The 72089-nt window shown below is 38.0% G+C and overlaps 3 protein-coding genes across 10 annotated transcripts; 1 reads left to right on the top strand and 2 right to left on the bottom strand.

Annotated features, from left to right (window-relative positions):
• Positions 1-16940: 16940 nt before the first annotated feature.
• On the top strand, positions 16941-27542 carry LOC128020899 (mothers against decapentaplegic homolog 4). 4 transcript variants are annotated; one of them, XM_052607703.1, is made up of 12 exons: positions 16941-17249; positions 18225-18562; positions 18641-18815; positions 18898-18927; positions 19055-19264; positions 19792-19917; positions 20044-20151; positions 22316-22366; positions 22446-22623; positions 22699-22867; positions 23879-24017; positions 25330-27542. In XM_052607703.1, the coding sequence occupies exons 2-12, from the start codon at positions 18323-18325 to the stop codon at positions 25539-25541; spliced, it is 1638 nt and encodes a 545-aa protein (XP_052463663.1). In that variant the 5' UTR covers positions 16941-17249; positions 18225-18322; the 3' UTR covers positions 25542-27542. The 4 variants fall into 4 exon arrangements, with proteins under 4 accessions (XP_052463663.1, XP_052463660.1, XP_052463662.1 ...); XM_052607700.1 differs by having other exon boundaries at positions 22440-22623; XM_052607702.1 differs by having other exon boundaries at positions 16941-17253; positions 22440-22623.
• Positions 27543-29852: 2310 nt separating this feature from the next.
• rfx3 (regulatory factor X, 3 (influences HLA class II expression)) lies at positions 29853-47310 on the bottom strand. 5 transcript variants are annotated; one of them, XM_052607695.1, is made up of 18 exons: positions 47134-47310; positions 45917-45988; positions 42948-43063; positions 41003-41094; positions 40216-40465; positions 38661-38735; positions 37662-37843; positions 37458-37577; positions 37169-37293; positions 36979-37091; positions 36775-36890; positions 36540-36694; positions 35801-35898; positions 35544-35693; positions 34397-34605; positions 34085-34238; positions 33945-33987; positions 29853-33256 (listed from the first exon to the last, which is right to left on the bottom strand). In XM_052607695.1, the coding sequence occupies exons 2-18, from the start codon at positions 45945-45947 to the stop codon at positions 32994-32996; spliced, it is 2292 nt and encodes a 763-aa protein (XP_052463655.1). In that variant the 5' UTR covers positions 45948-45988; positions 47134-47310; the 3' UTR covers positions 29853-32993. The 5 variants fall into 5 exon arrangements, with proteins under 5 accessions (XP_052463655.1, XP_052463656.1, XP_052463657.1 ...); XM_052607696.1 differs by lacking the exon at positions 47134-47310 and adding an exon at positions 46133-47034; XM_052607697.1 differs by lacking the exon at positions 45917-45988 and having other exon boundaries at positions 42948-43180.
• Positions 47311-48867: 1557 nt separating this feature from the next.
• glis3 (GLIS family zinc finger 3) lies at positions 48868-70961 on the bottom strand. Its single transcript, XM_052607220.1, has 12 exons — positions 70402-70961; positions 69139-69458; positions 66687-66855; positions 64846-65767; positions 59022-59183; positions 58833-58943; positions 56735-56867; positions 56358-56457; positions 54238-54326; positions 52583-52762; positions 50381-50554; positions 48868-50296 (listed from the first exon to the last, which is right to left on the bottom strand). The coding sequence occupies exons 2-12, from the start codon at positions 69419-69421 to the stop codon at positions 50160-50162; spliced, it is 2460 nt and encodes an 819-aa protein (XP_052463180.1). The 5' UTR covers positions 69422-69458; positions 70402-70961; the 3' UTR covers positions 48868-50159.
• Between the last annotated feature and the right edge of the window lie 1128 nt (positions 70962-72089).

The following is a 72089-nucleotide window of genomic DNA, read 5'->3' as shown; positions in this document are numbered from 1 at the left end:
CAGAGACGCACCGCGGAGCGTCAGACGCGCGTGAGGACCAAACGCAGCAGAACAGTAGAAAACTTCACTCCTTTTATTATTTCTCTTTTACTATAGCGATTTATTTTTAGATACGTGATCTGAGTCTTTCATAGAGTTGTTTTTTAAACGCAGTAACTTTGAAATCAGCTCTGAAAGTTCCTGTAAGTGTTTAAAAAACGAATTATGATTTAATAACCTGTTGAATGAATTTGGTAAGAACTGTATTCTATTTTTTTTTACATAGAGGTTATTAATATAGACCGAAATATAGTGTTTTTTTTACAGTGTAAAGGTGATCTTATGGTGAATTGCTCGTTAAAAGGATGTTAATATAATATAGAGGAAGATCAATCTTAATTATTCTTACTATATTAAAATGCATTCATTTTTTACATTCCTTGGTCGAAGTTTTCAGATACTTCGGAGCCTGTTTGCAACTCGGTTAATTCAGATCGGCACTTCGGAGCCTGTTCGCGATTCGGTTGATTCAGATCGGCACTTCGGAGCATAATCGCGACTCGGTTGATTCAGATCGGCACTTCGGAGCATGTTCGCGACTCGGTTGATTCAGATCGGCACTTGGAGCATGTTCGCGACTCGGTTGATTTAGATCGGCACTTCGGAGCCTGTTCGCGACTCGGTTGATTCAGATCGCCATTTCGGAGCGTGTTCGCGACTCGGTTGATTTAGATCGGCACTTCGGAGCCTGTTCGCGACTCGGTTGATTCAGATCGGCACTTCGGAGCCTGTTCGCGACTCGGTTGATTTAGATCGGCACTTCGGAGCCTGTTCGCGACTCGTTTGATTTAGATCGGCACTTCGGAGCCTGTTCGCGACTCGTTTGATTTATATCGGCACTTCGGAGCCTGTTTGCGACTCGGTTGATTCAGATCGCCATTTCGGAGCGTGTTCGCGACTCAGTTGATTCTGATCGGGACTTCGGAGCCTGTTTGTGATTTTTTTTAAATTAAGATCTGGACATCAGAGCATGAAGTGTTTGTCAAACAGTTAATTTGTGATAAATGAATATTTGACCTGAGGCTTTTTTTTAACCTGACGATGTGATTTTTAATTGATTTCAATGACTTTTGGAAGTTAATACTTCTTGTACCTCAGTTGCATGTGTTGTGTTTTATGAATTGTGGATGGATTAATCAACTGAGAAGTAAAGTTGAACATAAATTATGATGAACTCTTAAAGATGATGATGAAAGAAAAGGTAATATTGCATATAAAATTATATCTAAATATGAACTAACTTGCGCAATACAGTAAATATTCTTACTCTACCCTAAATCAGTGAAAAAATGTTTGGCTCAGTTTACAGAAAAGTGTACGTCACAAATCCTTTTATTATGATGCAACATTATTTCCTCTTCAGATGAGTATTTAACATGTTGATTATTGTGGGGATTAGTGTGTAAGTGCCACTCACACACACACACACACACACACACACACACACACACACACACACTGGTCAGAGTTTGGGATCAGAATGATTTATTATGTTTTTTTTTTTAAATCACAGAAATAAATGATATTTTAAAGGAAAATTAAAACAGAAACCATTATTTTATACATTTTATTTTGATAAGTTTGAATTATTAATGATTTTTGACTGTAGCATCACTATCAATAGCCGCGTGTCAATAGCATGTGGCGCTGTTGATCTATAATCACCTGCAGAGACACTGAAATACAACCTTTTTTTCTTTCAAACAGTTCATTGAACAGTAATAAATGAAGTACCTGAAGCTGACAATGAAGTAAATGTATAATAATTAGCACAGATGATTAATTTAGTGCTGTAAACACGCGTGTGAGGGGCGGAGACGCGCCGCGGAGCGTCAGACGCGCGTGAGGACCAAACACAGCAGAACAGTAGAAAACTTCACTCCTTTTATTATTTCTCTTTTACTATAGCGATTTATTTTTAGATACGTGATCTGAGTCTTTCATAGAGTTGTTTTATAAAAGCATTAACTTTGAAATCAGCTCTGAAAGATCCTGTAAGTGTTTAAAAAACGAATTATGATTTAATAACCTGTTGAATGAATTTGGTAAGAACGGTATTCTATTTTTTTTTACATAGAGGTTATTAATATAGACTGAAATATAGTGTTTTTTTTACAGTGTAAAGGTGATCTTATGGTGAATTGCTCGTTAAAAGGATGTTAATATAATATAGAGGAAGATCAATCTTAATTATTCTTACTATATTAAAATGCATTCATTTTTTACATTCCTTGGTCGAAGTTTTCAGATACTTCGGAGCCTGTTTGCAACTCGGTTAATTCAGATCGGCACTTCGGAGCATGTTCGCGACTCTGTTGATTCAGATCGGCACTTCGGAGCCTATTCGCGACTAGGTTGATTCAGATCGGCACTTCGGAGCATGTTCGCGACTCGGTTGATTTAGATCGGCACTTCGGAGCCTGTTCGCGACTCGGTTGATTAAGATCGGCACTTCGGAGCCTGTTCGCGACTCGGTTGATTCAGATCGCCATTTCGGAGCGTGTTCGCGACTCGGTTGATTCTGATCGGGACTTCGGAGCCTGTTTGTGATTTTTTTAAAATTAAGATCTTGACATCAGAGCATGAAGTGTTTGTCAAACAGTTAATTTGTGATAAATGAATATTTGACCTGAGGCTTTTTTTTTACCTGACGATGTGATTTTTAATTGATTTCAATGACTTTTGGAAGTTAATACTTCTTGTACCTCAGTTGCATGTGTTGTGTTTTATGAATTGTGGATGGATTAATCAACTGAGAAGTAAAGTTGAACATAAATTATGATGAACTCTTAAAGATGATGATGAAAGAAAAGGTAATATTGCATATAAAATTATATCTAAATATGAACTAACTTGCGCAATACAGTAAATATTCTTACTCTACCCTAAATCAGTGAAAAAATGTTTGGCTCAGTTTACAGAAAAGTGTACGTCACAAATCCTTTTATTATGATGCAACATTATTTCCTCTTCAGATGAGTATTTAACATGTTGATTATTGTGGGGATTAGTGTGTAAGTGCCACTCACACACACACACACACACACACACTGGTCAGAGTTTGGGATCAGAATGATTTATTATGTTGTTTTTTTTTAAATCACAGAAATAAATGATATTTTAAAGGAAAATTAAAACAGAAACCATTATTTTATACATTTTATTTTGATAAGTTTGAATTATTAATGATTTTTGACTGTAGCATCACTATCAATAGCCGCGTGTCAATAGCATGTGGCGCTGTTGATCTATAATCACCTGCAGAGACACTGAAGTACAACCTTTTTTTCTTTCAAACAGTTCATTGAACAGTAATAAATGAAGTACCTGAAGCTGACAATGAAGTAAATGTATAATAATTAGCACAGATGATTAATTTAGTGCTGTAAACACGCGTGTGAGGGGCGGAGACGCGCCGCGGAGCGTCAGACGCGCGTGAGGACCAAACACAGCAGAACAGTAGAAAACTTCACTCCTTTTATTATTTCTCTTTTACTATAGCGATTTATTTTTAGATACGTGATCTGAGTCTTTCATAGAGTTGTTTTATAAAAGCATTAACTTTGAAATCAGCTCTGAAAGATCCTGTAAGTGTTTAAAAAACGAATTATGATTTAATAACCTGTTGAATGAATTTGGTAAGAACGGTATTCTATTTTTTTTTACATAGAGGTTATTAATATAGACTGAAATATAGTGTTTTTTTTACAGTGTAAAGGTGATCTTATGGTGAATTGCTCGTTAAAAGGATGTTAATATAATATAGAGGAAGATCAATCTTAATTATTCTTACTATATTAAAATGCATTCATTTTTTACATTCCTTGGTCGAAGTTTTCAGATACTTCGGAGCCTGTTTGCATCTCGGTTAATTCAGATCGGCACTTCGGAGCCTGTTCGCGACTCTGTTGATTCAGATCGGCACTTCGGAGCCTGTTTGCATCTCGGTTAATTCAGATCGGCACTTCGGAGCCTGTTCGCGACTCGGTTGATTCAGATCGGCACTTCGGAGCATGTTCGCGACTCGGTTGATTCAGATCGGCACTTCGGAGCATGTTCGCGACTCTGTTGATTCAGATCGGCACTTCGGAGCCTATTCGCGACTCGGTTGATTCAGATCGGCACTTCGGAGCCTGTTCGCGACTCGGTTGATTCAGATCGCCATTTCGGAGCGTGTTCGCGGCTCGGTTGATTCTGATCGGGACTTCGGAGCCTGTTTGTGATTTTTTAAAATTAAGATCTGGACATCAGAGCATGAAGTGTTTGTCAAACAGTTAATTTGTGATAAATGAATATTTGACCTGAGGCTTTTTTTTAACCTGACGATGTGATTTTTAATTGTTTTGAATGACTTTTGGAAGTTAATACTTCTTGTACCTCAGTTGCATGTGTTGTGTTTTATGAATTGTGGATGGATTAATCAACTGAGAAGTAAAGTTGAACATAAATTATCATGAACTCTTAAAGATGATGATGAAAGAAAAGGTAATATTACATATAAAATTAAATCTAAATAGAAACTAACTTGCGCAATACAGTAAATATTCTTACTCTACCCTAAATCAGTGAAAAAATGTTTGGCTCAGTTTACAGAAAAGTGTACGTCACACATCCTTTTATAACGATGCAACATTGTTTCCTCTTCTGATGAGTATTTAACATGTTGATTATTGTGGGGATCAGTGTGTAAGTGCCACTCACACACACACACAGACACACACTGGTCAGAGTTTGGGATCAGAATGATTTATTATGTTTTTTTTTTAAATCACAGAAATAAATGATATTTTAAAGGAAAATTAAAACAGAAACCATTATTTTATACATTTTATTTTGATAAGTTTGAATTATTAATGATTTTTGACTGTAGCATCACTATCAATAGCCGCGTGTCAATAGCATGTGGCGCTGTTGATCTATAATCACCTGCAGAGACACTGAATTACAACGTTTTTTTCTTTCAAACAGTTCATTGAACAATAATAAATGAAGTACCTGAAGCTGACAATGAAGTAAATGTATAATAATTAGCACAGATGATTAATTTAGTGCTGTAAACACGCGTGTGAGGGGCGGAGACGCGCCGCGGAGCGTCAGACGCGCGTGAGGACCAAACACAGCAGAACAGTAGAAAACTTCACTCCTTTTATTATTTCTCTTTTACTATAGCGATTTATTTTTAGATACGTGATCTGAGTCTTTCATAGAGTTGATTTATAAACGCAGTAACTTTGAAATCAGCTCTGAAAGTTCCTGCAAGTGTTTAAAAAACGAATTATGGTTTAATAACGTGTTGAATGAATTTGGTAAGAACGGTATTCTATGTTTTTTTACATAGAGGTTATTAATATAGACTGAAATATAGTGTTTTTTTTACAGTGTAAAGGTGATCTTATGGTGAATTGCTCGTTAAAAGGATGTTAATATAATATAGAGGAAGATCAATTTCTTAATTATTCTTACTATATTAAAATGCATTCATTTTTTACATTCCTTGGTCGAAGTTTTCAGATACTTCGGAGCCTGTTTGCAACTCGGTTAATTCAGATCGGCACTTCGGAGCCTCTTCGCGACTCGGTTGATTTAGATCGGCACTTCGGAGCCTGTTCGCGACTCGGTTGATTTAGATCGGCACTTCGGAGTCTGTTCGCGACTCGGTTGATTCAGATCGGCACTTCGGAGCATGTTCGCGACTCGGTTGATTTAGATCGGCACTTCGGAGCCTGTTCGCGACTCGGTTGATTTAGATCGGCACTTCGGAGCCTGTTCGCGACTCGGTTGATTCAGATCGGCACTTCGGAGCATGTTCGCGACTCGGTTGATTCAGATCGGCACTTCGGAGCATGTTCGCGACTCTGTTGATTCAGATCGGCACTTCGGAGCCTATTCGCGACTCGGTTGATTCAGATCGGCACTTCGGAGCATGTTCGCGACTCGGTTGATTTAGATCGGCACTTCGGAGCCTGTTCGCGACTCGGTTGATTTAGATCGGCACTTCGGAGCCTGTTCGCGACTCGGTTGATTCAGATCGGCACTTCGGAGCATGTTCGCGACTCGGTTGATTCAGATCGGCACTTCGGAGCATGTTCGCGACTCTGTTGATTCAGATCGGCACTTCGGAGCCTGTTCGCGACTTGGTTGATTCAGATCGGGACTTCGGAGCCTGTTTGTGATTTTTTAAAATTAAGATCTGGACATCAGAGCATGAAGTGTTTGTCAAACAGTTAATTTGTGATAAATGAATATTTGACCTGAGGCTTTTTTTTAACCTGACGATGTGATTTTTAATTGATTTCAATGACTTTTGGAAGTTAATACTTCTTGTACCTCAGTTGCATGTGTTGTGTTTTATGAATTGTGGATGGATTAATCAACTGAGAAATAAAGTTGAACATAAATTATCATGAACTCTTAAAGATGATGATGAAAGAAAAGGTAATATTGCATATAAAATTATATCTAAATATGAACTAACTTGCGCAATACAGTAAATATTTTTACTCTACCCTAAATCAGTGAAAAAATGTTTGGCTCAGTTTACAGAAAAGTGTACGTCACACATCCTTTTATTATGATGCAACATTGTTTCCTCTTCAGATGAGTATTTAACATGTTGATTATTGTGGGGATTAGTGTGTAAGTGCCACTCACACACACACACACACACACACAGACACACACTGGTCAGAGTTTGGGATCAGAATGATTTATCATGTGTTTTTTTTAAATCACAGAAATAAATGATATTTTAAAGGAAAATTAAAACAGAAACCATTATTTTATACATTTTATTTTGATAAGTTTGAATTATTAATGATTTTTGACTGTAGCATAACTATCAATAGCCGCGTGTCAATAGCAGGTGGCGCTGTTGATCTGTAATCACCTGCAGAGACACTGAAGTACTACCTTTTTTTCTTTCAAACAGTTCATTGAACAATAATAAATGAAGTACCTGAAGCTGACAATGAAGTAAATGTATAATAATTAGCACAGATGATTAATTTAGTGCTGTAAACACGCGTGTGAGGGGCGGAGACGCGCCGCGGAGCGTCAGACGCGCGTGAGGACCAAACACAGCAGAACAGTAGAAAACTTCACTCCTTTTATTAATTCTCTTTTACTATAGCGATTTATTTTTAGATACGTGATCTGAGTCTTTCATAGAGTTGTTTTATAAACGCAGTAACTTTGAAATCAGCTCTGAAAGTTCCTGTAAGTGTTTAAAAAACGAATTATGATTTAATAACGTGTTGAATGAATTTTGTAAGAACGGTATTCTATGTTTTTTTACATAGAGGTTATTAATATAGACTGAAATATAGTGTTTTTTTTACAGTGTAAAGGTGATCTTATGGTGAATTGCTCGTTAAAAGGATGTTAATATAATATAGAGGAAGATCAATCTTAATTATTCTTACTATATTAAAATGCATTCATTTTTTACATTCCTTGGTCGAAGTTTTCAGATACTTCGGAGCCTGTTCGCAACTCGGTTAATTCAGATCGGCACTTCGGAGCCTGTTCGCGACTCGGTTGATTCAGATCGGCACTTCGGAGCATGTTCGCGACTCGGTTGATTCAGATCGGCACTTCGGAGCATGTTCGCGACTCGGTTGATTTAGATCGGCACTTCGGAGCCTGTTCGCGACTCGGTTGATTTAGATCGGCACTTCGGAGCCTGTTCGCGACTCGGTTGATTCAGATCGCCATTTCGGAGCGTGTTCGCGACTCGGTTGATTCAGATCGCCATTTCGGAGCGTGTTCGCGACTCGGTTGATTCTGATCGGGACTTCGGAGCCTGTTTGTGATTTTTTTAAAATTAAGATCTGGACATCAGAGCATGAAGTGTTTGTCAAACAGTTAATTTGTGATAAATGAATATTTGACCTGAGGCTTTTTTTTAACCTGACGATGTGATTTTTAATTGATTTCAATGACTTTTGGAAGTTAATACTTCTTGTACCTCAGTTGCATGTGTTGTGTTTTATGAATTGTGGATGGATTAATCAACTGAGAAATAAAGTTGAACATAAATTATCATGAACTCTTAAAGATGATGATGAAAGAAAAGGTAATATTGCATATAAAATTATATCTAAATATGAACTAACTTGCTTAATACAGTAAATATTCTTACTCTACCCTAAATCAGTGAAAAAATGTTTGGCTCAGTTTACAGAAAAGTGTACGTCACACATCCTTTTATTATGATGCAACATTGTTTCCTCTTCAGATGAGTATTTAACATGTTGATTATTGTGGGGATTAGTGTGTAAGTGCCTCTCACACACACACACACACACACACACACACACACACACACTGGTCAGAGTTTGGGATCAGAATGATTTATTATGTGTTTTTTTTAAATCACAGAAATAAATGATATTTTAAAGGAAAATTAAAACAGAAACCATTATTTTATACATTTTATTTGGATAAGTTTGAATTATTAATGATTTTTGACTGTAGCATCACTATCAATAGCCGCGTGTCAATAGCATGTGGCGCTGTTGATCTATAATCACCTGCAGAGACACTGAAGTACAACCTTTTTTTCTTTCAAACAGTTCATTGAACAATAATAAATGAAGTACCTGAAGCTGACAATGAAGTAAATGTATAATAATTAGCACAGATGATTAATTTAGTGCTGTAAACAAGCGTGTGAGGGGCGGAGACGCGCCGCGGAGCGTCAGACGCGCGTGAGGACCAAACACAGCAGAACAGTAGAAAACTTCACTCCTTTTATTATTTCTCTTTTACTATAGCGATTTATTTTTAGATACGATCTGAGTCTTTCATAGAGTTGTTTTATAAACGCAGTAACTTTGAAATCAGCTCTGAAAGTTCCTGTAAGTGTTTAAAAAACGAATTATGATTTAATACCGTGTTGAATGAATTTGGTAAGAACGGTATTCTATGTTTTTTTACATAGAGGTTATTAATATAGACTGAAATATAGTGTTTTTTTTTACAGTGTAAAGGTGATCTTATGGTGAATTGCTCGTTAAAAGGATGTTAATATAATATAGAGGAAGATCAATCTTAATTATTCTTACTATATTAAAATGCATTCATTTTTTACATTCCTTTTTCGAAGTTTTCAGATACTTCGGAGCCTGTTTGCAACTCGGTTAATTCAGATCGGCACTTCGGAGCCTGTTCGCGACTCGGTTGATTCAGATCGGCACTTCGGAGCATGTTCGCGACTCGGTTGATTCAGATCGCCACTTCGGAGCATGTTCGCGACTCTGTTGATTCAGATCGGCACTTCGGAGCCTATTCGGGACTCGGTTGATTCAGATCAGCACTTCGGAGCCTGTTCGCGACTCGGTTGATTCAGATCGGGACTTCGGAGCCTGTTTGTGATTTTTTAAAATTAAGATCTGGACATCAGAGCATGAAGTGTTTGTCAAACAGTTAATTTGTGATAAATGAATATTTGACCTGAGGCTTTTTTTTAACCTGACGATGTGATTTTTAATTGATTTCAATGACTTTTGGAAGTTAATACTTCTTGTACCTCAGTTGCATGTGTTGTGTTTTATGAATTGTGGATGGATTAATCAACTGAGAAATAAAGTTGAACATAAATTATCATGAACTCTTAAAGATGATGATGAAAGAAAAGGTAATATTGCATATAAAATTATATCTAAATATGAACTAACTTGCGCAATACAGTAAATATTCTTACTCTACCCTAAATCAGTGAAAAAATGTTTGGCTCAGTTTACAGAAAAGTGTACGTCACACATCCTTTTATTATGATGCAACATTGTTTCCTCTTCAGATGAGTATTTAACATGTTGATTATTGTGGGGATTAGTGTGTAAGTGCCACTCACACACACACACACACACACACACAGACACACACTGGTCAGAGTTTGGGATCAGAATGATTTATTATGTTTTTTTTTAAATCACAGAAATAAATGATATTTTAAAGGAAAATTAAAACAGAAACCATTATTTTATACATTTTATTTTGATAAGTTTGAATTATTAATGATTTTTGACTGTAGCATCACTATCAATAGCCGCGTGTCAATAGCATGTGGCGCTGTTGATCTATAATCACCTGCAGAGACACTGAATTACAACCTTTTTTTCTTTCAAACAGTTCATTGAACAATAATAAGTGAAGTAACTGAAGCTGACAATGAAGTAAATGTATAATAATTAGCACAGATGATTAATTTAGTGCTGTAAACACGCGTGTGAGGGGCGGAGACGCGCCGCGGAGCGTCAGACGCGTGTGAGGACCAAACACAGCAGAACAGTAGAAAACTTCACTCCTTTTATTATTTCTCTTTTACTATAGCGATTTATTTTTAGATACGATCTGAGTCTTTCATAGAGTTGTTTTATAAACGCAGTAACTTTGAAATCAGCTCTGAAAGTTCCTGTAAGTGTTTAAAAAACGAATTATGATTTAATAACCTGTTGAATGAATTTGGTAAGAACGGTATTCTACTTTTTTTTACATAGAGGTTATTAATATAGACTGAAATATAGTGTTTTTTTTACAGTGTAAAGGTGATCTTATGGTGAATTGCTCGTTAAAAGGATGTTAATATAATATAGAGGAAGATCAATCTTAATTATTCTTACTATATTAAAATGCATTCATTTTTTACATTCCTTGGTCGAAGTTTTCAGATACTTCGGAGCCTGTTTGCAACTCGGTTAATTCAGATTGGCACTTCGGAGCCTGTTCGCGACTCGGTTGATTCAGATCGGCACTTCGGAGCATGTTTGTGATTTTTTAAAATTAAGATCTGGACATCAGAGCATGAAGTGTTTGTCAAACAGTTAATTTGTGATAAATGAATATTTGACCTGAGGCTTTTTTTTTAACCTGACGATGTGATTTTTAATTGATTTCAATGACTTTTGGAAGTTAATACTTCTTGTACCTCAGTTGCATGTGTTGTGTTTTATGAATTGTGGATGGATTAATCAACTGAGAAATAAAGTTGAACATAAATTATCATGAACTCTTAAAGATGATGATGAAAGAAAAGGTAATATTGCATATAAAATTATATCTAAATATGAACTAACTTGCGCAATACAGTAAATATTCTTACTCTACCCTAAATCAGTGAAAAAATGTTTGGCTCAGTTTACAGAAAAGTGTACGTCACACATCCTTTTATTATGATGCAACATTGTTTCCTCTTCAGATGAGTATTTAACATGTTGATTATTGTGGGGATTAGTGTGTAAGTGCCACTCACACACACACACACACACACACAGACACACACTGGTCAGAGTTTGGGATCAGAATGATTTATCATGTGTTTTTTTTAAATCACAGAAATAAATGATATTTTAAAGGAAAATTAAAACAGAAACCATTATTTTATACATTTTATTTTGATAAGTTTGAATTATTAATGATTTTTGACTGTAGCATCACTATCAATAGCCGCGTGTCAATAGCATGTGACGCTGTTGATCTATAATCACCTGCAGAGACACTGAAGTACAACCTTTTTTTCTTTCAAACAGTTCATTGAACAATAATAAATGAAGTACCTGAAGCTGACAATGAAGTAAATGTATAATAATTAGCACAGATGATTAATTTAGTGCTGTAAACACGCGTGTGAGGGGCGGAGACGCGCCTGAGGACCAAACACAGCAGAACAGTAGAAAACTTCACTCCTTTTATTATTTCTCTTTTACTATAGCGATTTATTTTTAGATACGATCTGAGTCTTTCATAGAGTTGTTTTATAAACGCAGTAACTTTGAAATCAGCTCTGAAAGTTCTTGTAAGTGTTTAAAAAACGAATTATGATTTAATAACCTGTTGAATGAATTTGGTAAGAACGGTATTCTACTTTTTTTTACATAGAGGTTATTAATATAGACTGAAATATAGTGTTTTTTTTTACAGTGTAAAGGTGATCTTATGGTGAATTGCTCGTTAAAAGGATGTTAATATAATATAGAGGAAGATCAATCTTAATTATTCTTACTATATTAAAATGCATTCATTTTTTACATTCCTTGGTCGAAGTTTTCAGATACTTCGGAGCCTGTTTGCATCTCGGTTAATTCAGATTGGCACTTCGGAGCCTGTTCGCGACTCGGTTGATTCAGATCGGCACTTCGGAGCATGTTCGCGACTCGGTTGATTCAGATCGGCACTTCGGAGCCTGTTCGCGACTCGGTTGATTCAGATCGGGACTTCGGAGCCTGTTTGTGATTTTTTTAAAATTAAGATCTGGACATCAGAGCATGAAGTGTTTGTCAAACAGTTAATTTGTGATAAATGAATATTTGACCTGAGGCTTTTTCTTAACCTGACGATGTGATTTTTAATTGATTTCAATGACTTTTGAAAGTTAATACTTCTTGTACCTCAGTTGCATGTGTTGTGTTTCATGAATTGTGGATGGATTAATCAACTGAGAAATAAAGTTGAACATAAATTATCATGAACTCTTAAAGATGATGATGAAAGAAAAGGTAATATTGCATATAAAATTATATCTAAATATGAACTAAATTGCGCAATACAGTAAATATTCTTACTCTACCCTAAATCAGTGAAAAAATGTTTGGCTCAGTTTACAGAAAAGTGTACGTCACACATCCTTTTATTATGATGCAACATTGTTTCCTCTTCAGATGAGTATTTAACATGTTGATTATTGTGGGGATTAGTGTGTAAGTGCCACTCACACACACACACGCACACACACACTGGTCAGAGTTTGGGATCAGAATGATTTATTATGTGTTTTTTTTTAAATCACAGAAATAAATGATATTTTAAAGGAAAATTAAAACAGAAACCATTATTTTATACATTTTATTTTGATAAGTTTGAATTATTAATAATTTTTGACTGTAGCATCACTATCAATAGCCGCGTGTCAATAGCATGTGGCGCTGTTGATCTATAATCACCTGCAGAGACACTGAAGTACAACCTTTTTTTCTTTCAAACAGTTCATTGAACAATAATAAATGAAGTACCTGAAGGTGACAATGAAGTAAATGTATAATAATTAGCACAGATGATTAATTTAGTGCTGTAAACACGCGTGTGAGGGGCGGAGACGCGCCGCGGAGCGTCAGACGCGCCTGAGGACCAAACACAGCAGAACAGTAGAAAACTTCACTCCTTTTATTATTTCTCTTTTACTATAGCGATTTATTTTTAGATACGTGATCTGAGTCTTTCATAGAGTTGTTTTATAAACGCAGTAACTTTGAAATCAGCTTTGAAAGTTCCTGTAAGTGTTTAAAAAACGAATTATGATTTAATAACGTGTTGAATGAATTTGGTAAGAACGGTATTTTTTTACATAGAGGTTATTAATATAGACTGAAATATAGTGTTTTTTTTACAGTGTAAAGGCGATCTTATGGTGAATTGCTCGTTAAAAGGATGTTAATATAATATAGAGGAAGATCAATCTTAATTATTCTTACTATATTAAAATGCATTCATTTTTTTCATTCCTTGGTCGAAGTTTTCAGATACTTCGGAGCCTGTTTGCAACTCGGTTGATTTAGATCGGCACTTCGGAGCCTGTTCGCGACTCGGTTGATTTAGATCGGCACTTCGGAGCCTGTTCGCGACTCGGTTGATTCAGATCGGCACTTCGGAGCCTGTTCGCGACTCGGTTGATTCAGATCGGCACTTCGGAGCCTGTTCGCGACTCACTTGATTCAGATCGCCACTTCGGAGCCTGTTCGCGACTCACTTGATTAAGATCGGCACTTCGGAGCCTGGTCGCGACTCGGTTGATTCAGATCGCCACTTCGGAGCCTGTTCGCGACTCACTTGATTAAGATCGGCACTTCGGAGCCTGTTCGCGACTCGGTCGATTTAGATCGGCACTTCGGAGCCTGTTCGCGACTCGGTTGATTCAGATCGGCACTTCGGAGCGTGTTCGCGACTCTGTTGAGTAAGATCGGCACTTCGGAGCCTGTTCGCGACTCTGTTGATTCAGATCGGTACGTCGGAGCGTGTTCGCGACTCGGTTGATTCAGATCGGCACTTCAGAGCCTGTTCGCGACTCTGTTGATTCAGATCGGCATTTCGGAGCCTATTCGCGACTCACTTGATTCAGATCGGCACTTCGGAGCATGTTCGCGACTCTGTTGATTAAGTGTACGTCACAGATCCTTTTATTATGATGCAACATTGTATCCTCTTCAGATGAGTATTTAACATCTTTATTATTGTGGGGATTAGTGTGTAAGTGCTACACACACACACACACGTATGTCAGGGTTTGGGATCAGAATGATTTTTATTTTGGATGTGGACATCAGAGCAGGAATTGTTTGTTAAACATTTAATTCGTGATAAATTAATATTTGGACCTGAGGCTTTTTTTTTTACCTGTCCTTTGGATTTTTAAATGATTTCAATGACTTTTGGATGTCAATACTGTAACCTCCTCTCTGTTTGCTCTGGTACCTATCAGCAACGCTCCTCAAAGTGGTTGCTTTTTTAATGTGCCACGAGTTACAACTGAATTGGGAAAAACAACCTTTTCTTATTTAGCACCTTGGAGGTGGAATGATCTACAAAAAGAGCTAAAGTTAGATACCCTTATGTTAGATACCCTTATGTCGTGGTCTAACGGTTAGCGACTCGGACTCGCAATAAAAAGGTTGTGAGTTTGAGTCTCGGGCCGGCAGGAATTGTAGGTGGGGGGAGTGCATGGACAGTGCTCTCTCCACCTTCACGACTTAGGAGCCCTTGAGCAAGGCATTGAACCCCCAACTGCTCCCCGGGCGCCGCATCATAAATGACTGCCCACTGCTCCGGGTGTGTGTTCACAGTGTGTGTGTGTGTTCACTGCTCTGTGTGTGTGCACTTTGGATGGGTTAAATGCAGAGCAAAAATTCTGAGTATTTTTTTTATATTTTGTACTTCTTTTATCGTGAAAATGTAATTTGGTGTTTGTTATGTGCATTTGTTGTGATTTGGCTGCTAGCTTGAAAAGAATCAAATGAATCGGGAGTTCAAAGCGTTTTCGCGAATCAGTCAGTTTGGGGATCGCAAATCATTTGAATAAGTTAGGGAGTTCGGAGCGGGATCGCGAATAATTTGAATCAGTTCGAGAGTTCGTAGCGGGTTCGTGGATCATTTGAGTCATCATCGCTGTATATGGATAGGCATTTTTAACTAATTTAGTAGCTAGTTCTAATTATGTTTTCCAAGCGTGTTTAGGTGTGATATGTGAACTCGTATTTTTTGTTTTAATGATGTGCCTTTTAACAGTATCAAGTATATTCTAAAACTAAACAAATCGTGCCTAAAAAGTGCACGCATCTAGGCTAATGTAAAGTTACATGATGAAGTCCATACTAGTGCGCGTGTGCATTTTGAGTGCGTTCTTTCAATGCATTATTTGGTGTATTCAAATGCATTTATGTATGCATGTGAATGATCACAAAATTCAAGATATAGGGGGTTAGAAAATGTATATATTTATATCATTTTATGTAGTTAATCAATATCACAAGAAGAGTGCCATTTCAGTTTTTCTCCAAAAATCAGTTACTACAAACAATAATTTAATTACAAATACAAAATGTTGCAGAATAATGTAATATATGAGTAATAGCCTAAAGAACCTTTGGGCCAATTCTAATCTGTCATTATAGAACCTTTTTAGCATAAAAGGTTCTTTGGAGTTGAATAAAGAACCCTATGGTATATACTGAACCCCAATGAACCCTTTTTTCTAAAGCCCCTTTCACACTGCACGTCGGACCCGCAATATTTCCGGAACATGGCCGGGTCGCCTTCTGTGTGAAAGCAACAACGTCCCGGAATTGATTACCGAATTGAACCCGGGTCAGGGACCTAGTAACATTGCAGGGTTCGACCCGGGACGAGCGCTGTGTGAACAAAAGCCAGATCTAATTCTGTATCGAAGTGATGACGCGTGTTATCGCGCGACTCTTTTACCGGCTGTTTTGGAGGAAGATCAACATTCGCGACGAAAACATATATGCAAACTGTAATGAAGCAGAGATCAGTTTCCGTGCTGACGCCGAGATCGTTCGCTGGCTTCAGTGAAAGTATAACGTGCCTAGCGTTGTCGACTCGTACATTACACGTCACGCGCTGATGTCACGTGTCGTTACGGGATCTTCAAGGGTTGTGTGTGAAAGCACGCACATATACCGGGTCATCACTGGCTGTGTGAAAGTGCCAAATCTAGCGACCAGGGAACAATTGCAGGAACACTTTACCCCTGTATTTGCCAGAATGGCAGTGTGAAAGGGGCTTAAGACAGTTACTGCGTTTCTGGTCTCCAATTGTAGCTTTTAACTTTTTACTTGAAGGAATTCTTACTTCTAACTTTTAAACTTGATGACTCGAAAATTGAATGGTTACTCTGCACTCTCTCTAGATGTGGACAACAACATCTAATCCAAACTCAATCTGGAATTTTATACCCAATTACTACTTTTCCAGATTAAGAGGTCTCCCTTTCCCATTGATTTATAATATTACTAGAATCCCGTACAGTTTATCTAACTTTCATAAACACACATTACTTGCATGGTCATTAATCTTTAATCAACCCTCAGCGGTAGCTACTTCATTTGGAACAATCAATACATTTTATATAAGAGAAAATCTTTGTTTTTTAATAACTGGTTTGAGAAAGTTTACCAGTTCCTCAGAAGGTCTTATTTTAGTTTACGAAGAATTCTTATGTAAATGTAACTTTCCAGTAAATCCCAAATAATTCTCCAATGTCATGGATGCTATTCAGGTGAACTAGACTAATTCCAGAACAGAACATGTAGAATATTGCGCATGCGCAACTGAACGAATCACTTCCCAAAACGACTCTTTCTTCCCGAGTCACATTAAAGACTCATTCAAAAAGACCGACCCATCACTAGTGCGCATGCGCGTCTCGCCATCTCGCACAGCAGGGTGTGAGACCATCGCCCCTAAATTGTTTATTTTCGCTGGACGCAGTGACTGTTTTTGCTCTCCTGTTGATAGAAATATTGTGCCAAATCACGTCTAACAGAGTTCTCGCTCAGATGAAGATCTATTGACATCTGTTGTCGCTTTAAATCGTAGATAACGCGTGCTAAGACTGCTAAGCGCGGAAGCCGCTAACAAGATTCACATCAAAACCACCAAAACTGGACAGATTAAGTCAGATTCATCCACAGTAGGCATAGCAGGTATGTCTTTTCAACACCCACTTTCATATTTAAACGTGTTTAATTTGTCTCATTCATAAGTTTAGTTCAGAATTAACCGCTGCTCGTGTGCTAACATGTAGCATGTTATGCTAACACGCAGATCTCACGTTGTTTACATTCTCTTCAGCTCGTTTATACATCTCTGAGATCACATCCACTAGTTTACGACACTTCTACACCTGTACAAGGCTGAGATCACCTGTGTGAAGGATCACTGTGGTGTGAGAGACGCTTTATCAGATTAAACTCTTGGTAAACACCGTGTTTGGGCTGTCAGAGGATTATTGACACTTTCAGTTCTATAAGAAGATTTATTTTACCTGCTTATATTTGTTTTAAACAACTTCAGGTGTGTTTACTTTAATGAATATTCACATTTAGCTTTAGTAAAACCAGTGTCCTGATATGAACCTGATATCCTGACATCATATTACTATTTTATAATATTTATATACACTGCTGTTCAGAAGTTTGGGATCAGTAAGATTTTTGTTAGTTTTTAATGAAGTCTCTTCAGCTCATTAAACGGTTATCTTAAATTGCTATAATATTTCACAATTTAACTGTTTTATTTTCTGTGTTTTTGAGCAATTAAATGCAGCCCAGATTAACTTCTTTAATAACACACACATATATATATATATATATATATATATACACATATATATATTTTTTTCTCATAATTGCATGATATAAACTTGCAGTTGTGAGTTATAAAATGGGAAATGTGTGATATACGTGAATGTATGAATTGTGATCAGACTTCTATTTTTCAGAATTAAACATAACTCGCAATTCTAAGAAAATAATTCAGAATTCTGGGATGCAAACTCAGAATTGCAAGAAAAAAAGGCAGAAGTTTGAGATCAAAAGACACATATCTATGTCTATCAACTAATTTTAAATATGTTCAGAATCATCAGTTGCTCATTAATAATCTCAATTCTTCGGCAGGGGACGTTTGGATGGACCCTTCACTGGTCGCAGTGCATTGCTGAAACGAGTCTGAAGCAGCACACAGGAGACTCTCTGAAGCCTATAACCAGCGCAGGATGTCCATCACAAACCCCCCCACCAGTAACGACGCCTGTCTGAGCATCGTGCACAGTCTGATGTGTCACAGACAGGGCGGCGAGAGCGAGACCTTCGCCAAACGGGCCATTGAGAGTCTGGTGAAGAAACTGAAGGAGAAGAAAGACGAGCTGGATTCGCTCATCACCGCCATCACCACCAACGGTGCTCATCCCAGCAAATGTGTGACCATACAGAGAACACTAGACGGCCGTCTGCAGGTGCGACAGGACCGCATCCACACTCTTCACATTGAATCTGTGTGTATATACATCTCATATACTCTCTTCTGCCTTTAGGTGGCTGGTCGTAAAGGATTCCCACATGTCATCTATGCACGGTTGTGGCGATGGCCGGACCTTCATAAGAACGAGTTGAAACACGTCAAGTACTGCCAGTTTGCCTTTGACCTGAAGTGTGACAGCGTGTGTGTGAACCCTTACCATTACGAGAGAGTCGTGTCTCCAGGAATAGGTCCGTGTGATGGCTGTTTTAATAGTGTAGAGCTTGTTCATGATGGCTTGATTTAAGTCACCTGTCTTGTGCTTTCTTCCAGACTTATCTGGACTCACACTGTCAGGCTCTGGTGAGTGATACTCTATTGAAAAATATATAATAATATTTTTTAGCATCCAGTCAAACACGACGCATTACGGAAGCAGCGGTTTGATTTTGCCGTGCTGTAATGTGTAAGTCCGTGTGATTGTGTTCAGGTCCGTCGGGTCTGATGGTGAAGGACGAGTATGATTATGAAGGCCAGCAGTCTCTGTCCAGCTCTGAGGGACACATGCAGACGATTCAACACCCTCCCTCTCGCCCGGTGGCCCCGGAGCCCTTCAGCACGCCCTCCATGCTCCCGCCAGCAGAGGGCAGCAGCTCGGCCTCCACCTCCGCCTTCTCCAGCATCGCAGTGGGACCCACAAGTACGACACACGTCACAGTCCTTAAACACTCAGGCCATGCTGGAAAGCTTTCTCGTTTGTGGAGGAATCGTATTCTTGATTAGGGCTGGGCGCTATTCACACACCAGAACAACACGGAAACGAATGCGAAATACTGAGTGTGACGCATTGAGCAGCTTCCTGTACATGTAAATGCATTCCCTGGGAAACTAGCTCATGTTCTTCTGGTTGCTACAGAATATACACTTCAGCTGTAAAACGTAAATACAACTATGATTAGTGATGCACCATAATACATTTGTTTACTGAAACACAGAAAGCTGTCATTAAAGCTTTTTTTCAGACATGTTAGTTTTAATTGCACACAATGCAGTTTCAGTTTTTATATCAGCTTTTTAATGATATGTGTAACTCTGGAGCACAAAAGCAGTCTCTCCATGTGTTGTGCGTGCAGGTGAACCTGATGTAAGTGTCTGGTACAGTGATGCACGCTCGTGTTTGATGGTTTTAGTGTGTGTTGACGTGTGCATGCCGCCCTCTCTCCCCAGCTCAGCCCAATAGTGTTCTCTCAGGAAGCCACAGCAGCGATGGTCTGCTGCAGATTGCCTCTGGGACGGGGCAGGGCTCACAGCAGAATGGTTTCCCCCCTGGCCAGTCCTCCACGTACCACCACAGTAAGCCCTCAGTGAACCTCCACCCAGCAGCTCCTCCTAGAGTCCGAAAGCTTTTCAGCATCTCCTGAGCATGAGTAGATGTGATGTCCGGAGTCAGACGTGTGCTCTCTGCTCTTCTGTTCACAGACGCCGGCTCTAGCTGGACGAGGAACAGTAACTTCCCCCCCACCGTGCCTCCCCATCAGAACGGTCATCTCCAGCATCATCCGCCCATGGCCCATCCAGCACACTTCTGTGAGTGTCTCGCGCAGAAACACACTGAGCTCCAGTCTGGAGCGCCGCTGGAGGCTATGAGAGAGGCTTTGGCATCACGCTTAAACAGGGACTATATTACAATACGGAAAAATGTAAATTCTAAAAAAACTTCATAGGGGACGATTAGTTAAATGAAATACAGAAAAAGTAAAAAAAAAAAATGCTTTTATCAATTCAGTTCACTACACATGAAAAAGTATTTCATAAGGCTCTATGTGTGTTTCATGATTTCAATTAATTGCACGTTTTTTTATTTAAAAAAAAAAAATTTAACCCTTATGCGTTGTTGGAGACGTTTTCGTCCACTAGGGGGTAAAGTTGAGTCTTATTTTGGCCACAACTTTCTCTGTGTTTGAGCTAATGGTATGATTTCTGGTGACAAATCTTATTTTGACCCATATTTTGGGAAAATGCTTTGAAATTTTTCTATACTCCATATAACTCCATATACAAGCCAGAAACTAAGCCTTTTTTTGTACAGGCCTATCTAAAGGGTTAATGGTCCCACCTAGTGATCAACTGTAAAAATAACAAATGTTACCTCTTCCCAACAGGGAAAACCACAAACAATCAAAAGTGCATGATTACATAGTGTCATGGCTTTGCAATCAAAAAATGTCGTTATAATGGAAGTCAATGGGGCAAAAACAGCCACCAACAACAAATTAGGGAGAAAAAAATGTAATCTAATGCTGCACAAAAACTAAAAATGCATCAAAGCCAATGTTGCTACTAATCTTTGACATGCCCAAGACTGTTATAAAAAGTAAAAAAATCCAGCCACAATTATTTTTATATTGAAAAAGTTATTTTGTGTGTTTTTTTCCCCCCAAATCAGTGACATCATTTATGAACTTAGCAATTAAAGAGTTAAAATCTTAGATTTTTTTTAAAAACATTTGGTAGTGAATATGAATCTGACACGTGTTTACAGCAGTTTAATTGAGTGGATGTTTTCATCCCGAACATAACGAAAGGGTAGTGAATTTAAACAATCCACAAGGGTTAAATGGAGTCCAAAAAATTATAAACGGGGGGAAGAATTTAATTAAAAATAAATTTGAAGACATAAACAAATAAATACAATAGAATTTCACCATTGTTAATCACCATCCATCACAAAAAGGAAGCAAAGAGCATTACCATGTCTTATACACACACACACACACACACTTTTTTTTTTTTTTTTTTATTGTTATTAGGACAGTAATAAAAAGGCAATGAAGGAGACTTTTTGTGATGAAGGACAGAACTCCTGTCATGAGGTGCACTCTTGCCATAATTTAATCTATTACTTTTCCTTGGTTTGTATGTAGTGATATATTAGTACATAAACCAGTTTCAATATGTATCTATTCTTTTCTGCTCTAAGAGTTTTCCTCAACAGTAGTATATAAGGGAACATATGATAATAATAATACAATACAAAATGTGGGTCAAAGATGAAAAAGGGTTTAAGTATAAAAACAATACTGCTTTAAAATTAATGTTTTTCTAATAAAAAAAATAAAAAGTTTTCCGTTTCATGTTATTTTATTTTTTGTTTTTGTTTTTCTGAGCAAAAAATAAATATTAGACATTTTCCTCTGATTTACAGAAGATCTCCACTAAAATATCATTCAGGGTAACAAACTCGTCAGGCATATTTACAACAATAGTGTCAATTTATGACACGAATTCCTTTCTCCCCAAATACTAACTAGTTATTTTACATTTGATAAATCCTAGGTTTAGCCATTTTTTACTCCTTTAAAACACTCTGTTTTTATGTTTTAATACGACAGAATTGTGCATGTTGTTAGAATATCACTGAATCACAATGTAACATTATTTCAACCAAATCTATTATTATTTGGAATCTTAGATGTGTAGACACTTGCATTCAATCTGCTTTAAATGGACATACAATCAGTTTTAGTAATTTTTGGATGCGGACAACTTAATGTCTTTGACTCATGTTTCTATTGAATAAAGCATGTCTTGATTATTAAAGCTTAAATGCTGTTTTGTAGCTGAACGTGTGCCACAGTCTGTTAACTACAGAGTAAAACAATCTGAGATTGATGATTTACATGGGTCTGTTCACACAGTAGTCCTTTAATCTGTTCATCTCTGTGACTCTGTCTGTGTTATTTCTCCTCAGGGCCCGTTCACAATGAAATCGCGTTCCAGCCACCGATATCCAACCACCCTGGTAAGAGTTTGATTCTGTCTCGATCTCATCTCGCTCGTGTTCGGGTGTCTCATGGTCTCCTGCTCTTGGGCAGCTCCAGAGTACTGGTGCTCCATCGCTTACTTCGAGATGGATGTTCAGGTGGGCGAGACCTTTAAAGTTCCCTCGTCCTGTCCCATCGTGACCGTGGACGGGTACGTGGACCCCTCCGGAGGAGACCGCTTCTGTCTCGGTCAGCTCAGCAACGTCCACCGAACGGAGGCGATCGAGAGAGCGAGGTAGAGCTGACGCCGTGCCCCTGGTGAAGCTGGTGATTACTGGGCTTGATCTGCTGTGTTGTGTCCTGTTTTCAGACTGCACATCGGGAAGGGCGTCCAGCTGGAGTGTAAAGGGGAAGGGGACGTCTGGGTTCGCTGTCTGAGCGATCACGCCGTCTTCGTCCAGAGCTACTACTTGGATCGTGAAGCCGGTCGAGCTCCAGGAGACGCTGTGCACAAGATCTACCCCAGCGCTTACATCAAGGTCAGAACGAGAGGGGCGTCTGGGGGCAGCCCTGACGGAGACATTTAGGGTTTTGAGAAGTTAAAAAATTAAGAAGAAATATTTGAGATAAAGAGAAACATTTTCTCTACCATAAGAAAAAAAAACCTCACAATTCAGGACTTCAGCTTTGGAAATGTATTGCCTCATTTATGGAAATACATTTAGTTAAGATACAAATAGTTATTTTTATTTAATTTTTTTAATGGTTTATATAGGAAAAATAAACAAATAAAGGGGGAAAAATATAAAAAATTATTTTATATATATATATTTTTTCATTTTAGTTTTAGTAGTTTTGTTTGTTTTAATCATTTTTATTATTTTATATATATTTTAATAAAATATTTTATTTATATATACAAATAAATAAATATTGTATAATTGTTTTAAAGTCAGTTAAAAATGTCTTGGATAAAAATTGTATGTATGCAAATTGTTTAATATCCAAGGTACACATTTCTAGTGACTGCATAGTTAATTTTCATATTTTTTCAAATTTGTTGAAACACAGTAATAATAATTTAATTAGAAGGGTTATATTGACCTATTAACATTTTGCTTGCATCTACATTGTAAATATATATGTTTGCTATTTTATGCTTTTTTTTCAGAGGTAAATTAATTACATTTTTAACAATATTTCAAGTGTAATTTATGAGATTTTTTTATTTTATTTTTGAATCCAACTTCTACCAAGGGCTAAAACTTCTGTTAATTATGACTAATAATTATGTTAGTTGGTAATAATAAATGGCCTGGAAATAGATTTCCTTTTTATTTTTTTTATTTTTTTTTGATGTACAGAATTTAGATTTTTTTTTCTTTTACAGGAGCCCCAGACTTTTGAACTTCACTGTATATTTCCTGATATGAAATGCAAGATACATAAAACATTTATTTTGCAAAGTATTAACTCCAAAATATTAGAAATCTAGAGAGTTCTGCACATGTTCTGTTTGGCGTGGAGCTGAGCGGTGTTGTGTCCTGCAGGTGTTTGATCTGCGTCAGTGTCACAGACAGATGCAGCAGCAGGCAGCGACAGCACAAGCAGCAGCAGCCGCTCAAGCAGCAGCGGTGGCCGGAAACATCCCCGGCCCTGGATCTGTGGGAGGAATCGCTCCTGCTATCAGTAAGAGCGCCATAAAGTCTATATCATCTCGTACCAGCAAATGCATGATGCTGATGCTAATCATATGATTTGTGCAGTTTTTATTCATATATATCTGTATATCTGAAGGCTTCTCTCTTTTGAGAGACCCTAACTTACCGTATTTTTCAGACAATAAGTCGCACCTGAGTATGTCGCATCAGTCCAAAAATACGTCATGACGAGGAAAAAAACATATATAAGTCGCACTGGACTATAAGTAGCATTTATTTAGAACCAAGAGAAAACATTACCATCTCCAGCCGCCAGAGGGCGCCCTATGTCTTCAGTGTAGACTACAGGAGAACTGAACAGCATAGAGCGCCCTCTGGCGGCTGGAGACGGTAATGGTTTATGTTAGTTCATTTCTCTTGGTTAACCTCAAATTAATTTTGGTAAGTCCCACCTGACTATAAGTCGCAGGACCAGCCAAACTATGAAAAAAAAGTGCGACTCATAGTCTGGAAAATACGGTAATTTGATGCACTTTTAGCTTTACAACTTTGCAGAGTTTTTGCATTCACATTACACAGTGCATGAAGGCTCATTTTTAAAATTCCATTTACCATTTAATATCATAGACATCGGTGCTTTAAAACAAAGTTGCTGTCTAAATAAGTGTGGTTCTGTTGTAAATCAGAGTTATAAAATAACTATTTATAAAATAAAGGTAATTGAGAGTTTGAATGGAATTCTGACTTTTTTTTTTCTTTCAGTCAAGTTTTTTCTCACAATTTACAGATTTTTTTTATGTTTATCAGTTGCAAGGCATTCATTTGAAATTGAGTTTTCATCTTGCTATTTTTTTTCAATTTTTCAGAAATTTGACTTTGTCATATTTACTTTTTTCTCAGAATTATGATTTTATGTCTCTGTTGTTCTTTCTCTGTTAATCCTGTTTTTGTTTTTGTTTTGTCCAGAATTCTTTCTTTATATCTTGCGATTTCTAATTTTCTCTGAAAGAATTATGGAAAAAAAAAAGTTACTTCATCTTACAAATAATTTTTGGTTATTGTGAACTTAACTCTCTCAGTTCTTCTCTCAGAACTGCGTTTTATAAAACTTTACGTCTTGCAATTTGTACTTTTTTCTTAAAATTGTTAATCGTAAAATTCTGAGGTCGTCTCTCGGGATTGTAAGGAAAAACTAATAATTGTGCAATTAAAGAATTCACATTTTTCAGTACTTTATTTTTATTAGATGGTGGAAATAAGCTTCCGTAGCTCTGAATGTGTTTTGGTGTAAAGTGCATCATATGTAATCACAGATTCACTCAGTGTCATCGCTCCTGCAGGTTTGTCTGCGGCCGCTGGAATCGGTGTGGATGACCTCCGCCGGCTCTGCATCCTGCGCATGAGCTTCGTCAAGGGCTGGGGTCCGGATTACCCCCGACAGAGCATCAAAGAGACGCCCTGCTGGATCGAGATCCACCTGCACCGTGCGCTGCAGCTGCTGGACGAGGTCCTGCACACCATGCCCATCGCTGACCCCACGCCGCTGGACTGAGACCAGACCCTGGACCTCACAAACCCAGGACCGCCGACCTGTGCGGACGATGCCGAGAGACCGTTACGGTTCAGAGGTCAACATCACGGCTGCGTTTATTTCATTTGCTTCTTCTGTTTTAGCCCGTGTTCTAACATTCAGACCCTGAAGTGCACAGGTCCCAGTGTTGTAGTGACACTAAAGCTTCAAAAGTGTTTTGCATGAAGATGAGGTGCATGCTGGGAGCTGTTAAAATGAATTTGTTCTTAGACTCTTGCTTCCTGCTGTTCTTCACTAGTCACTAGAGTCTCCCATCGTGTCTGAACCGAGTCCGTTTCAATCAGACTGTCAGATTTCACTTTTATTTCCTACTTTGTTTTGGTCTTCATCTCTTGATGCAAACCAGAGTCTCTCAGGCCGAACGTTTAAAAGCTGCTCTGGAAGAATGACAGCTGACGTTATACCTGAACATCATGTGACATCATTTCCTCTCTCGTGAGTCGTGGCGTTTGGGTTAAAGCGGTTTGGGTTCGGACTCACGGTTGTATTAGCAGGTGTTGCATGTACAGAAGATGTGCGTTTTCTTTCGAGCTTCTCACTAGTAGCTAATAAGCTGGTTGACGTTTTTATTTTGCAAGTTTCTCTCTGCACTCTGTTATCAGTCAAAGCAAGATGTGTTAACGGTTAGTTTAGACTCATTCATCTACAAGCAATAACAACCAGTTTCTTCTGAATGCTTTTTTTTAGCCATGTATTTGTTTTAGCACTTTATGTACTATTTTTTTTTTTCTTTTACATCTTTCAGTTTCTCTTCTTTGCAGCCTGTGATTAAAAATTCAGCTCTTTTACAGAAAATAAATTTGGTTTACAGGAATCATAACCAGAAATTAAAATGTGCTCATCCTCAGATCACCTAAGATGAATTTGTGTCTTCATCAGGTTTGTAGAAATGTAGCATTGCATCAGTGTCTCATCAATGGATGCTCTGCAGTGAATGGGTGCCGTCAGAATGAGAGTCTGATAAAAACATCTCAATAATCCACAGCTCTCCAGTCCATCAGTGAACATCTGGAGAAGACAAAACCTGAAACACATCCAGCATTACGATGATTTTAACTCAAACACATAGAGTCTATAATCCACTTCCCCTGGTGAAAAAGTGCATCAAAATCAGCCACAGATTAGTTTAGATTTGTTTAAACGTTGCTTGATCTGTGCAGATTTCTCTCCTGATTCAGACCAGAACACTTTTTCACTGGAGGAAGTGTTATTCTGGATTATTGACTATGTATTTGAGTTAAAATCATCTTAATGCTGGATGTGTTTCATCTTGTGTCTTCTCCAGATGTTCACTGATGGACTGGAGAGCTGTGGATTATTGGGATGTTTTTATCAGACTCATTCTGACGGCACCCATTCACTGCAGAGCATCCATTGATGAGACACTGATGCAGTGCTACATTTCTACAAACCTGATGAAGACACAAACTCATCCTGATCTTGTATAAGTATTTCTTTAACACATTATTGGTTTAATGCAGCTTTCACAGCTGGTCAAAGGTCACAAGGGCTCCATTTGATCTGTTTCTAAAGATCCTTTCACAGGAAACTGATTAATTCACTCTTTTATACCATTTATACCACACGCCTCTGATGCCTGAGATGATCAGTTATTCAAATAACAAATGATGGCCATGTATGGATATGAGATGAACTGGAAAGGAGTGTTTTGATATGAACGTTGAAAGCCATACGACATGAATATGATGGGAAATAAGATCCCAGTATTCTTCAGAGATGGTGTTTTCTCTATAAATTGACAGATTTACTCTAGACGATCACGTCAGCCTTGCGTGTCTCGAAGAGAGTTTAGATGACCGATCAAACTTCTGTTATTCTGTTTAAAAAGAAATGAGAAATTTCTGAACAAGAAGAGAGCACCTGTGAGAGCATTTTCTCAAATAGCTCGTACTTTTAGCAGGTAATCAAATACAGTATATTATTAAATTGATTTTGAAGTTTTGTGTGTATCATACTTATTCATCTTCACAGAAATGTGTTGTTGTTTTTTTGTGCTCGGGCTTTTCATATCGGAGCAAAATCTCTCTCGGACTCCAGTCAACATAAAACAGAATTATTGCAAGTAGAAAAAAAAGGTATGTTTAGGTGAGGTCTTCTCATCTAAGCAATTTCATTTTAATGAAATATTACAAACACAAAACTATATATTTTTTTCATTATTGTAATGTGCACTGATGAAACAATTCACAAAAAGAGCAAAAACATATTTAGAAAATATTTGCTAAAAGATAGTGTTGGGTTAGAAGATTTTTTTTTTTTTTTTTAAACAATCCTTATGACAATTTCATATAACGTATTTGTGAAGAAACCTTTTGTTTTAATTTAAATTTAACCATTTACTTTCTCCGAATGTTACCTGATCTGCACAGGTGAAAGACAATACTAATTATTTTTAATTTATTGGTTAGAACAGACTTTTTGTTGTTGTAGTAGAAGAGTAGGCTACTATAGAGCATCACAGTCCCGCCCACAGCCCGAGAGAGCTCTGGTGCCGGAAGTAAATTTCCCATTCATTTCTCCCGTTGACTTTCGGAAAAATCCGTATCTAAAGAGTTTTGGAGCATGTGTGAGGATAACCTGCTACGCCTGAACTCATAAGCATATAACATATCATTTCGAGTTAAAAAAATTAAGAGAAAATCCCAAAAAAAAGTCACAAGACTGTGTACATATTTTCATTTCGAGCGCAGGAACTACTCATCCCATAAACCACCGCGCCTCATTGAATTCGACTGAAGCCCACAACCGCGAACGAGCCTTTTGAGCGACTTCAAAATCTGATGACGGTTGCCCGCGCGAACTCTTTCCTCCAGTGAATTTTATTTTATATAGTGAATGTGCAGTAATAGCAGTTCTTTCAGTATTAATTGTGTAAAAAAATAGTGTTTTATATAGGTATTGTGTATTGATTTTTATATTTATAATCGTGTATTTTATATATTGTGTGCGTGTGTGAATTGAAAGTGGTTAACGATAACGTCAGCAATATGGTGCAGTGCTTTGTACCTGACTGCAATCACCGCTCAGTCGTCAACACATGTCGTTGCCATTACACAAATGTTCAGTAAATGCACAAAAAGCTATGCCTAGGCTAAATATTGTTTTGACAGTGGCATTATAAAATGCTTGATATGACCCATACCATATGATGGCTACAGTAGCCTAGCTAAAGTTACCAACCTCCCTGCAAAACTCTCATGGCAGCCATGGAGATCATAATTGCACTGATAAGTCTACCGTGCAAAAACGCAACACAGGTTTTTATTTTATTTTTTTATTAATGATCTTCAGTCTTCGCGGGGTTTAACCAGACTGTTACACGAGCTCCACCAATCAGATGCATCACTGTGGGATTGTTCAGGATTGTGGGTAATGAAGTACTTAGCCAAGTCATCGCGAATAAAAGACATTTATATCAAAACAAGGTTAGTGCCCCATGATCCTTTTTCGTTTATATGAGCACATACTATTGCTTAGTACAGCCGTAGCTGGTTTTAAGTCTACCATGTATGGTTACGTTTTTATGCCTTATACCCCAAATGTTTTTTTTATTTTTTATAAACCTTTATTAAATAACAAGGCATTAGAGAATGTAAAATAACAGATCACAAAAAAAAATGCTATGTAGAACAGTACAGAGTAGCACAAGTCTTTTCAACATTTATATAAAAATATCAAAAGGAGAAAGTTTATACCCCAAATGTAAATGCATTAATTGCATTGAATTTTTACTTCCGGCACCAGCTGTGGGCGGGACTGTGATGCTCTATTCGTGCGCCTCGACGCCATTAGTGACGTAATCATCATATGAATATTCATGTATGGGCGTGGCCGGTCACTTCAAAGGTTTTCTCAGATGCACTACAAACATCAAGGCCTCCCTCATTAAGGTAAATACTGAGATTAAACTCGTTTTTCCACTTTTATAACTTTGAAATTAGTCCTGAAAGAGTATAAGTTTGCTAGCCTGAGTATATGTGCTTCATGCTTAGTTTTAAAGCTTACTTTAGCCAACAAATCTGGTGAATCTGTAGTAAGGTAAAAGAGACTAAGTAAATTCGCGCCATTACAGGAAAAGCTAGACAACATTTTCAATGTATAAATTAAATTATCCAATCAGGTAAATAAAATCAAGTTCATTCAAAAACCTTTAACCTTTAAATATGAAACACTAATGATCTAAAATATGCATATATACACAAATGACGATTCCGTAAAAAAAGTCATTTTGCAAGAGTGAACACAACAAGGTCTCGTTTCAACAAGAAAAGATTTATTAATTGAAAGACAAGCCACGAATTTAAGAAAACGACACTAATAAGCTAGCCTGAGCTCAAGTCTGAAATATTCAGAAAAAACAAACTACATGTGTCTTGGATAATTCCTATATTTTCCTCATATCGACACACTAAATGTTAATATATCATTTTATAAATATAAAAGTTCCCCGGGTTTTGTTATCCTTCATGTAAAATACACAATACAAATCACTCTACACTTATTAGTCAGCTTTTACCAATTTTCAAGAAGATATAATTTACTAAGAGGTAAATTGAAACAACACACAAAAAAGAAAAAATGTACTGTATATGTAAGTTACATCATCCAAAACGATAAAGAGAGCGTGAGAGATGGGGGGAAATATCACAATTTACACTTTCAAAGCACATCTGTTATTAAACTGCTTGATGTAAGGGACTGTAAATAAATATCCTTCCATTTTTATCTGAATATTTACATCTAGGATTTCAGTTCTGAGTACCACGATGCTTGTGCTTGCATTTGAACGCGCTACAGCAGGCCACGACTCACTACGTAAACAGTCAAATGGCACTTAAATATATTCTGAAAAACTCCTAAAATAAGACGACATAGAAACCAAGCATGTCACTCTACGTACAATAGAAGTAAACCAAAAGCAAAACCCCTCATGATGACACTTATAGTGCAGTGCTCGTATTGGTGGAATCCCAATAGAGTTCTGTTCATGTCATCGTTTCATCAGAAGTTGAATCAGTTTGGGTGCCTTTAAACTGCATATGTGTCAAAGGTGAGTGGTGTTTTTGGGAGACGTCCAGCCATGCGTTGGCTTGTACTGGTTCTGGAGGTCTTGGAGAAGTCAAAGGCACTGAAGTCTCTAGTCTTGTCTTCACGCTCCTCAGCGCTTGATATGTTGATATCAGAAGCGTCTTTGCATTGATATCCAGAGAAAGGTTGCAAACGTCCATTGAGGATTTCCATTTAAATATTAGTGTCTTGGTCAGAAAAGAACAAAACAAAACAATGCAACAGAGTAGACTTTCCGAATCAAAAGTATGTGAACCCCTCCGTTTTGGCAAAGTTAGAGTCGAAACAGGCATGTGGTTTGAAATTAACGCAATGAACTGTTCTATACTTTCTGGCACGCTGTCCGAAAGCGAACTCATGATATTCTAGCAGCACGAGAAAAGGCATGCAAGACCAAAAGCACTTTGAGTCGAGTCATCGCACACGATCAACACATCTATCCAATAGTGAAGAGCTGTCTGTAGTCCAGGCACGAGGACAGAAGGAAAACAAACCAAACCAAAGCTCTTCTGTAGGAAACGAAAACGAAAAATCTTCCAACTCGCAAGTACAAAAACCATAATGAGTAAATTATGTAATCTCAGAAATAATTCTCCAGCTGTAGAAAATCTTTAATAACTGGGTGTTACGCTTAAAAAGGTGACTTTCACAGATTGCACACATAAATATAAATCAACATCACGATTATCAGAAAATTGGACACGTCAGACGGGATCTCTTCAAGTGAGCGGTAACGATCAGGATGGTTTAAACATGAATTAAAATTAAGATAATACATATCGATTAAAAAGATGCATGAAACCGCTTCGGCGCACACAGTCATTCATTTAAAATAACGTCAGTAGTGAAGAAAATAATGCTTTTTAGTTTTCAAACTACAATTTTCCAGTGTTTTCCACAATAGTACAGCAATTGACAGGTCAAGTACAAAAATTATCCATTAGTTAGTCGCACCAATCTGAAACCAAACAGCAGAGTTCATCCTCAACTTTACATGAACATATATGCTGTGATCTCCAGAAGAGGATTTAACATTTGTCATTTCACAGTAATTAAACAAACTCTCTAAACTCCATCATCTTTTCATGCAGAAGATTAAGAAAAATTATAAAATCAAAGGTCTCCTGCATGAAATGAATGGTTGGTAAAATCAGTAGTACAATTTACGTAAATGTAAAATCTGCTTGTTTGTGAACAGGACCCAATGTTTAAACTCTTTATCAACTTTTGGTCCACCAATCGCGATGTTGGAGGGCAGCTGATGTGAACTTAAAACAAGAACATGTGGGTCAGCAAAGAAGAGACACAATCCCATCAGGACTTGTGAGTAAGACCGGCAACGCCGGCGTGAGGTAGGGTGACGCAAAACACACCACGACAAAACAACTCGGCCAAATCCACGCTTTCGCTCACACAACTTCACCTGATTCCAGAGGCGAAGGAGCGAACGGGCCTTGACGTTAGATAGGGAGCAGTAAGTGAGCAACAGACACGTTTTAGCAAACCATGACCCTGAATTTTCATGTAGGTGCTCAGTGTCAGATCACAAATCCAGCCACGTGTCCACCGTGATGAACTGGGTGGCAGATGTCTACTATGAATATTCTCTGGCGGTGTGGGTTACAGTACAAACACAAGTGGCCTCTTCGGTGTCGCTTCACCGGTTCAGACGAAATGAAAAGCTGTTGTTTGGGTTAAGGCACTAAGATGAACCCGAGGTACATAAAATCCCTGACATTCGCTCTGTTCTGCAACATCGCACCGAAGCAGCAAAGCTTCGAAATGGCCCTGTTGTCTCTCACACTTGTGTTTTTGGTCCAATTAGTAAAAAGAAAAAGACCCACAATACAGTTCGCACATGCAGCATATATGTACAACGAAAAACTCGAGCTACCACACGACTAAATCTACTAACAGAAGGCATTTGGAAACACTCGTCTAGCCCGCTTCGATTACACACAGCGAGACTTTCCACTCCCTAACCAAACAGCACGCAACATTTGGCCAATTACAATGTTCTAAACCAAACCGTAAACAATAACCAGTACAGTAATAGAGAAGTGATAAATATCAACTAGGCGAATGGTGTCCCTGGTGGAGCTAGTGGCTTGGATTTGAGTTCTGGGTCATCCAATAATGCTTTCTACTAACATCAGGGCTTTAAACTTTACAATCAGCATCCCATCACATCATAAAGTTGATTTAATAGCTCGCTGGAGCTGTCGTGGAGATCCATTTTCGCTTTTAAGAATAGATGTCTTGGAGACATGGTACTGAAAGAGATAGAAAGCGCTCATGGGGGATAAGAGCGAAACGGACGTGCTTTCAGACCGAGGCGTATGTGTTTCCCACACTGCCGCAGTGGCGGATGGTGCTGGTTCCGCTCGAGCTGAGGATGTGCTCGGTCGAGGGTAAAGTGCTGAGCATGCTGGACTGAACCACGCTCACCACCGCGCCGCTGCCGTCCTCCACGGCTCCCACCTGCAACACCTGGATGACCTCCGTCTCCGCTTTCTCCCGCTTGGCCAGAGGCTCGTCAGACTCCTCCATCTCCTCGTCCAGATCACTGTCCATCTCGCTCACCTCGTCTAGCAGACATCAGAATGAGACGTGCCAATTAAAAAAATAAATGGTGTTCACAACCCATTTATCACCCAAAAAGTTTACTCAGCCTTTTGTTGTCCTAATGTTGTATCCCCTTATTTCTTTTTCAGACCACAAAATGTCCTGCGCACTTGTTTGTATAAGGCAGTGTATGGCGATCAACATCAAGCTTTCTTTTTTTTAAAGACACAAAATTAAACACATGAAACACTATATTCAGTATAAGTGTTCCTTTTGTGGTCTGAAAAAGAAAGCACATACAACACAAGAGTGAGTAAATAATGACTTTTTCTTCAAAAAAAGAAAGAAAATGTAGGGCAATGTAGCTTGATTATTTTATCCATCGAAATAAAAATGGACAAGCTATTCAACAATGGGCTCCCAGCATGGTCCCTATTAGTCAAAAGGACATGAGTTTAAGAAAATTAAGAGGGATTGGTGCCAAAAAGAATGTAATGTATAATGATGAATCACAATATGTGCCTCGTGATGCAGGAACACAAACTGTAGAGTGTTTGTACAGTAATGACTCCTCCAGCAATCCAGTTTCTCAAAGGAAAGCAACTAAATCTGAGAGTCCCCTACTGGTCTAAAGTGGCTGGGCTCGTTAGTCCAGACTGTAATGATGTAACTCTGGGTGTAATGAGGTCTCAGCTTGCAGTCTGAGCTTACCTTTGTCGATGTTGGCAGGTGACATGGTATTCAGGTCCTGAAACTGCGATAGACGGAGCAGCACAAAGAAATGGTGATTAGAGAGAAAGACTGACTTCATGGCTCTTTACGGCTCACGCTGAGCTACACACGGTCTTTACCTCTCCCATAACGCCGATGGGCGTTTCTCCTGTGGCCTGTGCGACGCGGTGCTCCACCAGATAGAACATGTACTCGTCGTACAGCAGCCGGATCAAGTGGAACGAGCCGAAACTCGCCGCGCTGCGGAGGGTCAGGTCTCTGATGACCATAGAGCTGTGAGAGCACAGTAAAACATGCAAAAGTACAGTTAACACTTTGATCGTAAGGGTGTATGAGACATTCTTGCTTCATTTGGTTGGTCTATAAGGATTCGGGGAGATCCCAGTATGGTTTCAATCTACACAATCTGAACCAAGTGTGAAATGTCTTGCCTGTAGAAGGACCACTTGAGCAGGAACTGGCGTGCAGCTTTGGGGAGGGATGGTTTATCCTCGTACGGCTTGAGTATTTGAGTGACCACGTTGTCCAGCCAAGCTGCCCACTGTTCCAAAGAGCTCTGCTGCTGGAGGGTGGCCTTGAAGTCCTGCTCGAGGCGTTGAACTACGCCCTCTTCACACTGGCACACCCACGAGGCCTGCTCCTGTACGCCATCAACAACCATCAGAACATCACTGTGATGGACCTTCTCATGGACATTGTGAGGCTGGAATAGTCTACAAAACTTCTGCTCAGATTTGTTTGCCCCTGGTCTGCAGTCTGGACAAGTTGCCAAAAAAAAGAGCCAGTCTGGAGATTTTTATCTCTGTTATAAACTGATCAAACGGCGCTGAAGTAGAAAACCAGTAGTAGTAAAGATAACTATAACCGTGGTGTTGTGGCAGAAATAGTCAAATGTTACTACTTTATTCATTTCAGGGGTAGTACATCCTTTTGAGAGAGAAATTGAATGACTTTCAAGCATTTCACACAACTATTTCCAGAACTGTAAATCTCTAAAAATTATCCAATTCAAATGTTATTTTTAATTGGATGACCAAATTTGACATTGTGATAAATAAACACTTATTTAAAATTCAAAAAAGACCTCAAATTACCACAAAAAAAATCCAGTAGATGGCATTTATTTCCAATAATTTTTTTGCTTTAAATTACAAAATCATAAAAATCAACAAGAAATCAAATTTTGTCAAGAGTTTTGCTTTTTTTTTTTTTTTTTGTGTGAAGAAAAGTCACAAAGTGCCTTGAAAAACAAATACGCATACAAAGCAAATAAAAATTACTGCTTTTATAATCACTAAAGTTGCCGGTCAGTTCAGGATAATATTATTCAGTTCAGTAGAAAATATAAATTTCCTTAAAACAATTACTGTTAAGTAAATTTTGCATGCTTCCCAACTCAAGCTCAGTGATTTACTGTATTACCAAGAAATAAATGTGTAATATTATTAGTTGCTTCACTTATTAATGCAAAACATTAGTAATTTTATGATTAAATTAAATTATCTTTATTTTTAAAACCCGCCCCCAAATGGCAAGCCTTTTCTGTTAAGAATGGATGCCCCAAAGAGCACAACAAACCTGAACATTGGCAAAGTCGACCCGGTTGAGATCGCTGAGCATCTGGTTGATCTGGGAGGTGTTCTGCAGCACTGCACGGGCCGCCTGCGCCAGATGATTCAGAGACGTGTATCTGCGGAGCGTCTGAGCGAAGGCACTAACAGCGGAAACCTGCCAAACAAAGGATCAACTCTTTTGGGATTTCTATGGTGGACAAAGGCTTTCATTATGGACTGTGGGAAGGCAGTAAAACAGCTGGTAACCCTCTGCACTCTTACCTTGGTCTGGATCATCCTCTGAGGGATGCTGCTCATGGCGTTGGTGAGCCAGCCCTCAAGGCTTTTGGCAAAATTACGGATGGCTTGAGTCAAGGCACCTGTCGAACACAAATGAAGATTCACAAAAATAAGGATTTTATATTATCGGGAAAATTCCACACGAGGGACAATCTCAGAGCCAGATTATAGTCTATCAACAAAGTCTGGTGAGAACCAGCCAATTATACAAAGGTGTTATCAGACTAGTGTTTACCATTTAGTATTTGTAATTTGGTGCAAGAATAGGCTAGTGTTTAATAAAGCAAGAAGCTGTGGTTTAAAGTGAATTTATAACAGCTAAGTGGTGTTATTCACTGTAAACCACAGCTTCACAGTGCTTATTGCTTTTTTAAAATGGTTATTCCATATACATAGTAAGGTTTCACAGAGCAAATAAAGTGTAATGATATTAATAACAACAGTATTCTTCCACCAAACAATATAGCTCCTCAGAATCAGTTGTGGTTACTACAAAGTGGTTGCCGAGCAACACCCAAACATAAACAAAGGTGTATGTTACTTTGTAGCGTAATTTACTCTGCTTTGAACGCAGCTCAACCAATCAGAATCAAGGAGCGGAACTCTGTTTTTTAAGAAGGTTTATAGTATCTCAACCGTACAAAACAGTGAAGATAAGAGTGTTGTGATGATCCATAATGATCTGTGCCTTCTGAGGCTGTGACTATAAAGAGAGACTCACTAGGAATGGGTCTCAGAACATCAGGGATGAGGATCTCCACGAGGGCCTGGTACATCAGGTGATCACAGGTGTTCATCCACTTGAGCACTGCCTCGTTTCTGCAGAGAAGAATCAGTGTGCTCCGCGGCAGGCGGCCCTCGATCTCGCTCAAACCACTGCATACAAAATAACCATACTTGTTCAATCTAATATAAACTTGTAGAAGCACCAAAGAGGAACGTAACGAGTGACACACCTGTTTTCAGTGATGGTGACGCCCTCCATGGAGCTGGAGGGAGAATAGCGCCAGAAAGTCTGCCACAGGTTCTCGATGAGATTGAACTGAAGGTTCACCACTACGTCCAAAATGGCCTACGTGTGAAAACCGGTGACACCACATTTAACCTTTGAACTCAAGGAGCTGAGAATTGAACTGTAACTGATGTCCTGTACGACTGACCTCGCAGTGCTCTCTGTACAGCGTCTGAAGGGCTTTGACGTCTTCGGGTCCGACGCCTTCCACAGGCTCTCCGAGGTCAAGTTCGACGAACTCTGGCAGAGCTCTGGACCCGTCTAAATGGGGTATACGAGGAGAATTAGAAAAGCTCTTCTGAAACATGAATGTGAGCTAACGGTCTCTAGTGTTTTACCCAGGAACTGCTGATGGTGCTGGCTTTGAGCGATGAACGTCTGCTCCGCAGCGTTAGGTGTGTGCTGCCCCCCGGTGGAGAAGTTCTCCCCAGAAACGCCATCCAACTTCTGTACTGGCTTGAATCTAGAGATTTAATTTCCCTTTATGCATTTGGCAGATACTTTCATCCAAAGTGACTTGCATTGCATTTACGGTATACTTTTGTTTCTTTGGGAATTGCACCCTTGACATTTGTTTTGTTGGGAACCGTACACTACAGATCTCTTTCGTGACAGAGACTACAGTACCTCTGCTTCTGCTGGACGGGCTGCTGTCTCAATGCCATGTACTGCATGTCCTCCTGCAACCGGTTCAGAGGAGAGTCCGGCTTCACACGAATCCCGTAATAGTGATATTTAGAGTTCCCTCTGAGAAAACAAGTCTGCTGTGAATGAATGCAGCTTTGGAGAGTACAGAACAGAGCTGAGCATGTGTTAATGAGAGGATTTTACCGGGTGCCCAAGCGGCGTGTGCGCAGCCCCATGAAGATGGAGCGGATGAGCTTCCCGAAAGACGCAGCGTTGACCGGATCCAGCTTCTGCTCCTGACAGTGGCGCAGGTAGTGATTGTAGAGAGTGGAGCGTGGCAGACTCACGCCCTCCGCTGTCTCGTAATTATCCAGGAGCCATTGCAGCTGTGGAGAACAGCTAAACTTGTCAGCTAGATTCTCAAAGTTCACATTTCTTTAACCCCTCTGGGCCTTTTCGTTTGGGAGTCACACATGGCTCCTTCGCCGTCAATAGTGACCGGAGCCTCAAAAGGTTTTTTTTTCCCCTTATGAAAAAAAATGTAATACATTTTTGTTCTATAATATTTTTTTATTCTTATTTATAATTTTGAGGAAATTTTATAATAATATGCAATATTTATACAATTTTAATGAGCTATTTTTTTCATTAGAATTATTTTTATTTTTTTACCTTTAACTTATCTGAATCTTTTTGTGTGTGTGTGTGTTCACATATCTAATGCTACAAAAGTCACCAAGTGTCATCTCATTTCAACGAAGCTACGATTCTCAAAACATACAATATTTTTCCATTCAAAAATTACCAAAAAGGCCCAGAGGGTTAAAAAAAAAAAGAAAGTCACAGGTTTGGAATGGCAATGGTCCTATAACCTCAGCAAATCATTAAACATCTCGTCCAATACAAAAGTTTACAAATATTACAAATGCTAAAAGTTAATTCATGGAAAAACAATAAAAACAAACTTAACAAAATAAGATGCATAACCTAAAAAAGACAGTGCCATTTAGAAAGTCCACACTGGTAATCTGAAATTAAACACATTTTCAGAACTTTTTTCAAATGTAACAAATAAAGAAAAAGTTCCGAATTGATCATGTGACTCTTTTGAATGGCACAGTACAGGAAAGAGAGAAAGCGAGTGAGAGAGAAACCGAAGCAGATCGTGCAAAGAAAGCAAAGCTGTGCATGTTCACAACTTACATGGCTGTTGAGCAGCGAACTTCTCTGACTGGACAAACCTTCAGACTTTTGGAGCGTCTCAATCGCCATTTCAATCTGATAGACCAAAGAGCAAAAGAATAAAGGAAAACAAAAACAAAAAAGGGGGGAAATAAATCAAATGAAGGCTGTAGCGACAGAGAGCTGAGCAGCAGAAACAGACCCGACTAAAGCATCCCAGCCACCAAACACACACTTCAGCCCTGCACCGCAGATATAATCATAATCATCCAGCTTCTGTTAACTTTCATTCAGAACAGAGCAAAGCAAACGCTGACACTGAGACCAATTAGTCAGAAATTAAAGGTAATTCACTGCTGACAAGAAAAACTTGGCTTCTACGTGAGAAAAATTTCCTTTTGCCAAAATGGTAGGAGAACCACATTACCCATAATGCACTAGACTTGATCCAACTATCTCTGAATGGTGAAAGTATGATCTGTAGTTTTCACAAAATGATACATTTGTCTTTTTTATATATAGTTCTGAAAGTGTAACAATAAGAAGCTGGAAGAAAATCTAAAATGACCCTTTATTGATGAAACTACTCTTTATGTAACATCTCATTTTAAAGTAAATCTTTACTTTGCAACAACTTCATCTTCTGGATAGTACATTTTAATCCTTTTAAAAATCTTTTTCCACTATTTAAGACCTTTTGTGCATTGGAAAGATTCTTTGTGGAACTATCAATGCCAATAAAGAATATTACAAGAGTGTTCCATTGCATAAATGTTTTTATTTTTTATTTTTTAAACGTACTTCACTTTGGGGAATCAGAAATGGCATCACTGCGAAAGCCCAAAATTGAAAAAGCAATTTTAGAAGCTGTATTTTTAAGAACAGACCCATTATCACAAAATATGTTGATTTATTTTAATAGGTAACCGCTTAAATGTGACTCTGGAGCACAAAAGCAGTCTTAAGTTTCAGGGTATATGTGTAGCAATAGACAACAATACATGGTATGGGTCAAAATTACACATTTTTCTTTTATGCCAAAAATCATTAGGATATTAAGTAAAGATCATGTTCCATCAAGATAATTTGTAAGTTTACTACCGTAAATATTTAAAAACTTAATTTTTGATTAGTAATATGCATTGCTAAGAATTCATCTGAACAACTTTAAAGATGATTTTCTCAATATTTAGATTTGTTTGCTCCCTCAGATTCCAGATTTTCAAATAGTTGTATCTCAGACAGATATTATCCTCCTCACAAACCACACATCACTGGAGAGATCATTTATTCAGATGATGTACAAATCTTAAGACTGGATTTGTGCTCCAGGGTCACATATAATTATACAAAATGACAATTCATTTTAATTAACAAATAAGATTGCAATATTTTATTCTGAAGTGTTTTTTTAGGGTCTCACAGAGGTCTCTCATTAAAAATGACCCAGAGGAAAATGATTAGCCTTTAATTAAAAAATATATATATTTTTGTCTTTAACCACCCCAAGCATTTCCAGAGCAAGTTCAGCATGTTTTTGAACATTCAGTCGTGTGCGTCTGTGATTGGAGCTCACCGTGGCGGGGGAGGCTCTAGTGGTCTGAGCCGTGCTGTGAGGGGCGGAGCCATCCATGGAGTTTCCTCCAATCAGATAGGCTCCTGAGCTGCTGATGATCTGTCCTCCTGACAGCCCCATGGCCAGAGCACCGTTCCCGTTGTTGGTCAAACTGTGAGAGCTCACCTGAGCCGAGCTGCCCTGCGTGTCGAAGTAGTTCCCACTGCTGTTCTGGTTGTACAGCTGCGGTTCTGAGTATGAATACGTCCGTCTGCCGATGAAACAAGAGTGCTTCAGACATGGCGGCCAGCTGTTTTTTCACTCAAATGATTTCTGACATTATATTAGCGCACACGGTTTCTTTAATTGACTCGAGAAACATAAGTCATGTCTTGATGCGTTCGCATCCTTTCAGCTTCAGGTGAGAGTGCTGTTTCCATGGAGGCACAAATCACCAAAGCATTACTATTTGATAGAGAACATTGCTTCTGATTGCCTTTCTGATATGTGCTCTCTCCTCGTCTGATGACATTTTATTTATAATAGCCAATTTAAAAGATCTTAGCCTCTTGCTGAGTGAATTTCTAAATATGAGCGATCCGAATGTTGCAGAGAGAGAGAGAGAGAGAGAGAGAGCAGACAGAAGAGTTTCAGGTGACCTGAGTGCTCTCGTCCCTGTTACGCTGGACACTCGTGGTCATTTCCAGGTGACCGCATGAGTCGATCTCGATCAGAGGCAGCATGTTTCAGTGACAGGACAGAGCTGGAGTGCACTAAATCACATTCACAATCTCATAAAAACACTCACATGGTCCCGTTGGTGTAAACGGCGTTGTTTTCCTCCTGAACGTACTGCACCTGTGTTTGATACACATGCTGGACCTGTTGAACAGTCTGCGCCTGAAATAACAACACCATTACACTGGAAATATGGACATAAAACTCTATCACAAGATTTTCTGGTATTTCTTGCGCTAATATCAAAGACGATATAGAGATGTTCAGAGATGAGGACTGTTTGAAACGCCGTCTCCGTTTAATACATGAACAGCAAATGATGCGATCGCAAAACAATCAGGAAAAAAGGGATTGCATGCACATTTTTAAGTTATAACATGTGAATATAGGCCTTGTCACCAGTGGCGACCTCATCTAAAATTTCACTCGCAATTTAATATATTTGGTCGCAGTTTGGAGCCCTGCTATAACTATAAATCATCAAGGTTTTATTATAAAACATTAAATTATTATGATAAATCTGTGACAGTAATTTCTTAATTCAGGAAATCTCATGCATCCACCGAGACAAAAACAAAACAAAACATGGATTTACATTTATTTACTTCAAATTTCTTTAGAAGGAAGTATTTTTCCCTATTTTTAACCAAAACAGGGTGTTGTGAGCCTTATTGAGTATACACACGTCGTGTAATGTGTGTTTCATTCATACAGAAGTAACAGAACTCATGACACTCCAGGAAATCCCTTATATGGACAAAAGTGTCCAGCTATCGCTGTTACTGAATTAAAAGAAGATAGAAACACTTGAACTGATTAATTATGATTTCCTCTTTCTGGTATTGCCTCATTCTGTCATAGGAAACCACATCAGATCACAAAAAGAAGTAATTATAAACACATTGTGAAGTCAATTTGGGGTAAAAACTAACATGGGATGTAAAAACAGCAGCTGTTTACAAGAAAGGGCTTCTCTGTTGCATGGTATTTCTCACTGTCTGTAGCAAATAAGAACAAACTAAATAAAAGATAAAGATAAAAAAAAGTGCATAAAGATCTTTTATATCATCCAGTATAGCTCTGTTAAATCGTTCCTCTCAATAACAAAACAACACATGAAACACTGACAGCGGTGAGAAAGCAGCAGTTAAGAAAGCATCAGATTACAGCGATGTGGATGTTTGCGTTTTTTTTCTCCCTTTTTAATGTCTAAATTTAATTTTATTAATCAAAAAGCATGTCTAATTACTTAAAATCATGAAACTTAAACAATTTCATATCAATATATTAAAAGTTTAACAAATTACATGTTTCGGGCCCTATGAAATGTTTATTTTTTTCCAACCTTGTTTTATTGCTACCAAATTCGGTTTTAGCATGTCTAATTAGTTGAACGCATAAAAACAAGTTTAATTTTTTTCTCAAAATAGCCTTATGATTTTATCCTCAGAAATTCTGTGTTAATTAAGTCATTTAATATATCTTTTAAAAAAATATTTTTTTTTTAGGAAAATAAAGGGGATTTCATTTTACAATTAATATAAAATATTGTATGATAATTCATTAAAAATAAGGTTTTAATTTTAGTAGAAGTAGTAGCTTATTACGTACATTCTACTGAACAATAGTAATATTTCTGCAGCGATATCTTCAGGTTAAACCAAACTTTTTTTTTTTTATCGTGTTTGTATATGATAGCAGTATAGTTTTACTCCAATGAAATGGTAAAATGCTCATGAAGTGACTCTCAGAGCAGATCTGGAGATGTTGTTCATGTATTTTATGTCTTAATTAGTGAGACGGCATACAGTCATATCAATAGAAGCATCACGCGTGTTTTACAAAACTGCACGTCTGCACCATTTATTAGACATTCGACATAAGACTATTTATCTTGTTTAATAAAAGAACAAGGTATAGACCCTATAGAGAAAATTACATTTAAGTAGCCTAAAGGGGCCACCCATGTAATGTAATGGAAGCGGTGTGATGTTTTTAGACACACATGGGCTCACCTGTTGCTGGACGGGCACCTGAGACGCCCCCTGCTGGGCACTGACCGCAGGCACGCTGGTCTGGAGCGGCACGCTGGACGTGGAGTCCGCGCCTGCCTCTGGGGTCTGCATGGCGCCTTGGAGACACAAAACCACCATCAATTGGCTGCAGGGTGTGATTGTGTTGGTATAGACACACAGTGCTGATGTAGATGGGATCTTTGTGTTCTGAGCAGGTCAATGTGTGGAGATCGCTGCTTGTACCCAAAGCAATAAATGAAGTTAATATTTAATCGCCTTCTCTCAGCTCACACTTTAAACAGACAGAGATCTCAACAGCAACTGCTCGCTGCTAACGTTCCTCCGTCCTGAATTCAGTATTGATGAAAACATGTACGTCAGAATGGTTTGCAATGGTTTTTCTTGCTCTTGCTGCATGCGAGCCGTAATGCGGCATGTAAACAAGCCGTGTTTGAGCAGCGGCGCTCGACCGTACAAGCAGCCGAAGGCTCCTTAGCTGTAAAAGTTTCCATGATCAGGTCTCTGCAGGTTAATTACCCTTGTGCTCCTGACAGCCGAGCATCTCTCCCCAGAGACTCTCTGCCGCCTCCTCTTCCTCTGCTCCTCATTTACCTGAAGGGTGCAGGTGCTGTTGTGTTCACTTCACCTCCCCCTCAGCCCTAAACGTCTGATTACCCAGCATTCCTGACTCACACATAATCACGCCATTTCCAATGCACACGCTAACGAGTCAACACCCTTCATCTAGAACACGCTTAAACTAGTCAGAGATAACATACTAGCATTTAACGCCAGACAGTGTGGATCGACATCAACTTTGTCGCTCTTAAAACATCTTATGGCTCCGAACTAGATGACTTTTAGTCTTTTACCAGAATCCTACATTAAACAGACTTTTTACAATTTAAACTCTTCTTGGTAAACGCTACAAATATGTCCTCCGAACAGACAAGGTCTTTGTTATAAAAACACACATAAAACCCTCATCCTGTTTATAAACATGCTAACAAATCAGAAACACATTGAATGCATTGTGACCAATTACACTAACGATGAGTTGCTAGTTTTTTACTTTCTGGCGTCCCTTAATCTCCATAATATCAGATTCAAGGAAAGAAAACATGGTAAATGCAAATGATCCAATCCATTTGTGCACTTTATGCTATTTCAGCCACACATTAATCTGTTTCTCGGACATTTGACAAATTAGACAGATGCAGAAACGGACGTTTATGGCCTATGAAATGCGGATGGGTTGTGTGACACACCTTCATCCTAACAAAAATATCACAAACAAAAGCACAATGTTAATAATTTCGTTTTACCGTATACACAGCTCACTGAAAAAATACATTCCATCGTTTATTTTTGGTAAATAACCAATTGATATATAATTGTGGCACTTGCTCTATGTTGTCTTAAGTAACCCCACCTGCTCCCGGCACCTGTCTGAACACCCGCCCCCCCCCCCACCACCGCCCCCCGCTGACTTCACCTCCTCTCATTCATCCGCTCCCCCGTGGGCCACTTAAACCCAGAGCTCCACTGAGAAACTGCAGCCTCAAAAGCCGAAGGGTAACAAAGGCTCAAGAGGAGGGCAACACTTGCTGTCTCTTCCCCCACGGCCCGGAATCTGCCCCGGCACGGAGCGAGGGGTCAAATGTGCTTTTGGGACGCCATACCAATAAAATTGGCCATCAAAGTTAGAGTCTAATTTGGAATCATGTAATTGTACATGCACAAACACTCTTAAAACCAAAGGTTACTACAGGGTTTTTTGCAACAGTGCCACAGAAAGAACCATTTTTTTGCTTCCCCAAAGAACCATCCAGTGGTCAGCTCTAAACTCTAAAGAACCTTTTGTGAAAGTAGAAAGGGTCCATGCACCTTCAGTCTTTATATTCAAGAGTGCACTGCTATCTTAAGACACTGGAATCAACCATAAAAAATTAAAAAAAACTCTTACATTTTTTTTTTTTTGGCATTGACCGTTCAATGAAAAACCATTATCATCCATTAATCAAATAGTTATGTGTAGCTTTGTAGATCCTTTAGATTTATGAAAGGATTATAAAAATGGTCTTTTAAGAACTGTTCACTGAAAAGGGAACCAAAAATGATTAAAAACAACCCCCCCCCCCATTTTAGAACCTTTATTGTTAAGAGCATGGTCAAAAAAATGAATCCACCGTGCCAATTGAGCTTAAAGTGAAATGACCAGAATACAGTAAGAATCAATAAACCAGAAACATCAGAAGTGATTTCAGTAGCTGATGTATATTTAGCATTGCCAGGGGTGGTTTAGATTAAAAACACTAAAATAAAGAGACTTGATTAATGTTAATTAAAAAAATAAAAAAAAAACTATTGTAGATGCTCTGAAACATTTTTTCCGAGCAGCATCCGCCCACACGCTCGTGAGCGATGAAGCTCAAAGGGTTTAGCTTGAAATGAAATGGATATGAATTATTTACTCAATCAGTATCTCTTAAAGAGATTGGAAAGGGAACAGGATACTGTGGACAGGTGGCACGGCCCCGATTTTAACTCTACACCTGGCTGTGGTAACGTGAGCGGATGCCTAGCGGTCTCTGACATCCTGTCCTCTTGGTTTGACCACTAACAGACTGAAAATAAACCTAAGACACCGGACCAGAGAGAAACTCCTGGAATCAGCTTGCTTTCCAAGAAAAAACAGCTACTCTCGAAAATTAGTCGAAGCACCAGATAGTTCACTATTAATTTCAACAATATCAAAAGTTGCATTGAAACTGACACACACTTTTAGTGTTTACAGACCTGTCTAGTTCTCCAGCGGGAGTTTAGTTAGTGTGTCTTAAGACTGTGTCAGGGGCAGTCTATACGTTTGTTTATATCGTCAAAAAAGATTTGGGAAGCTCATTCATAGATCGTCAAGCTTTGAAGAGTCACATAAAGCTCTTTGAAGCTGCATTGAAACTGATTTGTACCTTCAACCCGCTGGTTCCCATTGAAGTCCATTATATGGAGAAAAATCCTGGAATGTTTTCCTCAAACACAGACTGAAAACGAAAAAGACATGAACATCTTGGACGAGTAAATAAATCATCAGGACATTTGTATTCTGAAAAATAATTAATGATGCTAAAATAAAAAAGAGTGGAGCGACTGAACAGCATTAATCAGGAATATGATTTGGGATGCACCTTTAATCCCGTGAGCTTCCCTGCATTTCCTCATTTATCCAATGTAAGAAGCATAAAGCCAAACAACTAGATAAACTACAAATCATAATATCAAAAGATGTTTTGATTCAACCAGTGACATAGACACGAATAAGTCAATGAATGTGCAAATAACCAGATCTAGACAGAGACAGCTGCTCAAAAATGAGGTTTAAGATAGCCAGCCCACTTGTTTTTGTCCAAGGATGCCTCTGGAGCACCATGTAGGGAGCACTATGTAGGGAGCACACTGGGTTTTGAGACGCGGCCCCAGAGGGCTGAGGGCCAATAGCTTAGCAGCTTTATAACAATAGAAGACAGACAGATAATCTACATGTGCGACATTATATTACACAGAAGCACACTTTAAATCCTCCAGCAGCATTTATCAGAAGAAAACAAATACACAAACACTTCGGTGAGGAGAAAATCCGTTCGCTTTCATTACAAACGAGCGTCAGAGGTTAAAGATAATGCAGCACCCAGCTACTGAAATTACTTGGATATGCATGTTAAACACAACTAAAGCGCGTTTAACGACTAAAAACATGAAAAAGCATCCAGAACGATGTGATTTTGAAGGCGAAATAGTAAACAATCGCTCCATTCGTCCTCACGATGCTAACGCTAGCCGCTTAGCAACACCTGCTTCGAGAGAAAATGACGCGGCGCTTCGATTAAACACCGTTTTCATCGCGTTTCCCGCTGTTTGGTCTCACAGACGATGTTCGTGAACGCTATTCAGACCCAGACAGATGTCGTTTAGTAAGGTTTAGGGTGAATGAGTGAAAGCAGATTGGGAGGAGAAACATCTGGATTGAAGCAGAATGAAGCAGCAGCAGCAGCAGATCGACACCCAATTAAAGCTCCACAACACACACACAGCAGCTTCATATTCACTCATCCGCACACAGACACTGAAACACACGAGCATTATACAATGAGCGTGTTTATAAGCGAGCGGTTAATGTGGAGATATTCACCTGGACTGGTGTGAGGATGAGGATGAGGAGGAGGAAGGTGGCGGTTAGGATGAGCGGAGAGGAGGAGGTTGTTGTTGTTATTGTTGGTGGGTTACAGTCGCCAGGACTACGGTGACTACGGCGCTGCAGCTCGGGGCAACGGTTGCTATAAAGCTCGCCGCGCAGACGAACTTGACGCTGCGGAGGGAGGCGGAGCCTACGGCGGGAGACTATAAAGCTCGGCGCAACCAAACTTGACGCTGGTTGTAAAGGGCGGGGCCGCTGACGGCTAGAACTCCGTTCGTTTTCCGAAAGAGGGCGGAGTCTGGATTACGTAATAAGATTCCAAAAATTAAGTACTTGTAAATTAAATTATATTAAATAAATCTTAGTCTGACTATGGTTTTAATATTTTTTTTATTGATTACATGATTGCGTATTATTCACACAATGGCAATAAATTACCCATAATTAACTGATTCTCCCTAATTCCTCCGCATTCATAAGGTCTTACAATTTTGTGGACCGTCACACAAAGACAAAAAAAAAAAAGAGGGTGTCAGGTGGATATCATTACACATAACATTGAGAGAACACAGCATCCTGACCACTTGACTTACAAAACGTGTTTTCTTAGCATTTCAACATCACATCAACTACTAATTAACCGTTTTTTATTTTAATTATCACGCAGAATATATTTAACCATGTGTTAGTATGTCTTTGGAAGGCTTTTTTTTTTTCTTTAAACATATTACCATGCACAAGTTCACATTATTTCTCATTAACATCTAATGCAGGGATTCCCAAACTATTTTTTTTTTTTCAAGATTCATCCGAATCGTTCACAGAATATATTTATTTGAATCCTCCCCTGAGATTTTAAGCTAATACGTTAATAATTTGCATGTTCACGGTCCTGTGGTGTTAGTTAATGATCACACAACATGCAGGTAAACAAATATAATCTATTTAAACGTTGTTATATTAAAATGTATTTATTTTAATTTCACATTTTTATGATTTAATTAATTATTAGCTTTTCATAAAACACTCCAGGACCCCCCTGGAATTCTGTCACAAACTCCGTTTTAGGAAACCTTTATGTAATATAATGTTTAATGCACTATATTATGTTATTAACAACAAATGTAATGCATTTTCTTTTTCTCCGCATATTAATATGGCACGATTATCCTATTTAAATCAATATGAGAAACAAGTTAGGTCAAAAGTAATCTAAAAGTAATCTGATTATATTATCTAAAATGTGTATTGTAATGGATCACGTTACTAACTACAATTTTTGTCATGTAATGAGGAATCGTAATGGATTACAATTTTCAAGTAATCTACCCAGCTGTGCGTATTAATTATATGTTTTGCCTAATAAAGTACGATTATTAACATTTCTTGTGTTATCATAAAATGTAATTCTACGAATCTATTGTAAAAAGTAATATTGTGGGCTTTTCACACACCGTATGTAATGCACCAATAGGAGACGCCCGTCACTTTGTGGGCGGGGCATTTCAAAGCAGCTCTGGTTGAGATGGAAGAGAAAGGCGGGACTTATGAATTCTGACCACATCTGCTGAATAAAGAGAAACCAGATTAGTATATTAAACTTCAATTGGCACTCTTAATTACTTTTTAAAATATATATTTTTTTTAACATGTATATTTTCCAAAAATGTTAGATAGATTGCTCTAGATTAGATCATAACAACAGAGTATTAAAGAAAAAGCAATACATTTTATTATTAACCTGAATTTATTTATTTATTTTTTAAGTCGACTACTGGTCTGTTATAAAGGAATTTATCCAACATTAAAATACACAACTACTGCATTCAGTGATCAGCAATTAAAAGGTGTTCACACACAAACTGGACGAGGATATGTAAACCTCAATAGGCAATTCATGCTCCTAGATGATTTTAGTCAGTAAAACATAACAAACATATCCTTTATGTATAAATATTTACATCAAAATGGCTATAATCTGTGATAAGTGCATTCTTTTGCTTATTCAATAATTATTTACATACTGTAGTGGCCCCCCAAAAAATATTTGTATACCTAAAATATCAAAGCATGTCATTTATTGTAAAGAAAGATACACAAACACTCTTTTAAAGGAATAGTTCATCCAAAAATCTGCCATGCCTTATAAAATCAGATCTTCATCAGGTTTGTAGAAATGTAGCATTGCATCAGTGTCTCATCAGTGGATGCTCTGCAGTGAATGGGTGCCGTCAGAATGAGAGTAAAACATCACAATAATCCACAGCACTCCAGTCCATCAGTGAACATCTGGAGAAGACAAAACCTGAAACACATCCAGCATTAAGATGATTTTAACTCAAACACATAGAGTCTATTATCCAGAATAACACTTCCTCCAGTGAAGAAGTGTTCTGGTCTGAATCAGGAGAGAAATCTGCACAGATCAAGCAGCGTTTAAACAGATCTAAACTAATATGAGAGCGACAACAGCAGATGCACGTCTTCACTGGAGGAAGTGTTATTATGGATTATAGACTCTATGTGTTTGATGTTTTTATCAGCTGTTTGGACTCTCATTCTGACGGCACCCATTCACTGCAGAGCATCCATTGATGAGACACTGATGCAATGCTACTTTTTTCCAAACCTGACGAAGAAACAAACTCATCCTGATCATGGATGGCCGGAGGGTGAGCTTTTTTTTCAACACGATTCCTTTTAAGACAAACATTTGGCAAAATTAAGTTTGTCTAGTTTGGAGTTTTGTGGTGTGAAAAAAAAAAATAAAACAACAACAAAAAAAGATCCGTCAGCATTTGAGTTGCACAGATACAAGACACTTGCTTCAATATTTTATCCGGTGAAGGCTTAACGTGGCTTAAAAGTCCAAATACTTCAGGCATCTGTGCTTATACAGTCTATACAAAATCCATTAGGAGTCCATGAGGAAGTTCCTTCCAAAAAACTCATACATTCAACCCAGGTGAGTTGACAAAAACGTCTCAGGTGGATGAGATCCCCTGAAGGGAAGCGTGTGTTCACCCTTCAGTAAAGACGCATGAGATCCGGCTCGGGCTTCTCTCCACGCTACAGATGTGAAGGTAATTGTCCTCCTGCACCGAAGGCCCCTGCTCTCCCAAAAACTCTTCAGGTCCAGTTTGGCAGTCGAACACTGCTGTCACAAACACACAGAACCATTAGCATGCTAGTTTCTGCAACACACACCAGGCTGATTTATAGTATCTGTCAGTGTTTTTACCAGCGATGCCTGACAGAGTCGTGTGCAGCAGGTCCAGCTCTGACTGAGACGCGTCTGAGGAGCCCAGATTGTCCTCAAACATGGGCATCTGCATCATGGAACAAGGAGTAATGTGTTTGGCAGCCTGCGGTGTGTTACCGTATGAGAACACGGTTTGTGCATCAGCAGAGAAACCTGATGGATGTTCATGCACACAAAAAAATACCATTATGCCTTTTGATTATACACAACATTACAAATCTAACCGCTGTAATCCGACTTCTGCGTTCTTCATTTAAGAATCCAGGCTTGAGAATGAGGTTATCGTATCTGTCAGGGAGAACTTTATACAATTTGTATGATGAGATTAAGACGTGGATCTATTTTTGACTTCGCCTGACAGACTGCCATCTGTTGCTGTAAGAGTGGAACGAGCAGATTGTGAATCATTCAGCGCTGACCGGTTCGTTCTCCGCTTACAGTCACGTCTTAAATATGCATTTTGCATCTGTTTACTGCATATGTGGCGTGTATGTAAATGTCCTTGTGTTTAGTGTTGCTAGGGTGGTGTTATCTGGTTGCTAGGACGGCTGCTAGGTTATCTTTTGCTGCACTAGTAATGTAAATAAAAATTAAAATCACAGCATGGCTTTGTGTGATTATCACACAACAATTTATATCGTTATTTGACATTTGTTATCTATAATTAAATCGGTCAGGAAAAGTTTACTTTCTGTCTTTTCTCTATAATATTTTATTTTATCGAAAAGAAAAGCAACAATATAAATCTAAATATATAAAATTTAGTTTTTTTCCAGGAAAATAAAATTGTATGTTGCTGGTTGTAAACCAGATTGCTTTAAAAAGTTTGTAAAAATGCACTTAATTCAGAGATCAGTCAACAAAAGTTTGATGGTTTAACATTTGAAAATAAAGCAATTAAGGCATACAAGAAAATGTGTATTGTTATTTTACAAATGTAATGTAAAATTAAGTTTAGTATTAATAATAATAATAATAAATTACAGTAAAAATTACAATAGCATTTTCCACTGTATTATTGTAGTTGTACATAGTAATATTTCATATTCAGTTTCTTAAAATGTATTTTATTTTTAATAATTATAATACTACTATTACTGCTCAAAATTATTAATTATTAATATGTTTTATATGACCATATTGATATACAATCACAAAATTCTGGCCTGTATATTTTCCCCCTTAAAAAATTATATGGTAATTTTTACAATTGTGATGTAAAATTAATTTTAGTATTATTAATAATAATATTTTGTTTTTTAATTTTTACAGTAAAATATAATTGTATTTTTCACTGTATTAATGTACTGGTACAATAGTTATATTTCATATTTAGTTTCTAAATATTTGCTGTATTTTTATTTAACAATTATAATACTACTATTACTGCAAAAAATATTATTTATTATTAATCATTTTTTGATCACCATATTGATATACAATCACAAAATTCTGATCTTTTTTTTTTTTTTTTTTTTGATTTTTTTTTTTTTTTATTTGCGTCGTTTTAATTTAGTTACCAAATCTTGGAGCAAAAATAGGCCAAAATCAATTTCTCTATAAATCATTTGTATTTTTAAAACATTTTAACCTGTTAACTGTCACTCACGTTTTTGAAGATAGACATGAATGTGCATGATACAAACCTGAATTTTTATAATTCATGACTGAAAACATTTTGTAACATGATTTTGATGTGCCATTTACATGGTAATGCAATGTCTGATTTTAAAATGGGTTTTGAAGGATGAATTTTGAGATTTTATGTTTTCAAGTGATTTATAACTTCTGATGATTTCTAAAATGTGATAGAGAAAAAGGCAACGAGGAAGTCTCTTTTTTAAACAAAGGTCAAAGCTCCTTTTGTAATGTAGATTTCTGATGGTGCACTCTTGTCATAAATTCATCTATTACTTTTCCTACATAATGTTTAACAAAAAATATTGGTAAAATATATATTTGGGAGTCTTAGACCTTTCCAACGATATATAGTTTATATATAGATTTGATTGTAATATAGTATAGTCAACGTAGGCGTCCCGTATACGGGACGGGGTGACATTTAACAGGTTAATATTTAAGGACAATTAAATGTGGAAACTTAATTTGAGGGATTCCGTGACATCATCACACTTTTGCATGAAATAGATCAGATGAAGTCATAAAAAAGCAGGTCCGTACTGTCAGGGAGGGATGTCCTGAGATGACTGGGGTATCTGGAGAGTTTGTGAGTGTTGTGGTCCAGCGTGTGATGAGATGACAGGAGCGCTGAAGGGCCCAGGGAAGCCTGATGTGACACAGGAACCCTGAGAAGCCTGAGAAATGAGACGCTTTTACAATAATAAATCATTAATATTAAATCTAGACAGCGGTTCAATGCATTTTAAAGAAGTACAGTAGTTCAGTCAACATTTACTCATCCTTAAATGTTGTTCCAGACTTTCTCCTATAATGAAAGTGTTTCATGTTACTGTGTTCAGAAGACAAAAGTGTCATTATTCAGTTCAAGTTTGTTCGCATCTGATCAGTGCAGATATTAATATTGAATATTAAGTCTTTGAGAACCCCAACTAAGCAAGCCAAAGGCGACAGCAGCAAGGAACCCTTACTCCATCAGATGACAGAAATAAAAAAATAAAAAAACGTTTTGATTTACGATACCTCAAGTCAGATTTGTGAAATTATACTAGCTCAGAAATAACAGCATGAATGTATGGTTACGGTTGTGTAGGTTAACAATGAGTAATTTAACCTTTAAAGTTCATGAAATTCATTTAAAAAATGTTATTTTATAATGTTTCCTGAGGTGCAGTTATAATCTCTGTATATATTTTATATATATACTTGTCATAATTTAGATATAAATGGTAATTTACTATGCTGAATTTAGTCTCTGATTTGAAGGCTCTGTTGAAATGCCCACTGCTGCGATTGGGTAACATCTTTGCACATGAAATGAGCTTTTAAATGGGGAACTCTCTGGAAATTTTGACTGGTTTTACTACAACAGCCACCAAGATGAACTATTGATTCATTTGGAGCTTGAGTCTGTGCAGTAATGATTCATTTGGAGCTTGAGCTTGTGATGTAGTGATTCATTTGGAGCCCAATTCTGCCCAGTAGTGATTCATTTGGAGTCCGAGTCTGTGTAGTAATGATTCATTTGGAGCTTAAGCTTGTGATGTAGTGATTCATTTGGAGCCCAATTCTGCCCAGTAGTGTTTCATTTGGACCTCGAGTCGGTGCAGTAGTGATTCATTTGGAGCTTGGGTCTGTGATGTAGTGATTCATTTGGAGCCAGAGGCTGCAGTGATTAATTTGGAGCCCAATTCTGTCCAGTAGTGATTCATTTGGAGCTTGAGTCTGTGATTTAGTGATTCATTTGGAGCTTGAGTCTGTGATTTATAGTGATTTAAAAAAAAAATGTTTGTGTCCAGCTTCCCATGAAACAACAGAATGAACGAACTCATAACTATGAGTTTAACATGAGTAACTTTGCCTGAATTGTATCTTTGAAGTTCAAGCATACTGGTTCACCATTTAGTTTCCAGCGACATCAATGACACTCTTTCATTGCTCCAAAGCAGCATTGTGTTTATTCCTGGATGTAAAAGTACATCAGAACAGTGGCACAGCAACAGATGAACTGATTTTAACAGAGACTCTGGAGACTAAGGTACATTTCACAACTGATTAAGCACAAAGTGAGGTAATTACGCCGATCCCATTGCCTGGGTATTTCTCGCACTTTATGATTTTCTTATTGAATTCCTGGTGCTCTCTGGTCGGTGGCTATAGCATCGGGACCAATGAGGCAGAGCAGGTCTCGATCTCACGAGCCGATTGTCTTCCTTGGATCCCGTGGCGTATGGCGTGCCCACCGCCGGTGCGGGGACAATCACGAGCAGCGAGAAGCCATGCGCATCTGGTTCCAGAAAAGCAGAAAAGGTTCTTCTCTGTGCCTTTGAAGTGGAGGAATGTGCCTCCAAAAACATCAACCTCTTCCCAAACGCTCTTGCCACAGCAGACGAGTAAAACACACAAAAGCGCAGTGGAGCCTTTCACCAGAGAAAAGCCTGCTTTATTTGAATCAGATTATTGCAGCCATAAAGCCATGACAACCAGGAACGCATTTGTCGCAGATCAGAGAGAAAGAAAAGATGCTTTTGAATCGGTCACAGCGATTCAAACTCCAAATGAATGTCAACTAGACAATGATTCAGTTTGTGGCAACTTGCTCGATTGAGGTCTGACCAAAAACATAGTAATAGGGGAAAAAAAAAACCATAGTGCATTGAGCGGCCCAGCACGGATTATTAGACTCGATTCATCAAGCTTGAAAGACACTGCTGCATAGAAGTGATGCCAGCTTGGTGTCGAGGCTAACCTGTCTTTCAGCGCTCTGATCTTTGAGTGAATACAAATGTACCTTCATTTTCTCCGGTCATAGATGCATGAACGACCGTCTTTTCTCCTTTTTCACGTCTTTCAGACTTCGACTGAACTAGCTCACAATTTTGAGCCCAGCAGGACGTTACAGAGGAAAGATTCTGTGATTCTCAGGGCGACGAAACTCTCACACACACTCATTTGTTAGCGAAGGAATCGGATATCGTTATCGTTTCCTTCAATGTGAGCAGACCGTTAATCAATCAGTGAAATCCAGATCTCTGATATGTTTTAGTGAACATGTCACTTGACAAAGATGGCATGACCAGAGCTATTAAAGGGGTCATATGATGTGATTTCAAGTTTAATTTCTCTTTGGAGTGTTAAAAGCTGTTAGCCAATAGATAAAGACTGAAGTCTCAAACCCAAAGAGATTCTTTATAAATGTGAAAAAACACAGTACAAGTCATTATAATCAGTAATTATGTCCCTACTGGATGCAAAAAATGCCTCGTTTGTAATGGGTTTTATTGGTTTTGTCTCATCGCGCTGGGACACACATCACAGTACAGTGAGGGGCGTAACATTTCCCTAACTCGCTTGAGGCATTCAGCCAATCACAACACACTGGACAGCTGACCAATCAGAGCACACCTCGCTTTTCAGAACGATGAGCTTTGTAAAAAATCAACATGTTTCAGAAGGCGGGGCTTAGAGGAGAAACAATAATGTACAGTATGTGGAAAATTATGTTTTTTTTTTTTTAACCTTGAACCATGTAAACACATTTCATTACACCAAATACACCAAATAATGTTCTTTTTAGAAACGTCCTATGACTTTTTTTAAAGCTTGGCTTGATTTCGAAGTCATTAGGAAAACATATTTTAATGTTCCTGATTGTGAATGATTCATCAGAAAGAGCCATAAAAAAATTTGTTACTTAAAATAAATTGTAACTAAAATTGAATATATATATATATATATATATATATATATATATATATATATATATATATATATATATATATATATATAAGCTATGTGCCAAGGCAACATTTCTTATTTTTAAAATAAGTAAAATTAGATAAACTAATAGCATATAGACAAAAAGCTCTAATTTAAAAAAAAGAAAAGAAAAAAATAATGAATTTTAAAGTGGAAACTGAAAATCTCAAAATAAAATCTAATTCAATATATATTTATTCAATATATATTAAAAAAATAATTATATTAAAAATTTAAAACTATCACGTCAACGATCCTAAAATAGTAAGTCTGCATAGGAAAATGAATAAAGTCGGAAGTAGTGACAAAACATTTCTTTATCCATATTTTCATGTACATCCATATAAAAAAAAGAAAAATGTTGGTGGGATCTCATTCTATGAATTGACTTTTGATTGGATGTTGAGATATGGGCGTGGTTCTCAGAGCTTGCGGGGGCGGAGCTTAAGATAAACCAAATGATTGGTCATACGTCAGCGGAAAGATGAGAACATTCTGATTTAATATTACGAGCTCTAAACATTTTTGCCATTCATTGAAACTGATCAAGTTTTACTACCTCGGCAGCTGCATGGGGGTCTGGAGGGTGTGTGGAGCGCCTGGGATCTGCATCACGTTCTGCAGGGTGTTTGTGTGGCTGGGCTGGTTTAGGGTCATCCCTACAATAGAAAAATAAATGAAATAACCAAAATATACTGAAAGTTTACACAGAATGCATTTTTTGCATTACACTGCACTGCTTTTGCAGTGTTTTTCTGTGTAAATATGCACTAGACGGATGCTTATTTGCATCTTTTGTAGTTTTAAAATCACTGTTTTTTTTAAATATGCAAATGAGACATTATATGTTTTAAATATTTATAATTTTGCATACATTTCCAGAAGAGATTACACTGTTGTTCTGACTCACATATAAGCATCAATAATGTTTCGTACCAGTGTAGAGATCATCAATGGGTGACTGGCACTTGGTCTCAATCAGGTCCAGTGGTGCGAGGCTGTGCTGCAGCGGCTGAACGGTCAAACACTCGCTGAGTCCGTCCTGACTCAGATCTGTGCTGCGTCTCAACTACATCACATCAAACACATCCAATCAACATCACACGCTTTCACCACTTAAAGCCTTTATATATAATGCATTATAGAAGTAGCTTTAATGCATTAATTATACCTTTATAATGCATTGTATGACCTCATGAATAATTCTAAGCACAGTTATAATATAATATTGTCTATTGTTCATTACACCGTTTAGTGCAATGCATTAAAATGCATGAAAAAAACGTCAAATATTATAATGCATTTTATATTTGGTTACAATTATTTATGAATGCATTATTATAAAGCAATATACATAAATGCTTTAAGTGTTACCAGTTTGGACGGTATAAAGTACATTGCAAAAATGAGATTATTAGAATAAGAAAATATTTTTTTTACTGTTTCTACCTAAAAATCCCATATTTAATTGTTACTTCTGAGTGAATAATGTTTTACTTTTTATATTTACTGTAGAAGTTACTGAATTCTATGCTAAAACTAAGTGCAAATGCCTATTTTCAGCTTAAAAACATACACTGATAAACCATTCACAATAACTCTGAAAAAGAAAAAGCTGTCCAATAAGATTTCATGTTGATTAAAGACTGCATTTACTTTCCTAACGAGTTTAAAGCAAGATAATGGCACGGATAATCGGCTCTTAATCTTTTGCTTAATTGAGTGGAATATACTGTAATTAATCATGAGCATATGGTTTGATACCACAGCTTAAAATATCTCCGCGTTTGGAGCTCTCGACCTGCGTGATTATATTTAGCGTGTCTAATAATACAGTATATTCTGAGTAATTCACAATAATCATAGATGAGAATGATTGGACAGATGGTGTATAAGCGCAGGGTATTTTTTCTCTACCTGAGGAATCTGTATCTATGGTGACGTGACCTTTATTTGGTTCCTCCGTGATAATGAACGGCTCCGACACAAGTTACAAGTGTAGAGACTTGGTTATCAACACCCCTCTTTTACACATTCAGTGTCACAAACACACAACTCTGTGTTCGTTCTCTGAGAGACAATGCTTGTGGTGTGCAATCCTGTTCTGAGTGGATAGATTTTCAAACCTTTATGCTTTTATGTATTTATTTTTTATCTGTGGAACACAAAATAATCTTTTTTTTTTTTTTAAAGTACAAAGAAGTCTGTTCTTCTCACTAATGCTGCTTTTATTTGATTGATTTATTACAGTAAAAATAGTGAAATATTATTCTAATGTAAAACAGCTGTTTTCTGTGTGAATCTGTGTTAAAGTGTAATTTATTTCTGTGATGCTCCGCTGTATTTTCAGCATCATTCCTCCAGTCTTCAGTGTCACATGATCTTCAGAAATCAGAATAATATGATGATTTACTGCTCAAGAAACATTTCTGATTATTATCAGTGTTGAACACAGTTGATATTTTTGTGGAAACTGTGATGCATTTTATTTTTCAGGATTCACAGATTAACAGAAAGTTCAAACTGCATTTATTTGAAATAGAAATATTTTATAACATTAAAAATGCCTTTACTGGCACTTTTGATCAATGTAATGCATCCGTGATGAATAAAGTATTATTTTCCCCATATTGTTTTTTTTTTTTTTACTTATCACAACATATGGTTGTGTATTACGGTTTTCAACATTGATAAAAATCAAAAATGTTTCTTGAGCATCATATTATTCTGATTTCTGAAGATCATGTGACACTGAAGACTGGAGGAATGATGCTGAAAATACAGCGGAGCATCACAGAAATAAATTACACTTTAATATGCATTCACATAGAAATCAGCTGTTTTACACTAGAATAATATTTCACCATTTTTACTGTATTTCTGATCAAATAAAAGCAGCCCTGGTGAGCGGAAGAAAAATTATCTTAGATATTCCAAACAATTGGCCGGGCGAATTATTTCTGTGGTGCATGAAAAAATAGATCATCATCAGAGTTTGGAATAAGAACTATACGTGTTTGGGTGATTCTCGTACCTTCTTCCGGGCTTGTTGCTCCTTTAAGGAGTGTGACTTGACGTGTTTGCGCAGCGAGCTGGGGTCTGTGTAGCGTTTGGCGCAGCCCTGGATCTGACAGGCGTAGGGTTTCTGCAGAGACACAGTCTGTTAGTGACACGTCTCTGTGCGGACACACTCCGCTTCATGAGGTTCTCCGGCTTCACTCACCGTGTCGACGTGTGTTCGCTGGTGTTTGGCTCGATCGCTGGAGTTGCTGAAGGCTTTCTGACACCCGGGGTGTTGACACACGTAGGGCTTCTCGCCCGTGTGGCTCCTCAGATGGATTTTCAGGTTCTCCAAGCGGGAAAACGCCTTCGGACAGCCCTCAAACTTGAGTTAAAGTCAAGAATACAAGGAAAAACAGCTTAGATGTGTCACATTCTGGACTACATGACACCGATCGACCAGGAGGGGTCAGTGTTTTTCTGCACAACTGACCAGTTTACGTCTCATTCACAAGCTCTCATTACTGTGCGCTGATTGGAAATGAACTGGGCCAATGCAGAACTCACTCAAATTTGGCTTCCAGTCGTGTGCCATTTCACGCTCCCTCGGCTTATTCTGTGCAGTCTTCATTAGAGTAAACCAACACTATTCTATTGTTATTAAATAAGATAATGTAGGCGACATGTTTTCATCCGTTCTCCTGGATGATGAGGATCTCAGACACTCTTAACGAGGCTTCACTCTTACTCAGTTTTCAGGAATGTCTCTAAAGGTGTATAATATTTAAATCCATTAATAATTAAAACCATCATCACAGGGGAGAAGATATTAGGAAACCATAAGCTGTTGCACTGTATGGCCAATTTAATGACAATATATATATCATCAAATGATCAGATAAATCATAAATACATGTAATTTTGATGTGATGTTACAGTTTTGTTGTGCAATAAGCATATTTTGCCATTATGCATTATGTAAATATTGCAACATCAAAGGCTCGACTGTTCTCCTTAATTAAATGACATCACAAGGATTTTGCAGTGGCCTCATCTTGGAAGAATGTGAGATTCCTGATCTTTGTCCTTTCTAATGTCCTGACAGGAATGCCAGTGATCATGGTCACGGATACCAGAACCCACTGAGCTGTGAACAAACATCCTGACCTCATTTATGATCCAGAAATATGCTTTGGGAATAAATGATTACCAACTGAAATCATCTGAAAGCAACTTCAGCAATAGCAGGGATTCCTGTGCTCTGAGCTCATCTTACAGAAGAGGAAGCTGCTGAAGTCGAAGGGTGTTTCTGTCAGCATGTCTTGTTACTTTATAATTAAAGGGTTATTTTAGTAGATATTAACAGCAGTATTGTATGAAGAAGGTGTTATTGGAGTCACAACGCTTGTGTTGAGATTCAATCTAAAGGCTAAGCTGAAGAGGGTTTGTTTTGTGAGAACGGGGAGATCTGTATTTTTTGGTTCTGCTGGTCCGTCTTTAATGGACGGATTGTGTTCTCCTGCTCTTTTCTTTGCGTTGGCAGAGGTGATGTCTGCTTGTAAATCTCAGCCGAGGTATTCTGCTTCACTCGGGCGTCTGGATGTGTTTAGTACTCGAGGTTTGTGCCTCGTTACGTGCTGTTTGTTTAGCTGTTCGTTAGTGTCTGGGATCGGGATTAATCAGGATTGTTTCTAAAAGCAGCGGGAGAAAGACACGGCCATTATGCAGTTTGTTCACATCGCAGATCGTCATCTTAACAAAATCCTGCCGGTTCCCAACTTATGAATATTGATCACAAACAGACATGAGTGATAGCAGCTGCTAACAATTAATAATTAGTGGAGTGTTAATCAGGTTATATTGAACAACTTGGAAACAGACTTCTGTGTCCTGCAGTGTTTGTGATAGATAGATGGATGGATGAATGGATGGATGGATGGATAGGCAGATAGATAGATGGATGGATGGACGGACGGATAGATAGATGTATTGACAGATGAATGGATAGATGGAAGGATAGACAAATAGATGGATGGATGGATGGATAGACGGATGAATGGATAGATGGATAGATAGATGGATGGATGGAATGACTGACGGATGGATGGATGGATGGACAAACAAATGGATTGAAAGACGGATGGATGAATGGATGGATGGATGGATAAATAGATGAATGGATAGACATATAGATGGATGGATGGATGGAAGGATAGATGGATAGATGAATGGATAGACAGATAGATAGATAAATGGATGGATGATAGACAGATAGATGGATGATAGAAGGATAGACAGATAAATGGATGGATGATAGACAGATAGATGGATGATAGACGGATAGATAGATAAATGGATGAATGGATAGACATATAGATGGATGGATGGATGGATGGAAGGATAGATGGATGAATGGATAGACGAATAGATAGATAAATGGATGATAGAAGGATGGACAGATAGATGGATGAATGGATGGATGGATGAATTCAGAGCTTGTTTCTTCTCTTGTCTGTCTCTTGTTCCTACAGACAGAAGATGACTGATCTGGGAGCGTTCATCTGAAGTCCCTGAGCTCCCTGACTATACTCATTAAAGTCAGAAGTATAACGACAGCTTCTCTAATTACCAGTGAATCATTAAGAAGCTAAACAACACCTAAACCATCCCAGCTGTCCTCACAAACACCAGCCACAGAAAAGAGCCGATCAATAAGCATTCAGATCAGGCCTGCTGGGAAAACAGACGTCCAGCCATGTGCAGCCGTGTCTGTGCACTCCAGGACCTTTCACATGGACTTTATTTAATAAACCTCAGAGTCCTGCTGGCTGCTCAGAGAGACGGAGCCCTGAATAGATGGCAACAGGCTCCAATGTGCCGCTCAAAGTCACAAGCGGCCCCTGACAGGCCGTGGCAGCACGCCATGCACCGTCGCTGAACGAGAGCGAGTGCCAGCAGTCGAGAGAACGTTCCTCCGCTTGCCAGAGCTTTACTAGCACCCAGACAACTACAACTCTTCAGTATCATTTATTTACGGTAAGGAAACGCCAGACATTAATGTGTCTCAACAGGGTTCGTTATATCAATTATTGCGTTTGCTCATACAATAAGGCATAACGGAAGGCCTTATACGGGTTTTAAAGTGAAAGGTCAATCAAAATCATGAAGTTAACGAAGCAAACTGGAAGTTGCTGTACTTGACGGGTGTTTGAGATCCCGTCGGTTAAAGGGTTAAAAGCTCTGATCCCATTTCGCCTGAACAAAGAGTGTTTTCTGAAGAGACACAGTGGTTTCCCTCCTTACAACTGTTGAAAACCGCCAGTATTCTTGGCAGATCTGATCGGTTTTGGGATCAATACAGCATGCACTAATCAGATTAGCACAAACACTGCCCGAGGCATCAGCCACGGTGTCATTATAATACACTATTCTAGATAGATATATGGATGGATGTAGTGGCTGAGCATGCTGGGACTGGTCTGTGATTGTTCAGGACATCAGATCTGTGTCATTATGCTGCAGTGACTCACGGATCTGTTTACCCTCGACTCCATTCATCTGGTGCTCACAGACGCTGAAGTTGTTTGTGTGTGTGATTCAGTCCACAGACAACAAGCAACTGCGCTTTACGCAGGAAAGCTTCTTTGTCTTTTCTTACGCTCACTGGAAAACCATCCGACTGCTCCCGGCTCCAAGGCAACAGCAAAGGCTTTGGTAATGAGTAAGTGTGCGGAGCTAAAGTTTGACCACAGGTATGTGTGTGCTATTAATGACTGACGGACTCAACCCCAGACTAGAAGTGTCTCCATGAGAAACACGCTCTGCTAGAGACGCTGTTCATAGATCGTGATCTGATCAGAACCCTAACACTGAAAACACACCATTCACAATCACTGAGTACATTCCGAGCTGAACTATCCCTTTAAATATATCCCCCCTTTTTTACGGTGAATTCAAGTACCACTTTTTTTCCAGGAAATCTGGTTTCTAAATAAAGCCTCCAGGACCGAATGCATCACATCACACATCTCTGCCAGATCTTAAATGCAAGTCTTTTGTCCCTATTTAATAACAGCACAATCGCACAACTCCCATGTCAACTATAAAGGATAATCACTAATTAGTTGATGAATTTTAGAGTTAAAAGAGAGATAATACAGCCTCTACGCAACAGCACAATAAAGCACACAACTATACTGATTAAATAGCAGGGATTTAGTTTTGTGTTGATGTCTTAATGTGTTATTAGCTAAGCTTAAACCTAAACAGAAAGACATGGAGGGCTATTTCTCCACTAGAGATGCTGTCAATGGCAGACAGAAGAAAACTAGTGATTTTCTGAAGCACTGCTGTGTTGTAATGTATGCCTCTGGATGGTGTCTGTACCCTGCCTTCTCTCTGTGATCAGATCCTCTGTGCTAATACAGCGTTTCAGAAAGTGCTTGTTTGTGCAGGTCTCTTAATTACTTTAAATAAAGAAAGCTCCTTAATGGTTCTCTAACGATATTAAAAGTTCAATTTAGAAACATAAAGTAGCTTTTTATTCTGATGTGGTTGTGTTGGAAACAGATGTGAAGAGAGTGTTGGCTGATGTATATCTGTGTCTGCACATTAAGATACTAGAAGAAACTTCATTGCTTACTGGAACGTAAAAAACAAAAGGATTCTCAGATGTTTACACACACACACACACAATCACACAGTCTCACACACACACACACAGTCTCACACTCACACACCCACACACACACACACACACACAGTCTCACACTCACACACCCACACACACACACACACACAGTCTCACACTCACACACACAGTCTCACACTCACACACACACACACACACACACACAGTCTCACACTCACACACCCACACACACACACACACACAGTCTCACACACATACATGCACACACACACAGACAAACACAATCTCACACACACACACACACACACACACAGTCTCTCACACACACACATACCATACACACACAGACACACACACACTAAACATACACACACACACACACAGTCACACACACACACAAAAAAAACACCGTCTGACACACACACACACAAACACACAAACACAGTCTGACACACACACACACACAGTCTGACACACACACCAAAAAACACACAGTCTGACACACACACACACACACAGACAAACAGTCTCACACACACACACACACAAAAACACACAGTCTGACACACACACACACACAGTCTGACACACACACACGAACACACAGTCTGACACACACACAAACACACAGTCTGACACACACACACACACACACACACACACACACATATATATATATAGTCTTTAATTTAATTTAGATACTATTTCTATTAGTAGTATTAATTGGTATTAATTTCTATTAATATTCTGAATATTTTGTTCCATTTTTATTATAAAGTTTTAGTAATTAAACTCCCTTTACTAATTAATATTCTGTTTTTTTTCAGCATCTAAATATATTCATTTTTATTTCCGCTTTAGTTATTTTAGTAGTTCAAATTAAATTTAAATGGGAAATGTGTATTTGCATCTAGTTGATATAAAAAAACTAATTGTATTTCAGTTAATGTTAATTTTATTTCCAGTTATGTTTCCAGTCAAATTACCTATACTTTACACAAAAAAGGTTTGTGTGTGCATTTATATGTATATATGTGTGTGTGTGTGTGTGTGTGTGTAGACATAAATATATACCGTAGTTTTCTATCCATATTTTGAATTACTTTTATATGTATCTTCTGTTTTTATTTTAAAGTCTTCGTAACTTTGTGTTTTTGTCATTTTCAGTTAGCTTTGTTTTTAACAATCTCAGTTATTTTTTGTTATTATAGTACTTTAATTTAAACTAAAATAACAATATATTTGATTGTATCCCAGATAACGTTTATTTGATTTCCAGTTACGATGTTATATTACTTATAAATGACCGATATTTATTTGTCATTAAAATGTTTGTGTGTGTATATTTTATTATTATAGAATGTATTTATTTTTTAGTCTGTGCTTGCAATCTCACCGAGCATTTGTTGGGTTTCTCCCCGGAGTGGACCCTCATGTGTATGAGGAGCTTGTAGCGTGCGTTGAAGGGCTTGTGTTTGCGAGGACACCCGGCCCAGAAGCAGGTGAAGTCCTCGCCCTTGCGCTGGTCGACGTGGATCTTCTCGATGTGTTTGACCAGCTCCTCTCGCTGGGTGTAAACCGCGCCGCAGTCCATCCAGCAGCAGCAGTGTCCTCCGCTGACGTCCTCGTCCTCGTCCTCCTCCAGCATCGGGCACAGAGTCGACGGAAGGACCCTGAGGTTGTTTGAAGACGCCGCTGGGATCTGAATGTGGGCGTTGTAGGGCGGAGGAGGACCTCGAGGAGGGCTGGGCGTCCTGATAACGGCAGACAACTCAAACTGAAGCTGTATTGAAGGAGTTTGCATCTCCTGTTGGTGCTCCACTGCTAGATTGGTGAATTGGTCTTCTAGCGGCTGGACAGTTGGGGTCTGAATTGACTTGTTGGGATTGGGATGAGGGATGCAGCTGCCTCTGATGCCCAGAAGGTGTCCGCAAACATCCGTCTGCAGAGGTGAAGGAGTGGGACGCGAGGCCGGCGACGTGCGGGAGCCGATGATGTACGCCACTAAAGATGTCGGAGAGGTTCTGATGATGGAGTTGAGGTCGAGGCCGATGCCGTCCGAGAGCGGAGACAAGGACAGCGCTCGCTTCTTGCACCGGTTGCTGTCCTCCTTGAAGAGATAATGCGGGAGAGACGTGGGGTTGGAGACGGACTCGGATCCGGGAATGAGATGCGGATCGGCTGCTTCTGAAGACTGAATCCCGAGAGGAGGAAGAACGCGGTAAGCGTAGGGCCAGTCCAGTTTACTGCTGCGGATCGACTGCGTCTCTGCGAGGCTGAGGGTCGTCGAGGCCAAAGACTCTCTGGACAGCAAAGACCTGCGAGAGATCACACCAGAATTACCAAAAAGTATCCTCAAGTTATGTTCAACACAGACTTGGGGAATCTGAAGGGAGCCCGGGGTTGCATTAGTCGTATGATTTTATCAAAGGATATCCCGGTCACTCTTTTCTTTTACTTTTAAATAGACCTGGAGCCATCACTTTTCAAAATCAAGATACGTAAACAATATTCCCAAGTGTATGTACGATGAAAAACACCCACTTTAGCTCTTATACCATTAAACAGAAATATACATCATTTTGTAAAACGTTCAGGTGTCTATGTTTCTATGTCGTGTTTATAAAGTTACTTAATGTTTTCGAAAACATTTCTTACAGCATTCTGCTACCTTTATTTGTAGCCAAAATGTTATTTTTAATATTGTTGACTGTTTTACAAAAACTTTTATAAGTATTAAGTATAATGTTTAACACAAAACCAGTCGTAAGGGTCAATTTCTCAAAATATTGATTTGTACATCATCTGGAAGCTGAATAAATCATCTCTCCAGTGATGTGTGGTTTGTTAGGATCAAACAATATTTGTCTGAGATGCAACTATTTGAAAATCTGGAATCTGAGGGAGCGAAAAAAAATCTAAATATTGAGAAAATCATCTTTAAAGATGTTCAAATGAATTCTTAGCAATGCATATTACTAGTTTTGATATATTTACGGTAGGACATTTAGAAAATATCTTTATGGAACATGATCTTTACTTAATATCCTAATGATTTTTGGCATAAAAGAGAAATCTATAATTTATAAATCTATAATAAAGTGCTTTTGTGCTGCAGGGACACATGTGGTTCCTTTGGACTTTGACAGCCTGAGGCCAATGCATGCTTTTGTTTTACCCAAAAATGGCATCACTGCTAAAAAGAGCTTTTATTTGTAAGCGTGTGAGGATGTTTACCTGGCGTCGGCGAAGGGAACCGTGAGTGAGTGATGTGGGCCGTTCTGGACCGAAGTCTGTGGAGAAACCGGACCCAGACTCTGGACCAACATTGCGTTGCTCATCACCTGCAGGTTTGAACCGCCACACGACCCAAACACTCTTCTGTTCGTCCCCAAAGACAAGTAACCTGAGAAAGACACGTTTATATCAGATCGAATAATGATGATCGACTTCACCTGCATTATATAAAGTCTCCTGTGAGAGCTGCGCTAAATCAAAATTTCAAGTTTGTGAAAAGAACTAAGTTTTGAACTCTTTCACTAATGCCGAAGTTCAGACTGAAAGAGAAGCTATCCATTAAAGATTGGCAGTAAAAGACTCAAAACCAGTCTCCAGCAGAGAACTAATAATCAAGCTGTGTTTCCAGTAGATCAGAGACCGTTCTGCCTTGGAGACATACTTATTTTCCTTCCTTGTACGGCATAACAGGACTATGATTGGTCATATCCTGATTTCTCTGCCTTTATTGTTTTCCATAGTGTTGGTAACTTCACGAGAACTTCTTATGTTTGCATTTGACTCATTAAGATTGAACTAAGATATTTTAATTCGGATTATTTGCAAGGCGCAAACAACAATTCAAAGCTTAATAATAATAACAACAGGCTTTTCAAGCATTGCAAATTTTTACAGACTATTAAATACTGTTGTTGTAAATTGTGCCGATTAAGCAAGCTTTACTTCCTATACCTCATGCATGAACTGACTCGCTGGGACAGAAGCTTTACAGCACATGCATGTGTTATACACAAACATATACTTGTAATGCATAAAAAGCTGGCTAAAATGTGACCTTGGAGCACAAAAGCAGTCTGACATCTCTGGTTATATTTGTAGAAATAGTCAACAATACATGGTATGGGTCAAAATTATAGATTTTTTTATAGGATATTAAGTACAGATCATGTTCAGTTCACATTTCCTACCATAAATATATCAACTCTTAATTTCTGATTAGTAATATGCATTGCTAAGAACTACATTTGAACAACTTTAAAGATGATTTTCTCAATATTTAGATTTTTTTACTCCCTCAGATTCCAGATTTTCAAATATCGTCCTCCTAATAAACCATACATCAACTTTCAGCTTTCAGATGTATACATCTCAATTTAAATAAATGACACTTAAGACTGGTTTTGTGCTCTAGAGTCACATATATAGTTGAGGTTTTGCTAAAATGGCTATAAAGACTTAATCTCAGAAGCATCAATAATACCGGGTTATAAATCACAAATCAATCAGTAATTTCCAGATATTATCTAGTTCCCGTATATTAACATTTAATGAAAACTAAACACATTTTTTCCGCATTTTTGGCTGGACTACCAGAGCTTTTGTCCTCTAATGTCATATTTTTTGGTCTCTATCAAACAGAAACACATGAATGGTCATGGAATTCTTATAACAAACCCGTAAAGCCAAGGAAGTGTTTCTGCTCTGTTAAGTTCTAATGAGTTTCTCTCTCTGCTTTGGTTCCATGGCTCGTTTGGGTACAAGCTTTCTGCTCGGTTAATCATCAGAAATATGAGAGCCAGGGTTTGGGGACAAGACATGGACGGAGCTGCTGGACGCTACTGAAGGATAAACCTTTATGTACTATAAATCAGTGCAATGTGTTTTTGGTCACAAGACGAGATGATGTCCAGAGAACTGAAAGTATGTCTGGTCAAACAAAACAGAAAACAACAAGTTCTAAAGTTTATTTTGAAATGTTTTGATTAGAACGTTATTTAAAGGTTACAAAAATGTTTCTCACAACATTCTACTAACGTTTCCACCACGAATATAACATTTGAATGTTAATTCACGTTAAAAACTCCATGATATTACTTAAATGTTACAAAAACATTTCTTACAACATCCTACTAACTTTTTCACTCAAAATATAACATGTGAACGTTTATTTTTTAATATTCTAAGAAAGTTAGAATTTTAACCCAAAACATGATGCTTCGAAACAATCTGCATAAAATATGTTACATTGTATGAGCAGCATTGGAAAATGCATTTTTTCCTTCAAAATTAATTTTTAGCTATTAATTGGATGGTGATGGTTGAAAATAGGAAAGTCAGGGTAAAGGATTTCATGGGTCTGATTTGACTTGGTTTGTTCATGTAGGCCTGATTAAGTGCAATGCAAATCCTCGCTTTGTCCTGACAGTCAGAGACGAAATGAACGCTGGAAGTGCTGTTTAAACAGCAGGGGGATGTTCAATAGTCCCTTATCCCATTCAAAGCATCGTGTCTCGTGATCTGGCTCACTGAGCTGAGCATTATGGGTAGAGAGGAGCTCAGACATGGCTTATTGCTTTTTAATTTTATGAACAGCAGCTGCTCTTTCAAGCCACTGAAAAAGGCTTGTAGCAAACTCTGTGCATTTAAATCTGAGATTTTTATTCTTGTTTACCTTTCGTACCATTGTCTGGGCAGCTGGGTCGAGCTGACTGTTTGGAAGAGGATGCTGGGAGTGAAAGGGGCGGAGCTTGATGTTGCGAGGAGTGCGGAAAGCCCAGCTTCTTATTGGTCAGCACCTGTCGGCGGAGGCTCAGCGTGGGGAGAAGGGAAGGGTTTCCGGATGTGGAGTCGGGATGGAGTGATGGAGAACAGGAGTGACCCGTCTGGACCCTCAGGTGAGGAGCCTGAGCCGGACCGGACGGAGAAACCATCAGCTTGCAGCCTTTCCCGTTCATGTCCGTCACTGGTCGACACAGAACATGTGCGAGCTACCTGATGAACATAAAGAGCAGTCAGATTTCACATTAGATTGGAAAATGTTTTGTCTGAAAATGTGAACTACATCTAAACAATCCACTTTTTTTCTACATTAGGTTACATAAGTAAATCTTAAGGATCAGATGAGGTAGGAATAGCTGTAATGCAGTACAACTGTACCACAGAAGGTGTAAAGTTTCTAAAAGTGCAATGGTGTTACCCGATAGCATATAACCATAACAATAAAGTTTGTCTCTCGTTCAGATTTTTAAAGATAGATTTAATGTTAAATGTGGGACAAATATAATATATTACAGCATATTTAAAGATGTCATAATATTATATATGAAATCGCTGCAGCAGTGACGTCACTGGAAAATAATAAACCGCATCAAAAGATATTGTAAAGGTGAGGTTTTCAGATTGATATTTTTAATGTTAGACTTATTGTTAACTGGGACACATACAGTATATTACATTATACTTAAATATGTCGTCGTAATGTTAATAAAACAAACCGCTTTGGACAAAGTCTGCCGTGGTGACGTCACATGGACGTACCTACTTTTTTATTATATATTTTCAGAATAATATTATTAATGTTAATAGTGAGACAAATACAGTAGGCCTATATTATACTATTTAATCTTTATGTTCTTTATGAAATAGGCAAGCGGTTTAAAAAAATAGTAGTAAAAATTAGATATTTTCAGAATTATATTTGTAAATGTTAGTGGTGAGACAAACAGTATATTTGATGATTTCATAGTGATTCGGTTTGCAGTAAACGTTACACTTAATAGCGTATTCTTACATTATTGATATTATAAATTAATCGGAGTCTCTTTTCACACGCGCATATATTAAAGTTCATCGATCTCAATTCATGTTTCCGACATTCACTGAAGAATCGCGTCGGTTTAACGTGACTAATGCCGCTCAGTGTCGGTAAACTCACCTGTTAAAGTCATTAGATAAAGCACTTCAGACGAACTTCTGCCGCCGTGACGTCATCGGGGTCGCGTTCTGTGCCTCATCGCGGGTGAGTTTGAGCGGAGTTAGTCGGGTTTAAAGCGTGTTTGTGTTCGTGCTGAGTGAATGTGAGCTGCTGCTGCTGTTGTGTGTGGGTTTGTGATGGTTGTCAGGGGCGGGTAGATCAGCCTCAGTTTGCCCTTTTGCCCGAGAAACCTCCAGCATGTGAATGTTTGGCAGCATTACATCATGACACGCTTTTTAAACACCATATTTGGTTTCATTTGAGATCCACATACGCTTTTTAATATATTTAATAATTAAACCGGTGTTATTGTAACTTGTTTCATAACTTTTGGGAATATTTGCATGGTGGAATTTAATATGCATGCAATGCAGTGTACATACACTGAAAAAATAGGTGTAGGATTTACTTTCACTTAGAATTGGTTACAAAGAATTAATAATAATTGCAAAGACTTTAAACAGGAAATATTAAAATGGAAGCTAAGACAACATTATTAAATAATAGTATGTAAACACTGCAAAAAATGGTGTGTGATTTACTTTGAAACTAGAAACATGGACAATTGTTTGTAAAGAAGCGGCAAGTAACAAACCGAATTAAAAATAGAAATTAAAAAATGACAAAATAATTTAGGATTACATTAAATAAAAACAGAAATTATAAAATAAAACTAAATTACTAAAAAGTCAACTAAAATTAAGATTAAAATAAAAATAGTTAAGTCAAAAATATTAATAAATACTATAGTAAACATAAACACATGTAGGATTTACTTTGAAACAACTTTCACTCTGAAATAACTGGTAAATTTCATAAATAATTACAAAGAAACAAGTAACACTGAATTTAATCAAAAGTTGAAATAAAAATAGAAATAAAAAAAAAATCTTGTAAAAATGAAAAAAAATCATAACAAACATTACTAAACGAACGTGAAAACAGAAAAGAAAAGCTGTCAAGATATTAATAAATGCTATAGATGTAAAAAAAAATGGTGCAGAATTTATTTTAAAACAATTTCTTTTGTAAGAAATTGCTTGTAAAAAAAAACACAAATAATTACAAAGAAACAGCAAGTGACAAAAATATAAAAAAAACAAAGGCTAATGAATTTACAAAAGCACAAAATCACTAAAACTAAAATGAACATGAAGACAAAATGTATTAAAATAAAAGCTACAGTCAAAATGTTAATAAATACATAAACACCCAAAACATTTGGTGCAGAATTTGGTCTATCAGATTATACAAATAATAAAAGAATTAGCAAGTAACACAATGAATCGAACAAAAAATTTTGAAAGACTGAAATACTTTATTTTTTATGTAAAACATACTCTAATAATCTCTGTTTACAGTGTAATCATGTGCAAAAAAATCTGAATTTATGACTGATTTGAAGGATGTTTCGTGATACCAGTTTAGTTTTGTAAGTCTGCACTTTTTGAAATGCTTCATTAATTCCAACAATGTACTGTAATAAGAAAGCACATCAAAATGAAGTAGAAGTTCATGCACAAACAATGATACAGTGGCCTTCCAGTGTGTGTTTTCTCAAGCTTTTATTTCTGGTCAGATCTAGTTTCAGTCCAGACAGTGAGTCCTGCTGCTCCAGGACTGATATTGATATATTACTCCAGGATTGA

This window comes from Carassius gibelio, chromosome A10 (genome assembly GCF_023724105.1).
Source record: "Carassius gibelio isolate Cgi1373 ecotype wild population from Czech Republic chromosome A10, carGib1.2-hapl.c, whole genome shotgun sequence".
In the NCBI taxonomy this organism is placed as follows: domain Eukaryota; kingdom Metazoa; phylum Chordata; class Actinopteri; order Cypriniformes; family Cyprinidae; genus Carassius; species Carassius gibelio.
The sequence above is the reverse complement of the archived record's forward strand: the minus strand, read 5'-3'. Positions and strand labels throughout refer to the sequence as shown.

Bases quoted from the DNA above. Each gene is read 5' to 3' on its own strand.
- LOC128020899 (XM_052607700.1), top strand. From the start codon at position 18,323: ATGTCCATCACAAACCCCCCCACCAGTAACGACGCCTGTCTGAGCATC. The intron at 22,868-23,878 runs GTCAGAACGAGA...TGTGTCCTGCAG, and splicing joins ACCCCAGCGCTTACATCAAG to GTGTTTGATCTGCGTCAGTG. The intron at 24,018-25,329 runs GTAAGAGCGCCA...TCGCTCCTGCAG, and splicing joins AGGAATCGCTCCTGCTATCA to GTTTGTCTGCGGCCGCTGGA.
- rfx3 (XM_052607695.1), bottom strand. From the start codon at position 45,947: ATGGACTTCAATGGGAACCAGCGGGTTGAAG. The intron at 35,899-36,539 runs GTGAGTCTCTCT...TGTGTTCGACAG, and splicing joins TGTTCTGAGACCCATTCCTA to GTGCCTTGACTCAAGCCATC. The intron at 34,606-35,543 runs GTTTGTTGTGCT...GATGGCGTACAG, and splicing joins TCGACTTTGCCAATGTTCAG to GAGCAGGCCTCGTGGGTGTG.
- glis3 (XM_052607220.1), bottom strand. From the start codon at position 69,421: ATGAACGGGAAAGGCTGCAAGCTGATGGTTTCTCCGTCCGGTCCGGCT. The intron at 65,768-66,686 runs GTAAACATCCTC...GATCTCTCGCAG, and splicing joins GTTCCCTTCGCCGACGCCAG to GTCTTTGCTGTCCAGAGAGT. The intron at 56,868-58,832 runs GTACGAGAATCA...GATGTGATGTAG, and splicing joins AGCAACAAGCCCGGAAGAAG to TTGAGACGCAGCACAGATCT.